The 62,589-nt window shown below is 35.4% G+C and overlaps 5 protein-coding genes across 20 annotated transcripts; 2 read left to right on the top strand and 3 right to left on the bottom strand.

Annotated features, from left to right (window-relative positions):
• Positions 1-6,376: 6,376 nt before the first annotated feature.
• On the top strand, positions 6,377-7,322 carry LOC126704074 (uncharacterized). The gene is made up of 2 exons (XM_050403111.1): positions 6,377-6,727; positions 6,807-7,322. Exons 1-2 carry the CDS (start codon positions 6,377-6,379, stop codon positions 7,320-7,322), a joined length of 867 nt encoding a protein of 288 aa, XP_050259068.1.
• A 2,890-nt stretch (positions 7,323-10,212) lies between these two features.
• Positions 10,213-12,614, bottom strand: LOC126715264 (protein SODIUM POTASSIUM ROOT DEFECTIVE 2). Its single transcript, XM_050415791.1, has 3 exons — positions 11,651-12,614; positions 11,453-11,528; positions 10,213-10,569 (listed from the first exon to the last, which is right to left on the bottom strand). Exons 1-3 carry the CDS (start codon positions 11,849-11,851, stop codon positions 10,442-10,444), a joined length of 405 nt encoding a protein of 134 aa, XP_050271748.1. The 5' UTR covers positions 11,852-12,614; the 3' UTR covers positions 10,213-10,441.
• A 6,209-nt stretch (positions 12,615-18,823) lies between these two features.
• Positions 18,824-26,201, bottom strand: LOC126715263 (protein MLN51 homolog). Of its 6 annotated transcripts, XR_007651831.1 has the most exons (11): positions 25,449-26,201; positions 24,284-24,392; positions 23,849-24,114; positions 22,955-23,748; positions 22,447-22,561; positions 21,282-21,440; positions 20,407-20,462; positions 20,260-20,305; positions 20,110-20,167; positions 19,958-20,033; positions 18,824-19,218 (listed from the first exon to the last, which is right to left on the bottom strand). XR_007651831.1 is itself a non-coding variant. In XM_050415785.1 (10 exons), the coding sequence occupies exons 1-9, from the start codon at positions 25,880-25,882 to the stop codon at positions 20,131-20,133; spliced, it is 2,016 nt and encodes a 671-aa protein (XP_050271742.1). In that variant the 5' UTR covers positions 25,883-26,201; the 3' UTR covers positions 18,824-19,218; positions 20,110-20,130. The 6 variants fall into 6 exon arrangements, 5 of the variants coding, with proteins under 5 accessions (XP_050271742.1, XP_050271747.1, XP_050271745.1 ...); XM_050415785.1 differs by lacking the exon at positions 19,958-20,033; XM_050415790.1 differs by lacking the exon at positions 19,958-20,033 and having other exon boundaries at positions 21,282-21,404.
• Positions 26,202-37,761: 11,560 nt separating this feature from the next.
• Positions 37,762-45,391, top strand: LOC126715262 (probable ADP-ribosylation factor GTPase-activating protein AGD14). Of its 3 annotated transcripts, XM_050415784.1 has the most exons (15): positions 37,767-37,972; positions 38,465-38,576; positions 40,023-40,084; positions 40,213-40,300; positions 40,408-40,469; positions 40,547-40,643; positions 40,847-41,299; positions 42,295-42,613; positions 42,683-42,969; positions 43,055-43,198; positions 43,288-43,389; positions 43,503-43,583; positions 44,222-44,396; positions 44,533-44,587; positions 44,716-45,391. In XM_050415784.1, exons 2-15 carry the CDS (start codon positions 38,481-38,483, stop codon positions 44,852-44,854), a joined length of 2,160 nt encoding a protein of 719 aa, XP_050271741.1. In that variant the 5' UTR covers positions 37,767-37,972; positions 38,465-38,480; the 3' UTR covers positions 44,855-45,391. The 3 variants fall into 3 exon arrangements, with proteins under 3 accessions (XP_050271740.1, XP_050271739.1, XP_050271741.1); XM_050415783.1 differs by having other exon boundaries at positions 37,762-37,972; positions 42,295-42,969; positions 43,058-43,198; XM_050415782.1 differs by having other exon boundaries at positions 37,766-37,972; positions 42,295-42,969.
• A 5,728-nt stretch (positions 45,392-51,119) lies between these two features.
• Positions 51,120-59,010, bottom strand: LOC126715261 (uncharacterized). Of its 9 annotated transcripts, none has more exons than XM_050415774.1 (15): positions 58,765-59,010; positions 57,959-58,175; positions 57,587-57,728; positions 56,337-56,656; positions 55,742-55,815; positions 55,292-55,451; positions 55,142-55,166; positions 54,899-54,988; positions 53,777-53,948; positions 53,618-53,691; positions 53,067-53,136; positions 52,352-52,423; positions 52,139-52,281; positions 51,716-51,789; positions 51,120-51,513 (listed from the first exon to the last, which is right to left on the bottom strand). In XM_050415774.1, exons 4-15 carry the CDS (start codon positions 56,530-56,532, stop codon positions 51,455-51,457), a joined length of 1,209 nt encoding a protein of 402 aa, XP_050271731.1. In that variant the 5' UTR covers positions 56,533-56,656; positions 57,587-57,728; positions 57,959-58,175; positions 58,765-59,010; the 3' UTR covers positions 51,120-51,454. The 9 variants fall into 9 exon arrangements, 8 of the variants coding, with proteins under 8 accessions (XP_050271731.1, XP_050271734.1, XP_050271735.1 ...); XM_050415777.1 differs by having other exon boundaries at positions 57,587-57,725; XM_050415778.1 differs by lacking the exon at positions 57,959-58,175 and adding an exon at positions 56,733-56,866 and having other exon boundaries at positions 57,587-57,725.
• Between the last annotated feature and the right edge of the window lie 3,579 nt (positions 59,011-62,589).

Raw genomic sequence — 62,589 nt, 5'->3', positions numbered from 1 at the left:
GCTTCAAAGTGAGGAGAAGGGAACCCTATTTGGACCTCGCCTCATCCTGTTGCTATCAGGGAACTTCCAAAGACCAAAAGTCATGGACACCACATTACCCACTCCCCCCCCCCCCCCCCCCCCTCCCCCAAAAAAAAGAAAAAAAGAAGAAGAAGAAAATGAAGATTCAAATCTAAACGTTTCTATTGAAAACATTAAAAAAAAGTCATTTGACCTACACTAGGAAACAAAAGTGGACAGTGAAGTATTATAATTTCTAGATTTGGTGTGGGTTTGGATTATTTTTCACTAAAAAAAAAAAAAAAAATGCTGAAAATTGATAACAGAATAGTAATATCTTTAATAATTAAATTAAAATAATAATAATAATAAAAAAAAAACCTAAGTTATAGATAAGCAAATAAATTAAAAAGCTACAAGAGAAGCTAATGTCTTCAGACTAATAAATAACACGATCATATCTTGTGCAATAAAACTTGCTAGCTATAAGTAAGTAGAATACAAAGACTTTCTATGTATGGATAGCTAGAAAGAAAAATTCTAGCTACAACCACTTCCACCGAACACACAGTCCCAATTTCAGATAATACAGCATATAGTGACAAAGGCCCATTGGACCGTTAATATGAGTGTCCAATCGGATGAATGCGGTGCTAGTCATATAAGATGGTTCTCCAAAATGCAAAAGCCCGTAATCCTTTTTTTTTTTTTTTTTTTTTTTTTTTTTTTTTTTTAAAGAATCTCTATTCCAAGTCTCCAAAATCTTGGAAAAGTAAAAATAAAAAATCAACAAACAAAGCTATCAGTCATCGGTGGTATTTATTTGTTTGGGTAAAAGATGATAATTGTTATATAATAAGAGAGATATATCTGACATGCGGTCTTTATCTCTTTGAACAATTTAAAAAAAAAAAAATTTGAGAAACAATTATCTCTTTGAACATGAACATTCAATTTTACTGCTATGCTATCAGCACTGAGCAGCACGGATAAAGACATACATTATCGTTGATGGGGCAGTGGCAGCCGCCCCACCCGCAGCCCATGTTGCTATAATTTTTGTTCTTATTACAGTCTTACTTTCAATTTCTTGCACTCAGGATTTTGTCGTAATATTTTAAGGATTATCATTTTACTTGCTGTAGAGGGCACTGTTTACATGCCTGGAGCCAGCAGGGCAAGTTTGATTCTAGCTATGATTTCCACTAACTGTTGCATTAGAAATGTGCATAGTATATTAGGCTGTATATATGAATCTTTTCCAAAAAGGGTGCGTGTGATCACTATTTCAAGAGGAGCGTGTGATCACTATCTTCGACTCACTTAAACCCTACTCTTGTATGGCATGGGACTGGTCGAGCAATAATGGAACTTACTATTACTCAAGTCTCAAACTCGTTACTCTTGAACTCGTAGGTGTTATAGATCACAAGAGTTTCGTACTATTAAGGATCCGTTTGTTATCGTTATTTAAACAACAGTTTTTAGTGTTTAAACATTACACGTATTTTCGCACACTTTTTCACCCACACGTATTTTTAAAAAATACAAATAACATTACTAGAACAATATTACCAAACGAGCTCTAAATCATTCCCTCGTGGTAAATCTTTTACAAATTTTCACTTTTACTGGATTAAGTAGGCACAAAATTTGCATAAAAGACTGCACAGAACTGGGTTGAAGCACCGTTGGTCTGTGGCTGCTTACAAGGCCCGATGTTATTAATTGCGTGATTTTTTTGCTACAGGTGGTGGTCGATTTTTATTTTAAAATAATATCACAAATAGATTATACAAATTTTATATAAGCCCAACTCAAAAAACATTATCTTTGTGAAAATAATACATGACAAACAGATTATTTTAGTGGTTCTATTATATTTATATTTATGGTATGTGGTTAAAGAAAATTCATTGTTAATTAAATTCAAATAAAATACATATTTGGAACGAGTAATAAAACGTTATCTAAGAAATTTTTAGTTTTATCACCCCAGTTCTAAGTTCTAAGTTCTAACAATACACTTTTGGCATTTGGGTTCAATACTTTAATGTACTTAGTTTTCTTATTAAAAAATATATATAATAATAATTTAATATTCTTAGTTTTTGTCATTTTTCTTGGGTACTCAAATAATTTTTTTTTTTCCCTAGGTTTTTTTTTTGTTGATCTTTGGGACATAAAAAAAAAAATATATATATATATATATATATATGCAAAGTCACCTGAGATGTCAATATAAAAGAAAATTCAAATTTTTGAGAGATTTATTGAAATAATATTTTCTTAAACACACACACAGTAGAATTTAAACTCATGACATCTATTTCATAATAATTGCTCATCATCAAGTTAAGATACTAATTGTAGGCACAAGATTTGAACTTCAAATTTTTTTATTTAACGACAAAATATTTTATCAATTGAGCTATCTGAAACTCATCTTAAAATGATTCTTGATTGATGTTGCTTTGTGTAGGGAAGGGGGGCCCAAAATATATGTTGGGCTTTGGGCCTTGTCCGAGGAGGCTCAATAGTCCAAGGATAGATCAATAGTAAAGAATGCGTAAGACTTTGAACTTCACGAGTAAGCTATGACTATAAAGGCTAGGGGAGGTAGGCTGAAGAGGAGTATCCTCTCAGATAAATGAAGCAAAGGTCAGAAAGTGTGTTCTGTTATCCAGAGTGACATTATTTTTTCAAAAATAAAATTCAAATATTTAAGAGGGTAAAATTTTCAATAAAATAAAAATAATCTCATATCATGTGAATAAAGTTAAAAATATACTATAGATACTTAATCAATGCTCAATTTAAATTTAGTTTTTTTTTAATATAAAATTTATAGGACTTTCAATTACTCAATAATATATTACTTATTAAATTTTATATGAAAGATAATATCTAATCAAAACATATAATGTTAAAAAAAATAAATATGAGATTGAATTAATTTCTCTGGAATTTTAATTAGTTTAGTATCTATCCCAAAATATGAAAACCTCACCCACTTTTTAAAGCAAAATAGAAAATGCATACATAACTATGTATGAGCATGTGTGTATATGCATATAACTTAAGTTTCATACAATTTCATTTTGGTCCTTGAAGTTGACCTCCTAGAAAAGATTTCTAGTTCCATCCCTGCTTTTGTTGCCACATAACCATTTTTTTTTAGGAGAGGAGTGAGGAGCCGTGTAAATTTAGGGTTGTAAACAAGTTGAATCAAGTACTAAAATTTCATGTTTGTTCATTTAATTTTATTTTAAACATAAGCCGAGCTCAAGCTTATCACCAAATAAAATTACATGTTTAAGACTTTAAGCTTAATTCGCTTTCTTTACTAATTCTTTTCTCGTATATTGTAAAATTATGACTAAAATGGTTTATCCCTTCATAAATCTCTGAATTTTTATTACGAATAAACTGTTTATATTATTAATAAACTACAAAAAAAAATTGATATCATAGGAATCTATTTACAAACTTATACAATTCAATCTCAAATCTATATAAGTTTTTTAGACAAATATATAATATTATATATAGTTAAATTAAGTTTTAATTATGTTTATATTCACAAACACATTATTATGTTTGAGTTTGGCTCATTTAATATTCGAGCCTAAACTTGGGCTTGAATTTGACTTGTTTGCTAAATAAACAAACATTTCAAGCGAAGCTTGAATTTTTCATGAAAAATTTGGTTCATTTACAATCCTAGGTGGGGCTCTTGACAAGAAAGACAAGAAAATGAATAAGTTAACTTAGAAGATTGACAAGGGATTTTTTAATATTCTTTTTTTGTTAGATATGTGTAAGGATTCAATTTGTAACGATCCCAAAATGATGTTGGGTTCGCACGTTAAGGGCCCAAACAATATAATTTGTAGAGCGTGGGCTTGAAATGCTAGGCCTTGGTCACCGAACGGTGGTTAATCATGGTGCTCATGGTGGACATATAGAGATGAGCTAAGGTTATCCGTGGATCTTGCCCATAAAACTTAATGTTCATATTCTTCCTTTTCCTCTTCTGGGTCTCTGGTTTTCGGCCCCCTTTCTTTGGCGCATAAGCCTTCACATTATATAGCCCTTCTCGGTTGATCCTAACCCTCCATCTGTTGATCAGGCAGGTACCTACTCGAGTACCTGTCCCATCAGCCGCCTCCCCCCACTCTCTGTTAGTTGTAATAACCGAAACCACACTGTTCAGAGTCTTTTCCCATTAATATGGCTAGGACGTTTGTGGGCGCATTTAATGCGGAGGTGACGTCTTTACCCTAGACCACCCCCACTCCGTACCCCCATGTGAATCCCACTCTACTCACCTCTTCTTCTGGGGGCGCTTTGGAGGCTGCCTTTGACTACATGTCGCTCTTCCCTTTGAAGTCTTGGGATGCCGAGGACAAAGTCATCCTCGGCTGGATCTCTAGGCTATTTGATCTTTCACCACTTGTCCTCGGCAACTACTCTCCTCGGCACGGGCCCTGGGTCCTAATGGAAAGTGGGCCGGGTCATAAGTTCTCTGGCCCCACAATAGCCCCTCAAAATCCTGCTGTCCGGATCCTCGGCCGGATAGGAGGGTTTTGATGACATCAGGCCTCTGTCAAAACTTGTCAATCCTTGTCACCTATCGGTTCCCGAGACTCTTCGTCTGCTCGAGACATGTTCCTGGAGCCTTTGGAAGGAACGTGTCCTCATTAAATGTGGGCAGTTCTGTGCTTCCCACGTTCAACGGCGCGATGGTGATCTGACGGTGGAGATTTCCTTGCCTTTATAGGCGGGAAAATTCGTGCAGTTACTTTCGATGGGAGGTATAAAAGATTTTTGGAACTAACTTGTCTCTTCACTTTTGCACTTAAGAGTTCTAGCGCATATATCCTGGGTTCATCCAAACTTTCATCCAAATTCAAGTCTATCTCCAGCACAAAAAGCCTGTCCGAGGCACTTTTCCTCTTTTCTGTAAGTTCTCTGCCTTCACTAACTCGTGCTTTTTCTTTTCTGGGTTTATTTTTCTCTTGTTCCTCTCCTTCTCCCGTCATCCACTAAGTTTGTTTAGTAACTCTTAGAGATGGTTAAGTTGAGATTGAGAAAATTGGTTGATACTGAAGAGGCGATGGAAAAGTTCATCGCCGATTATAGGATTCCCCCCAACGTGAGTTTGAGGTATTGTAAGATGGGGGAGTGGCATCTTTTGAGAAGGACGGGCAAGGTGGTAATTCCCATTCTCGCCTTCGTAGAGGGGGGTATGAGAATCCCCATGGGACTGGTAATGAATAGTTACCTTAGGCATTTCCGATTAGCTCCCACCCAGTACGCTGCCAATATGTTTAGGATTCTGGGTTGTGTGGATGCTTTAAACGAAAAAATGGGGCTAAGACTAACCCATCATGACGTAAATTGGTGCTACAATCTCCAAAATTTGAAGGGTAAATCCTACTACATGAAGACGAGAGACGATAGGGTTTGGCTAATCCAATGCCTCCCCGACTCCAACAAGAGGTTGAATAAGGACTTTCTTATCGTATCCGGGGAATGGCATGATGGCCTTCCATGCCCGATGGTGGAGGGAGAACCAGGTGGCGTATAGAGAGCAAACGGGTGCCAATCCTTTACGCCATTTTAATTTGGTGTGGTTCGGTTACTAACCATGTACATGCTTCTTTTTGCAGATCCAAACGCCTTTCACCGACATTTTCATCTGGTTAACCGGGTTAATTTGGACACTGTTCTTCAGGAGGCAGTTTTTGTAAATGACGAGGATGGTCAAGTCAGAGCCGCTCACAAAATCTTAGGGTACGCTCCCCTTCAGAAGTCATTTGCCGACCTAAAGCACGTGATCAGTGCTAACCGTCCTCGGCTTCCGAAAATTACCGTAGTCGAATAAGGGTTTTTGATCTCCGAAGGATCTCCTATCCAAGAGGGCATCCCATTGGTGGGCTCTTCATCGTCTCATCAGGCAGCGGAGGACGAAGGTAATTTGGGTCTGTCCGAGGAGGGTTTTGGGGTATTTGACCAAGCCGACCCATCCGAGGATCCTTCCGGTGATCTAGGTGACCCAGACTTGTCCGAAGCGGAACTGTTGTCAGTGGAAATATCCTCCCGAGCCGAGATGGGTCTCAAGAGAAAACCCCCAACCAGCCTATTCGACCTCATCGAGGGTCAACCGGGGAAGGGTGCACAGGAAAAACCGCAATCCAGTGTTCCAACTCCCTCGTCTCAACTTCAGCCCGTCCAGACTAGGTCCTCGTCTACTAAGTCGCAGCCATAATCTCCCCGCCCCAAACTTCCTGCTCCTCCTCAATCAGCTCTGCCTCCTCGGCCGGAGCCCGCTGACTCAAAGAGAAAAAGAAGCCCCAAGGGGAAGGAACCCATGGATGGGGGAAAATCCCAATCCTCTCAAGAGGGGGATGAAGCCCCGCGAGCTCCAAAACAGTTAAAGATTGGGCACCAAAGCAAGGGGAAAGGGATCGAAACCCAATCTGCCCAAAGTAAGGGGAAAGGGATCGAAGCCCAATCCGCGCCGAGTGCTTGGCTTCCCGCCCCAATGCTCCACGGGGAGCCATTGCTGGAAACCGCGTCCATGAGGGACCTTGGAGATGGCGATGGCGGTTATGTGGCCGATGCATTAAGGAGAACCATGCCGCTTCCTACTGATGTGGAAGAGTTAAAGAACATGAGGAGGCAGGAGGTTTTCCTTAGCGTGAAGAGGTACCTAGGTATGGTAAGACTCTTGAAACCTAAGGCTCTATCGATTCTGGCTCCCAGATTTTCATTCACAATATACTTGTCTCAATTGGCAGGCTATCCAGGCCACCTATAGGATGGAGGAAGAAGTTAAGAGGCAGAGTAAGGCCGCCGAGGATGAACGCACCAAACGCATAGATGTTGCGCGGACCCTCAAAGCTTCCAAGGCTGATCTCGTGAAGGCTAGGGAGGACTTAAAGGAGGCTACCCGAGACAGGGATAGTGCCTTGGCAGGTTTAACTGGTGCCCAAAAACAGGCCGAGGAACAGAGAAAGCGCCTACTCGATGCCGAGGAGCAATTGCAGATAGCTAAGGAGCAGATCAGTGACTTGAAGAAGAAACTGATCATGGTTGACAATGCTAAGGGCGTGGCAGAGTTTGCTCGGGACAAAGCCGTGAGAGCCAAGCAGGAGGCTGAGTTTGCCAGAAATGAGGCCGAAGCTGCTAGGGACAAGGCCGAGGAGGAGGGTTACGAGACGGGAGTAGCTGAAACCCAGGCCTCCCTTAAAGCTCAAATCCTAGGAGTATGCAGGCTATACTGCTCCCAGGTTTGGGTAGAAGCCCTCAAATGAGTTGGGGTGGAAGCTTCGTCCGACTTGTGGAAGGCGGAGAGCATATTTTATCCTCCAACCATCCGTGAGACCGCCCCCGCCAGCTCCGAGGCTATGAGCGATCCACACGAGGCAGGGGCTGCTCAGTCAGAAGTTGCACAGATCATTGTCCCTCCTGGCGAGTCGACCGAAAGAGGAGAGCCTCATGCTGCGACAGAAGCACCTGGAGGCCTGAATCCCGAGATGCCTCAGGAGGTCACCCCGTCTACAGTCAGTGCCCAGATCTCCTGTGCCGAGAAGCCAGCCATCTTAGTTCAGCCCCTTCAGGCCATTCCCCTTACTGATGTCCCCCAGGGCACCGAGGCTGATCCTGCCAAGCCTTCCCAAGAAGGGGATGTTTCTCAGGGCTCCGAGGCTAATCCCGATTAGCCTTCCCAGGATGTGGCCCAAACGAAATCGAAGAAGTAAAAAGCCCTGGCCAACCTTTGTATTTGTTTCTAGTTTAATTATTTAACTAGTTTCCCTTTTGTTTTGAAAACTTTATAGTTTGCTTGCAGTTTGAACTTATTGACCACATATATGAAATTATTTTCTTCCGTTTTCCTTTAAATTACATGTTAGTTGCCCTTGCTGATACTTACTATTGTTGCGGATCTCCTGATTTCTGAAATAGTTATCTTAACACGTATGAATGGTTGTGCATATGATATATTTGGGATCATATCCCGGAATTCTTATTTACCCGAGCCCATAGGGCGTTGAACTTGTGTCTGAACATACTTCTGGGGAGATATAGGCATCATCCGAGATGTCATGTGTATTGTTTAGGCCGAGCCTGGTATCTAGATTTCCTTTAAGTAGTTGGTTTCCCCATAGGTTTGAGTCCAAGGACCAAGCAATACCTTAATTCTGTCCAAAACTTAGATTTCTTTTAAGTAGTTGGTTTCCCCTTAGGTTTGAGTATGAGGACCATACAATACCTTGATTCTATCCAAAACTTAGATTTCTTTTAAGTAGTTGGTTTCTCCATAGGTTTGAGTCCGAGAACCATACAATACCTTGGTTCTGTCCAAAACTTAGAATTTTCTTTAAGTAGTTGGTTTCCCCATGGGTTTGAGTTCGAGGACCATGCAATACCTTGGTTCTGTCCAAAACTTAGAATTTTCTTTAAGTAGTTGGTTTCCCCATAGGTTTGAGTCCGAGGACTATGCAATACCTTAGTTCTATCCAAAACTTAGATATTTTGCTTAAGTAGTTGGTTTTCCCATAAGTTTGAGTCCGAAGACCATACAATACCTTGGTTCTGTCCAAAACTTAGATATTTTGCTTAAGTAGTTGGGGGAATTAGCCCCTCGGCCAAGGTGTGGGATGTCGATCTGACGTTGGAAGCTCCTAGAACTGTCCGCGCTACTGACACTTCGAAGCATAGTCCCTTCTGGAACTTTATGTTAGGGCACAACAACGGGCTGCTGGAAGTGATGGAGGGACTTTCTCGATCCACCGCCTGTGCCAACGCACAAGCCTTCCCACAGACGGCGCCAATTGTAAGGACTCAATTTGTAACGACCCCAAAACGATGTTGGGTTCGCACGTTAAGGGCCCAAACAATATAATTTGTAGAGCGTGGGCTTGAAAGGCTAGGCCTTAGTCACCGAACGGTGGTTAATCATGGTGCTCATGGTGGACATATAGAGATGAGCTAAGGCTATCCGTGGATCTTGCCCATAAAACTTAATGTTCATATTCTTCCTTTTCCTCTTCTGGGTCTCTGGTTTCCGACCCCCTTTCTTTGGCGCATAAGCCTTCACATTATATAGCCCTTCTCGGTTGATCCTGACCCTCCATTTGTTGATCAGGCAGATACCTACTCGAGTACCTATCCCATCAACCGCCTCCCCCCACTCTCTGTTAGTTGCAATAACCAAAGCCACACTGTTTAGGAGTCTTTTCCCATTAATATGGCTAGGACGTTTGTGGGTGCATTTAATGCGGAGGTGACGTCTTTACCTTGGACCACCCCCACTCCGTACCCCCATGTGAATCCCACTCTACTCGCCTCTTCTTCTGGGGGCACTTTGGAGGCTGCCTTTGACGACATGTCGCTCTTCCTTTTGAAGTCTTGGGATGCCGAGGACAGGGTCATCCTCGGTTGCATCTCTAGGCTATTTGATCTTTCACCACTTGTCCTCGACAACTACTCTCCTCGGCACGGGCCCTGGGTCCTAATGGAAAGTGGGCCGGGTCATAAGTTCTCTGGCCCCACAATATGTGAAAAATTATTGCTATTGAGCTCTAGTATAAATGTTTGTTCATCTAAATTATCCAAAAAATAATAAATGATAAATAAGATCTATGTCATTCTCAAAGAGTCAAAGTGAAGGTCATAGAGAACATCATGAAAAAAAATCTATGCCTATTTATGTTATACTCCCCTTTTATAGAGCCCTTCATTATGGGCTATGCATATTTATGCGAGTACGCATCGTCCCTCTTGTTTGGTCTTCCAATAAATTCACTTGTTATTTTGATTTTTAAGCGTGGTTTGGAATTTTTTTTCTTTTTTTTTGGAGAAGAAGTGGTTTTGTATAATGGGATAGAGAGAAGAAAAGAGATAATTATATATTCATATTGTTATTGAGAAAATTTTAAAATAATGGTTTATATATAGTTACTATATATACCAATTATATATAAAATTTGTTTACCCAGAAATTAGTCTGAAGAAATAATTTTTGAACCCTGAATTATGCATGAGGAGAGAGGTGACAATTCAATTACAAGACTTTTGACCCCTAAAAGAAAATTGTTCAACCTTTAATTTTTTTTTTAATCTATATTTTTTACCGTTCATTTTGACCAAATAAAATTAAAAGCCAAATTGTAAAGGCTAATGGTTACTAGGGCACAGTACTTGAATCAAAACTGATAATATATTTGGGCTAATACTTGTTGCACACACTGTGCAACACTGCCCATATATTTGAGCTTTCATATAGGGTCACAGCTAGAGAGACCTCAATATTAGATGGGGTAGATTTTTGTTTTCCCGCTCCATAGAAAGAGAACACAAATGGGGACATCTGTATTATACAGTATGTACGAATGATAAATAATTTGGGAGTGGAAATTGATCATGTTCATCAAGATGGGGAATTCCAAAGCTCTGCGTTTTTGACCTTCGAGACACTCTCCAGCACTTCAAAAGGAAGAATGTCTCCTATAACAACCACCATCTTGGTTTCCAAGTCTACTTTGTACGAGGTCACTCCTGTTTTTGAGAAGAGGCAGAAAGAGATAAGTTCAGTTTTAGGTGAAATATATAGTACTATATACACAAGCAAGACCATACAAAATTTTATTTAGAAATATAGAGAAACAGCAAGATAAGGTTAAAAAGGGAGATTCTAACCTTTTATCAAAAATACAAAAATAAAACGGGGGAGAAATGTTGGTCTTATTTTTGTGCATATATACAAATATGAGTATGGTATGGATAAATTTTTTCACATCTCTCTTCATAGTTTGTGAAGATGGTAAGTTGCAATTGGAGTAATATCTCTTTCACATTAATCTATTACTTTTATTAAACATCAATTACAACATACTTTGTTAACACAAATAGTTGTGAAAAAAATTGTATCCCTAAATTTATTGAGGGGATGTTGTACATTTTGTGTACTTTCTTGTAGTAGAATTAAGCATCATGTCCTTATGATTCGAATGGTTTTTTCTTTTCTTTTTTTAATATATTTTTGCTCAGACAAAAACTGCAAAACGCACATACAAACACAGAAAACATGTTCAACGGATCGTCTTTCCCTTTTTAGATATACAACTGGGTTCATCTTTGTGAATCAGTGTTGTTCATCATTAGTTCCATTAATCCCAAAAAAAAAAAAAAAAAAGTTGAAAAAAGAAACGTAAAGGATTGTTATTAAAATTTATATGCTTGTAAAAGGGCTAAGGAGCAACATTACTAACATGTTTTAAATATATATGTAACATTAATAATTAATGTTGTTAAAGAATTGTTAAGAAATTGTCTTATAGTTTGATTAGTTTCAATCAAGGACTTGATAGCTAATCTAGTAATGCAGATATGAAGAGAGAGAGAGAGAGAGAGAGAGAGAGAGAGGACCATTTTTACATACCTTCCATCTTTGAGATATGTTTCTCAATTTTTCTTGCGCAGCCATTGCAGTGCATGGACACCCTTAGCATCACCATCTGCACAGTTCATCAACAAACTGAAAATTAATAGAACTCCAACTATATTGGATATTGCCAAATTAAACAAGTTCTTCTCTCTCAGAAGTGTAAAAGTAAGTTTAGAGAAAAAAGAGCCTCACCTTGGGTTTCAATTGAAAAGCCAAGGTTTGGTTTCCAGAAACAACATCTTTCAACCTCAGTAACTGGCTTTTATCACTTGCAATCAATGGCTTGCTCTCAAACTCATCTTGGGTTTCCGCAGAGTTCATGCAGAAGCAAGAGCTTGAGCAAGAAGTAAGACAAAAACAGTCTAACACCTTACCAAAGCTTAGCTTCCCCATTATCAACTACAAGTTTTCACTCACTAGCTCAGACAAATCTGAAGCTACTTAAACAGAACCTCCCCTCATAAAAAATAACAACCTTCCCACCTAATTTACCTACTTAACCAACCACTTCAGTGATGTGAAGTCCGAGATGCCTAGGCAAACTAATGTGAAATATTATATACTGATAGAGAGAGACACAGAGATAGAGGGAACAGAGAAGCTAAAAAGGTCAAATATTCATTGGGAAAGACAAAAGTTGAACAGAACCCAATGAAGCCTACGTAGATTAAAAAAAAAAGCCAAGACCTTCACTTTATATATAATCAATTGGTCAAGAAATGTAGACGGTGATTCAGTAACCCAAGAGGGCACTATTAAGACTTCAACTAGACACTTCTACAATATAAAGCTTGAAAGGAAGAACTTCATGTGAGATAAGCAGTTGAGTACAAGTGTGTCTCTCATGTGACTGTTCTGTTAAATCAAATAAACCCAAAATACATTGAAAGCGAGGAAGCCTATTTCATATATTCAAGAGGTAAAGAGAGCAAGAAAAGAGAGTCAGAGTCTCCAATGGAGGAAAGAATAGAAAACTGAACTTTATGACATGTGATGATGGCTAGCCCAAGTTTGAGGAAAAGAATATTTATAGATTGGTTTGGATATGTTATGTACTAGATAAGCATGATCATGATGCCCAAATTTTATGATGAATGAGCATGCATGAGAAAAGGACCAGTAGAAAAGATAAGAAACAAGGAATATTTGGTAACCCAACATTGAAATAATCAGACATCTGGTAGCTCTTTTCTTAACTACTTAAACCCTCTGAGATTAGAAGTAGTAGTTTCCTGAAGTAACCTTTGGGGTGGAGTAATGGGTAGAAAATAGAATAATAATAATTGGAGACATAATGAGAGTTGAGGCTGTTGACGTACTTGTCATTGCCTTGAATATTTTAGAGGCAAATGGGACAGGAGGCATTGAATTATTGGAGGCCATGAGCTCAGAAGAGTTTTTGAATTATTAGATGATTGAATGATTCTGTTAATTAATGGACCTTTTGTCTACAGGTTGGTCCATGTGATCACAATGGTTCCTTTCTTCTAAAGGGAATGAGGAGATGAATATTTGAAAAGTTAATAGTGAAGTCATGTTAAGCACGGATTGGTCACATGACTTTAAGCTATGCAAAAATTAAAGTTGGACTGCAAGAGTCTCATGTGGGGGCATTTGAATAATATGATTCACATGAATGACCCAGCAAAAAAGAAGAGGAAAGTTCCATGTTGGATCACTACGAAGTAGCAGTACTTCTCTTGTTTTTGCTTCATGGCCAACTGTACTACACTACCCTACACATCATAGTGCATGGAGCACTTTAGTTTTATACTCATAATGCAAAAAACTAGGTAAGTTTCATTATGATTTTTGGGGCTCAATGGCGGTGGCAACATTATGTGGCACATGGTAATTGGTTGTCTTGGTTGTCCCACAAGTCACAAAATAGATCCACCATAAGAGATAAAAAAGGGACTAACTGGAGACCAAATGAACTCCTTTTCTCTGAACTATATGGAGTGACGTCCTCCAGTAACATACTGGTAAAAATTACACGCGCATAGTATCATGGAAGAGACCATTCAGCTCTGTGCATTAGAAAACCTTTTTTTTTTTTTCAACACAAAAAAGCATAGGAGAGAAGGGTGGCAATCCCTATACACCCAGGATAACACGAAGGGAAATAAACACCAACGTGCTCACTAGTGGACATTAGGAGACATTAGGCAATCCCTAGTGGACATTGCATGGCTGCTGACGTGGATTAGGGCTGACGTGTCTGATGACGTCATCAGGTGACAGCAGCTTCAGTTTCGGCGCGTGGCTGTTTATCGGCGCGTGTTCTATTCCCCCGGCGCATGTCTGGAACTTCCGAAGGAGCGTGGAGGCGCGTGCAAGGGAGATTGATGCTCGGACTTCGGTGGTTTGGCAGATCGGCGTGCTACGAGGCCGTCATGGTGGCGCGTGTAACCATCGGAGAACCTGACCCTGTGAAATCGGCGGCGGCACATGGAGAAGTCGCTAGACACTGCGCTAGCGCGTGGTGGCGCGTGGAGCATCGTATGACCACCAGATTCTCAGGCCAAGTAGATCGGTGGACGAGAAGGCCGTCTTGGCGGCGCGTGTGACTCAGATCTAGCCTGGGAGTCGAGAATCTGCGGCGGCGCGTGGGAATTTACCGGAGGCTTCTGCTGCGCGTGGAGGCGCGTGGCAAGGCTTTGGGTGACCGGATTTCTGGGTTTTGGTCGCGAGAGATCTTGGAACACGTCTGTGGTGTTGGTTTCGTCAGGCGAGGCTTGGATTTGCGCAAATCTGATAAGTTAAGTCACGGTTTGCTTGAGTCTGTGGATCTTGGACACAGCACTGCGCCATGGTGGCTGCGAGATGCCGTGGAGTCTAGATCCAGCAGAGAAGCATGCTCTGACTTCTGTTGGCGATGTGCACATGAGAATCTTCTTTGTTTGCTAGAGATATTTGTTTGATGCCAAGAACGGAATTTGGCTCTGATACCATGTTAAATATTAGCAACGCGATGTGTTATACCATGTTGTGTATGCTAGAGTAGATGCGGAAGAGGAAGCATAGAGGAGGAACACTGAGAACACGAGGGTTACGTGGTTCAGCCTTACGACCTACATCCACGGAGGAATCCCTTAAGGGCTACATCTTTATTATATGAGAGTGTAGTACAATAACTTCCTGTGTTACAATGAACCCTAACATGAGTATATATAGGTGACTAAACCCTAGACTAATAGACTTCTAGTACAAATAGGAGACTTGACTTGCACACAAAGTAAAATTAGAGTTGGGCCTATTACATTGGGCTAATATGTCTAATATATATCTCTAACACCTAAAACCAAAGTCGTATTAGCTTAGAACCTGACCACTAGACCACCTACCTTATTAATTCATTAGAAAACATTGTAGTCATGGCTCCACGTCTCTAACAAATAAACTATACCTGCATTTGCACTCAGCTTTCTAGTTGATGGTGCTTTTATAAGTTCTCGTTGCACTCTTAGTAGCCAAAGGTATAACTTATCAATAAAACAATATGCTATTAAGAAAATTTTGAGGAAAATTTGTGCCCAATCAACACAAATAAATAAATAAATAATATATATATATATATATATACACTGTTATTGAAATGATTAGGAATCAGTAATAAGAAATTAATGCGACTTTGAATTACGTATAGAACACTGTACGTCTTTAATCTAATTGTAATTGTCATCATTCCAAAGAGTTTGTTTCCAAGTTATAGGTGATTCATCTCCATGATACAAGAAAGCCACCGACTGTAGACAGCAATTCTGAAGATTTCTATCTTTTACAAAATAGTGTGTTTGACTCTATTTCAAGCCCTTAATTTATAGACAACGAAGAATTCCAATATATTGAAACATCATGATACTATATATTTGAATTACCTACTTTGTAAAAATTTTGAATCCTATCTGGTTGCACTTTGTTATAATTCATACCTCCTCATAAAATATTTATCTTTAAAAAGTTCGTTATTTATGATTAGAAAATAACTTCACATTGCATCTCATCTTATATTTAATTAAGGGGATAACACATTGTATGTTTTCATAAACTGAAATCGTGAGTCACGATTTCTGTTAAAGTCCGAAACACACAAAGCGATGAAAAATCACACGTCACACCGCGTGTCCGTGTGTACCAACTACCAAGTATGGCACACAAAAGCCTCACACGCCATGTCCAACTTTCCAAGTTCCCAGTGGCTGAACTTTCATTTTCTCGAGGGCATTAATAAAAGTGTTGTTTAAAAAATAAAAATAAAAATTGGGGAGGGTGTTAATGGTTGTCGGTTTACTTTTTGCTCTGCCAATTATAATTTACATTATATATATATATATATATATATATTTTACTTTTCTTTTAAAATAAACTAAAGTTTAAAGTTTTATAATAATAAAAAAAAAATTACACACATGACATATCACAATCAATGGAGCACAAGAGAGCGTTTGGTTCGCTGTGATGTGCATGTAATGCACATTACGATGATATGAAATTAAAGTTTTTGGTTTATTTTATTTTTTCTAATATTATCATAATCTAAAATTATAAAATATATCACATTACATTTCTAAACAATGTAATGTTGTATTTTTGTATTGAGATTTAATTAATGTAAGATTATAATAATGTAATATTATTGTATAATTAATATGTGAATGGCTTTTTGTTTTTACTTTTTAGATAACTAGATGTGAGAGAGGGTGTGATGTTTGAACCACGTAGATAAGGCAACGTATCTAGGGATGGCAATTTTTTCCCACCCCGCTTAACCCGCCCCTCCCCACTTTGTCCCGCGCGGGTTTTCCCCGCCCCGTAAGGGTAGTGAGACGGGGATGGGGCAAGATTTTAACCCCGCACCACAAGGCGGGGCGGGGATGAGTTTAAACTTTTTAGACCCACCTCGCCCCGCCCCACCCCGCATTACTAAGAGTTATAATTGTAAATTTTCATACCCTAAAACCCTACTATTTAAACAAACATATTAATATTAGCATATTTTATTCTACCCAATATGATTCTTTCTTTATTTTGGTATGTGTTATAATATGAGATTTTTATTTTATTTTTATGATTTTCTTGTTAAACACTTGGATATATTATTCAATTTTTCCTAAAAATTGACTTGATTTGATGGGATAAATTTGTAATTTCAAGTATATTTTTATTAATGAAATAAGTTTCATTAAAAAAATTGTACTAGTTGTAGAGCAAATTAACAAAAAGTAGAGCTTTAAGGGGCGGGGCGGGGCGGGGCGGGGCCCCAAGGGGCGGGGATGGGGTGAGAAAGTATTCCCCGCCTCGCCCCGCCCCACCCCGCATTACTAAGGGTTATAATTGTAAATTTTCATACCCTAAAACCCTACTATTTAAACAAACATATTAATATTAGCATATTTTATTCTACCCAATATGATTCTTTCTTTATTTTGGTATGTGTTATAATATGAGATTTTTATTTTATTTTTATGATTTTCTTGTTAAACACTTGGATATATTATTCAATTTTTCCTAAAAATTGACTTGATTTGATGGGATAAATTTGTAATTTCAAGTATATTTTTATTAATGAAATAAGTTTCATTAAAAAAATTGTACTAGTTGTAGAGCAAATTAACAAAAAGTAGAGCTTTAAGGGGCGGGGCGGGGCGGGGCGGGGCTTCGCGGGGCCCCAAGGGGCGGGGATGGGGTGAGAAAGTATTCCCCGTCATTCGGGGCGGGGCGGGGATAGAACAAGACAAAACCATATGGGGCAGGGATGAAGACCCCATCCTTCGGCCCCGCCCCATTGCCATCCCTTTACGTATCCTCTCAACAAAAAAGGAAAAAGAAAAAGAAAGATGAGGCATCATAAAGGATATTATAATTGCCATTAAGCAATTACCTGAACCCTTGCCTCATACTGTTGTGAAATCTTAGGATCAAGATGATTATTTCCATTGTTATAGTTTTTTTTTTGTTTTTTTTTTTTGAAGGTCATTGTTATAGTTGAATATCTAGAAACAAATCTACCCTAAGACCAATGATACTATCAACAAATACAAATAGTTTATATCACTTTTTGTGTTTTACTTTATGATCCACCAATTATAACTTGTCATGTATTCTTTTTATTTTCTTTCTAAAATAACTAAATTTAAAATATAAAACCATAACACCATGTATGCTGTGGGACTTCAAATTTACCATACACCACATTATAAAAAGAAAACAGTTTACAAAATCATACTTTATTTTTACGGTTAACTTCAAATTGATAAGATTTAAGTTAATGGCTCAAACTCAAAAGTGACAATAAACCCTAGTGTGGGGGGTTTTAGCGGTCAAGCACCTCATTCACGTCTCTTTTAGCGCTTAAATTCAAGCCATGCAAGACTCGTGAGCATTGGGGCCATAGGCTAATGAGGGAATCATGTGGTATACCCTGTTAAGTGGGAAATGACTTGCCCCCAGAATCCTACCTTTTTTTTATTAAATATCCCCATAAAGTGGCAATAGCTTGATATAACTCTATATATTTTTTCATCCAAAAATTTTTTTTTTTCCTTTCATATTAAGTAATAAAATCATAACTTGTGAGTTATGACAACAATCTTAGTAACTATAAATGTAGTTTAGAATATATATAAATCATTCCTATTGCATAAAATAATATTGTACATTCCCTCAAAGAATATCTAAATCTGTCAAGAGTCTTGTAGATTAATTGGCACTTCTTCAACTAAGACATATAGGATATAAATCTCTCATCCTCAACTATCGAACTAAATCAAATTAAAAAGAAAGAGAAATTCTATGATGTCTATCGGGGTTTGTCCCATGAGAATAATTTTCTATTAACAGCCATTGTCATTACGTCTCTAACTTAACCCTATTGGAAGTCTAATTTGTAATTATAGTTCAGTCTGAATTTGGACAGCACACTAATCACACATCAAAACTTAAGTACTGAAAGCAAACAGAAAATAGTGCATAATGCTTCTGTAAGCAATTTATTTTAATATAAAAATTTTATTTTTGGAAAAGAACCAGTATTATCAATCATGCATAATGTAGCACCCCGCCATGTTGATAAAAACTAAAAAGAATGAAGACAACCAGATACCATTGCTCCATAGAAGTCGGTAGATTAAATAACTAATATTTAAGAGCTAAAGCATCCGACAATCTGGCCCAAGAAAATTACGATTTAATCGAACTTCACTTATTATCATTTTTTTTAATGTATCACACGGTTTTTTCATCCCCTAGTCCCATATGGCCATATCTAATAAAGTTGATAGCAAGCTGGATTAGCTGCCAATGCCATCACAAATATTAACAAATGTAACTTAGCCACATTCATGCACAAGTTTCACACTCAAATGTCAAAACATCATACTTTTTGCATATATGAATCTTAAGCACCAAAACAAAACATTAATGCGGTGACAGCATCAGCAAGTTCTAACGCAATTTCAAGTAACAACTGTATAGTCTGCTCTTTTTCTCTCTTTTCTAAATTCTAATACGCTTTCATATCAATCTGGGGGCAAAAGGGTGAAGGAGATCTTAGAAAGGGAATAAGCACTAGACCAGAATCATAATTTTGCACATAGTCCAAATCTTTCCAAGCATTTTTAGGCCTTAAATCCATATTCGCTGTACAGGGAACACTAACCCAAGGATTTGCCATGTATATATGAAGATAAAGTTGCTCGCCAATTCAACAATGGTTCGACTCAATTAACTGCATCATGGTGTAGGCATTTCTTGTAGAGCTGCATGAACAGAATAATAAAGCTTCAGGCATGTGGATTGATATTTGAGTATAGGGCAAAATCTGAAAACTCTACAATTAAAAAGTTCGTAGAAATCCAAAATTCAGCAATCAAGAGTTGACGTAGTTAATAGCAGGTTTCAAATAATGAAGCCCTTATAATAGGTTACCAAGCATCCAAGTCCAGAACCTTATGATATTGTTTCTTAAAAAGGAGATGGTGCACAAGAACATTTTGAGGTGTAAATACACTGATGTTGAGCCATGTCAAATGTATCACTCTAATAAATTGTACAAACGCATTAAATCTATCCAATTTTGAAAAAGCAATTATGCATTGATATTGACCTGCAGCGTTAATGAAAAACTGCTATTAAAAATTTGAACCAAGATATTTGCAGGGAAGTAGAGTGATAACACTAGCCCAAAGCAGTTGGCTATAAAATTTAGGCCTAGAGACAGCCAAATTGGTGTAAAATTAACATACAAATCCTAACCATAGGATTAAAAATAAAAGAATCAAAGAATATATGGAAGAGAAAGAAATGACCAACCATCAACACAAGGGAAGCAAATTAGAAAAAACTCATTTGCACAAAAATGTATTCATCAACACAGCACCATAACAAAAACAAATTATTTAGAACATGCTTTATAAATAGTTTCAATGGTTTAACATGTACATATAGGAAATTTCCTATAGAAGGATCAGACAAGGGACCTTAGAACAAAATGCTCACCTAAAATAGTTGAAAATAAACCACAACTTGTAGCAACCAGAATTAAATATGGATGGAGATCAAGAACAGGGAGGGTCTGACACATCAGAAATTATAAGATCTTAGAAATTGACAGAAATCAATCAGTTCAATAGTAAAATAACATTACTGACCTGATTCTCAAACAATCTACTTTATTCTCTTTCCTTGTTAAAGTTCATCTCTGAATATCTGTTTGAAAGATTAAAAAAATAATAATAAGGTGCACTGTAACAAATGTCTGCATGCTCAGGCACATTCGAACACATACAGAGTCAACTTGCCTCCGAGGTTTGAAGTGTCGCTTAGAAGGTTCATCACTCAAATTTTCTGCAGTTAAACTTTTTGATATCATCCAAGAGAAGACAAGGGTGGAGCAATCCAAGAAGCATTTTTCTGCATGACCAAAAGAAAAGCATAGCAAAACTAACCACTTCTATCTGGATGCCTATTGCCCTCACTACGTTTGTTTGTGCCTGCTATATTTCTGCACAAAATATTAACAGCTGAGCTTCTATTTCAAATATAAATAACATATTCTCAAAAGAAGTTTATGTAGTTCAGTTAGATGGGGAAGGGTGCTTCAGAAGAATAAGGTACTCCCAATATCACCAAAATGAAAACAGCAGATCATTAAATTGTATTGAAGACATGCAATGCAATAGTTAGGTTAAAAAGAATCCAGTGGCAAATAAACTCCAAATCCAAAACTGTCATATTTGAAGATGCAAAAATGCTTATCTCCAGCACATCATGTTGCATAAACAAAAAAAAAGGTTTTATGTTTACAAAAATGGCAACAGTAATGCCTAATTTCAATGCAAACAATTATGCCCATGTTTTAGATAGAAAGAATATTTTTTATATCAATCACACATGAAAAAACAGCGACATTTTTTTTTTTTTTTTATATTAATTGCACAAATCCTTGTCCAAAAACCCTTTTCATTATTAGAATGAAAACAATCCAAACAGCACTACTTTAAGCAGTTTTTTTGTCCTGTCCTAGATGAATATTACTAAATCTAAATTTATTACCTCATTGACTTTAATTATTCAAGCCTTCAACAACATATTTCTCATTGTGCAAATCCATGATTGCAATCAAATTGATTCAACAATGGATATATTTTGATAGTACATAAAAGTAACACAAGAGAACAGGTGAATCTTCAATAACAATTCAATGAGTTTCAAGCAAGAAAGAAAGAGGTTATGTGCTTGTGTGTGGATATAATGTTACAATTTTAATCTATATATTTAAAATTTAAATTCTCAGATACATGGAGCCTGCAATGCTACTGACCTAGAGACACCAACAGAAGACAACTGCCCTGGAAAATGAGCCGCGTAACCATCATCAAGAGTAACATGGGGAGAAGGATATGCAGCACCAATAGTTCCAGCAGAACCTGTGAGGACTGGTAACCTGGAGAGAACACCCTCAATTCTTAGGATGCTTATACTACCATGGAAAACCCAAATAATGAACATATTAAGGTAAAATACCAAAAACCAAAAAAATTATTTTGCAACTTTTTATTCAACTCAACAAAGCTTTATAATAATTTGAAATCAACTCAGGGATCTAATTTCAATCTCAACAAGCTATATTTGCACATAGAATTTTCGATGACATTGATGTGGTGCTACTCTGTTAAAATGAATCAAGTTTCAAATAGTTTTATCTGCAATATAAAGTTTTAGAAACATATACTATGAGCATTTTTTCCCAAGCATTAACCATATTAACTGGGAGAAAAAAATAAATGACTTAGGCACTACCAAGTAAGATGATCAACAGAAAGTTAAAAACCCTGGAAGATTACTCACCATTTTTCATTATTCTATAGTATCTTTATTAGATTTATCAAAGTTTTTCCTCCTAAACTTAATTCAAAGAATATCATACAATAGATGAAATGAAACATATGGACAACGAGTCATTCTGCAAAAAATTATTCTTAGTCCTTAGCTAAATTCCCTTTTCTTGAGCATTTCAGAATGCTTGACAGAGATATCTCACACTGTATTGCAACATATTTGAAAATCTCTTTGATAACAGAAGGTAACATTTGAAGCACAATATCTTAAAATCAAATCCTAAAAAGGTAATTCAATTTTTTTTTCTTTTTCATAATCTTGAAATAATGTATAAACTCAAATCAGCAAGTAATCAAAGCAAGACTCATTGATTTGTTATCTTATAAGAGGGTCTGTTCACCAAGTCACACCCACCATCATCACATGCAAATTTTTGCTGGAATAACTGGGAATGGTTTTCTTATAATTTTCAATCAAGAAGTATAATTAATAACAGAACTTCTGAATGATTATTGCTCAGTCAACAAAAACCCCAAATCCAACAAATTAGTTATTCAAAGGTCCACCTTCCAAGGGCCTCAACATGTTTGAGGCAACAACAAAGAAACTCATGAGGAATCACATTTGTAATAAGATAATAACCATACCATGTAATCTCAGAATTTCCAAATCCAACTTGGGATTGACCAACATATCCAGGGAAAGCCATACAAACAGCAGGATCAGCAAGACCACCATGATGCAGACCCCCAAATTGCAGACCTGCATTTCCAAACAGTAAAACTCAGAATATGAAAATCCATGATAACTATTAACTACTATAGAAACGTTGCCACTATCCAATGGTAGCTATATTCATAGAGGCAACTCTCTCTCTCTCTCTCTCTGCACAACTGCACCCACAAAGGAGTGTGCTGCCTTCTACTGACAATGAAATAAATATATATATATATATATATATATATACAGTTAAATGATTATTGCCAGAACTACCAGGCAGGTACCCAACCGAAGTTTTACCAGTAGTAGAATACAATAAGGCTCCATGACAATACTAACTCTTATGGCTGCTACTAAGATAAGAAGACTCAACACCTCTTCTTTTGCAAGGAGGGCAGGAAACAGAAAAAAGAAAGAACAACAAAAGTGACATACCAGGCAGAAGTGATGGATTGGCAGCATTGTTATGATGAGCAATAGTTCCATCATATTGAAAGGAACCTCTTTTGCTTGCTTGAACTGCACCGCTTTCTTTTCCAACCAACGCGACTTCTGTTTTACCCGATTTTGGTAGAGAATCCAACATTACTGGTTCAGATGAATATGGTGACCAAGACTCAGATGATGGTTGAGATCTACTTCCAGGATGCAACTGCTGAGTATAAAGTTGTACAGGAGGTTGAACTGTGCTTTCAGTGGACCTTTGTTGAACAACAAGGGGCCGTGCTTGCAGAGGATCTCTATTAACTTGATTAGAAGATGGGTTTGACTGATGAGAATTCTTTTTTGAGAGAGAGAAACTGCTTCTCTGACCCTTCAGCTGGGGAGATTCAACCATATATTTTGCACAGGCCATTGGAGACTGCAAATGCAGATTGGTCAAATAATTCTCCGCAACTGTCTGAGAGGAATCCTCAATGGAAAGCTTATCCCAGTCAAAAGAATCAGCTAAAGTTTTCCCTTGCAGAGATGTGTTGGAACATTTAGTATCATCCCATGGCACAAAAGTCGGATGATATCTATTGGATCTTCCATGTGCATTTATTTTCTGTTTCAAAGACTCCTCGTGACTAGAAGAGCTCACAATGGTAAACAAAGGAGAAGCAGAACCCAAAGATGATGCAGAAATAAGATTCTTTGAGGCAAGTGAATCAGACTGAATATTTGAAGAGTGTGATAACATTCTGGCTGAATTAGTATCAGAAGTACTTCCTCTGAACTTTCCAGAGCTAAAAAGATTGAAATTAACAAAAATTATATTTAACAATAACTTTCAATGAAAGGAGGATTTTGAATTTAAATTTATTTACTTCCAAAATTTCTATTTACCTTTCATACTTTGTTGGAGGGACTACATCGCTGCTCTTCATAAAAGGCTTAGACCTTATAGCCCCTCTTCCCCCTACAATTCTTACATGGTTTCTCCACAAATCAGGTCTATACCTAACAGGTCCCCTCCCCCTTACAATTCTTAATGAATCATCTTGATTTACAAAGTTATCATGGGGTCTATACTGGTTAGCTCTTATGTACCCACGGCCTTTGCCTTGATCCTTTATGTGTCCTTGATGATGACCCTTAGGAATCCAACTACCCTGAAAATATTGTAGAGGACGTATCATCATGGCATCTTCATAAGTGTAACTAATTTATTGAACAACACAAATTTAATATGTGTGCGCATGTGTGTGTGTATTAATATCACAAACCCAGATTGTATAGAATCAGGATTGAAAAAGAAAAAAAAATAAAAAATCATTCAACATGAAGTTCCTTAATGCGTGTTTCTGGCAGAGTCATCTGTTCAAACTTGTCATGCTTCCACTGCTGTTCATCTTGAGGCTTCCACAAGTCCACTCTACCAGGAGTACTCCTGAATCAAACAAAACTATGTTTCAACCATATATTGAACAAGCAAATAAAAAAATAAAAAAAATTTGGGGTGGGGGGGGAGGGTATTGAGATAATTAGAAAAGAAAAATGTGAGATATGGAGGCAAATCATGTGCATTCCTGCATCTCATACAATATCTGATGTGTCTACCTCTGTATTTTATAGAATGATTCCAATCATTCTTATTGTGGTCAACATTTACAACCAAATAAAACAAATGTGCTAATCTCATTGTTCAAGGAATGTAGGATTAAAAAATACATCAGTAAAAGAGGCATACATGTCAAAGCAATGCCAAAGGCACAACCTTATTAAGCATTAAGTTTAACAGGTCACTTCACATAAAAGCAGAGATCATCTTACTCCAAAGAATCCACATGGCCACCTTTAAATTTCCAAAATCATATTCGATGAGAGAAAACTCAGAGCCAACTACATCATAAATTTCATCAACTTAAGAAAGTGAGGCGGAACGTATAAACAAATGACAAAAAAATTGCACTGCAACTTTGGCCAGACTATTCCACTCCCAGCCCTTAAGACACCCTGAAAACTCCATGGACCAATAGTGTGGTGGATGAAACTTGGGACCTCTGGATTGACAAAACCCCAAGTCTTTCGAGTCCACCACCCACGTGTCCTCAAAGGAACAGGCTGTTGCGTCCATTAACTTAAGTGAACACATTATTATATCACAATTACTTGATTAGACGCAAAAACTGCTTTCTCATCAGAGCAATCAACAGTCCCTTGTATCACAACATTATATATATGCATATAATTTGGAAATTAAAAAGGAAAGAGAAACTCCAAATTACCAACAATGATAAAAGTTATAATTACTTGTAAGGTTGTAACGATTCCAAATAATCCCTTCAAATAAAGTGTTCTAAAGTCTAAACCCTACTACAACCTCCACCGCCAACAACAACAACTCTGTATCAACCAGAGTAAAAGTAAATGATCCAAATAATGAAATAACACTAACATAAAATTACATACACACAAATATTCATATATTCAAAGTAAAGATTACTTGGAGTACCAATGACGGCCACGGCGTTTGCCTCCAAACCTATCGTCGTGCATGTAAAACTTTCCCACTCTCGGAACATCAAGAACCTCCTCTCTTTCCTGGTTCACAACCACCACCTCCGAAACCCTATCTTCATCTTCATTACCAACACTACCTTGCGCTTCACGCTCCTCCACCTCAACTTCTTCCATTTCTTCTCCAACCTCGTCTCCATAAGACTCTTGGTCATAGTACTCTGGAGCTCCATCAAGACCGTCCGATCCATCTTCGCCGCCAATCCTAACCACCCGAAACCTCTCTATACCTTCCTTCTCGCTCTCATCTTCGTCACTCGCTTCTCTTCTCCGCGCTGCCCACTGCAACGCCGCCTCCGAATCGCTCTCGTACTCCGCTTCCTCTTCTTCTTGCACTTTCTTTTCTTCCATATCAGCCATTGATTCCTATTTCTAAATTCCTAGTCTCTAATCAAACCCTAAAAAATTCCAAGAATCCATTTCCAAAACACACGGTATTTTATTTTTCCCTCGCTTCTTAGTTAAAGCAATTTTTGAATTTCCACGAGTTTTTAGAGCAGATGCAGAGAGCTTGGTGAGAGCTCTCTGAGAGTGAGAGTTTTTTTTTTTGGTTGTGTTTTTCTTGTTTGGTTCTTGATTTGCTGTTACTGTGCAGAGCTTGTTTACGAAGGAAGCGAAGGGCGCGAGAGTTTCAGTGTTTTATTTTTGTCTGTTGCTAACCGGAGAGAAATGAATCTCTGCTGCGCCGTAAAATGTACAATGAGCTCTGTTTTGGCAACAACCAAAAAAGTGCTTGCCAGCTCAGCGTTTACGAGGAGATTCTAGGCCCATCAAAAGCTTAATGGGTCCCATGCTCCCATTTGTTTGTATTATGCCGTACGCCCAATTGTACGTACAGTATTTTTCTTTTTTAATAATCAACAGTATTGGGTTTTGTTTTACGTGAATACGGGGGATTTGGGCCAAACAAGTGGAGAGGGGAGAGAGTCGGCTGGCCCGGAAGTCGCAACAATACTGCAAAGTCTGCAATTATATTTTGGGAAAATTGGGGCAAACTTGTTTTTAAATTATATAGGTCTATGTCCCTATTTTAAAACTCGATTTTTTGAAAATTGAGTTTTTCATAGAACTCGATTTTACTGTTGTCAAGTTACATGTTATTTTTGCCATGCTAGACCCAAAAAATAAAAAAATCCAGTTGGAACTCAATTTTAATAAAATCAAGTTCCTCATAAAATTTTCAAATCAGAACTCAATATTAAAAAGGCCGAGTTCTTCGCAATTTTTGATTTGTAACTCGATATTATCAAGTTATATTGGATTTTTATCTCATATCTAGACCACACAAAAACAAAATAAAAACAATATATAGAAAACAGTTTTGGCTTTCTAATGCTATGATCTAATCTTAGAACCAAAACACCAAAATCAACAGCACTATCAAATTATTCAAAACCATCATAATCAGAACCATCATCCAATACATCAGAACGATAATCAAATACAAGAAACTCATATCAAATACATTGGAACCATCTTTCAAGCACCACGAAACTCATAATCAAATACACAAATCCCACGAAACCTTAACATTCAAAGCAAAAAACCCAAAACCAATCCAAAAAACTCAGAGTAAAAATTGGGAAAAGGAGTCACACCTAGACAAAAACAGCAAACATATATCGCAGAACACACAAAAACAAAATAAAAACAATATCGCCAAATACATTACCATGAGCAAGGGAGAGTGAACAGAGGGCTGGGGATTTTGGTTTCGGTTTAGGGATTTCGGATAGCAAAGGGATGAGATTAGAGATAACAAAGTTCCGATGCGACTAAAGGAGATGATGAGGGAGATAAGCAGTTGAAGCAGAGAGTGGACCTTGGGTCTGCAATATCGTGTTACACTTTCAAATCTTTTTTTTTTTAATAACACAGAACAACATAGAACTCGATGGTATTTTAAATAGCGAGTTTGAATGGAATTTCAGCTGGAATTTTTAGATGGGAAAAGCCATGTAAGACTGTCCACCATGGCAAAAAATTTGCATAACTTGACAATCATGAAAACAAGGACATATTGCTAAATATTTTAAAAATAAAGGGCAAAAGCCCAATTTCCCCATTATATTTCACCTAGGGCTGTCCAACCATGAGCCCGTGAGCCAAACCATAGTTCAACCTATCCAACTAATGGTGGATGGTGGTGGGTCTTTGCCAAGAACAATCCAACAATCATGGGTCGAGTGGTGGTTCTCATTACGTGAAACCAACCCCAACAAATCCAATTGAAAACCACTATTAAACATAGTTCATCATGCTTCACCAATATATTGGTTTCTTTGATATATGTGACGAGATTTTAGCCTAATCCAATAAAATCTTGATCAATTCTTGCAAGATCTTGACCAAATACGGCAAGATCCCTCAAATCTCCACCAAAAGTATTGTTTCTACCACAATCGATGACATCTCAACAAGATTCGAAGGTTTTGACCGATCCACCTGATGGAATAACAAAGACATGGAAACAAAGACCTATATACCCATGGTTGGCAACAAGTGGCATGATTCTAAACCCAATTTGATTTGGTTGAATGGTGATTTCACCCTAAACCAACTTGAATCAACTCATATACACCCCTAATTTCACCAGGTATTATATCATTTAAATTTTAAAATGACGTGAGATTAAATGAAATTTTAAAATTAATAAAAGTTAATTTGAATTATAAAACAAATCAATTGTAAATATATGATCGTGTTTCAACTACAATAATGTTTGGTTCACGTATGTTACATGTTATATGTTGGAAAATGTAATGGGGACAAATAGGTTACTATCATTTCATGGGGGTCCTTTAGTTTGTTAACTAAGATAATAATTAGAATCTTACATTCACGTATTTTTACATTAGTGTTTGTTTGGATATCTTGCAATTTTCAGTTATTTATTTGTTTTGTACGTATCTAAATATCTAATTTTTGTTAACTTTTATCTTAAATGTATAACAACATTTTTTTTAAGTTAGATTATTTATTTAAAAAATTGAGGTAAAAAAGCAAAATACAAGTTTAGTCTTTACCCAAAAGGGCAAAGTATTCCATTTCTTTGCCTCAAGTTAAGGGATGGAGAGACGAATAGTATCTTCAATTCTATTTGTAAAAACTTCTCTCCTTGGAAAGTAAAAGAAACTAACTCACGTCTCCTCACATGAAATTCAAACCTCTCATATTTTTGTTTCAAATTGTAGTAGGTGATTTAGTTTTCTTTGCTCTTCTCACTATCCGTCTTCCCTTCTCCATTTTTTTTCCTTATTATCTTCCCCTATTTTCCATTTTTTCCCTCTATTCTTCTATCCAATTGTTTTTTTTTTCTTCTAATCCAACATGGACTCATCTATGGAGGAATTATGGAAAAAAATTCTCTTATCTAATGAAGAAAAAAGGTGTTATGGCTATTATTTTTCATGAAGTGGCTCTATTCAAACAACAAGCCAGTTGAATCTCTTGTTCAAATTACAAACCAACAAAGATTTGAATAAGTAGGCTTTTAAATCTACTCTTCAACAACTTTGGTGTTGCTCTCATGGTGTGACCATCAAAGAAGTTTGGGAATAATTTATTTCTAGTTATCTTTGTCAAGGAGGAGAACATGATTGAAGTTCAAGATAAAAGCCCCTGGTCTTTTGATAAAATACTTATTTTATTGAAGTGTTTCAATGGTGATCTCAACCCTAATAATGTTACCTTTCAACGCTCTTCTTTTTGGATTCATGTTTTCAATGTTCCTATCAAGAGTATAAACAAAACTGTTGGTACCCGTATAGCTAATGGGATTGGTAATCCTCTTATGGTTGATGCTCCTAAGAGTGGTTTAGTTTGGGGTCCCTTTCTTCAGATTAGGGATGACATTGACATCACAAAACCTCTAATGAAAGGTAAAATGGTACATATTGCAAATGTAGAAGACGGTTGGTTTTCTTCAAATATGAGAAATTAAATATCTTTTGCTATCGATGTGGTATACTCAGCCATCAGGATCGTGAATGTCAAAAAAATAAAAATACAAAAGGCTTCTTTTTTTTCTTTTTCTTTTTTATTTATTTTTACAGTTGATAATGATTTTCAGTTTGGTCCATGGCTTCGTGCTATAACTAAAAATTTTGGTAAAAAAAAAAGAGCAATTTAAGTCCATCTAGAGAAAGATAGGAAGATGATATTGAAGTTCGTGTCTCTGAGGAAGAAAAGGGGTGATTCATCTCAAACTCATTACCCACTAGAAGCTCCTCTGGCCGTAATATTATCCCACCAAAATCCAATTTATCTGGTAATTCTATCATTTCTTCAAATTCAAAAGCCCTTCTATTGGATAATATTTTCATAACCATTTTGAATTCTCCTAATGACCCTTTGGTGATCTTACTTGACAAGCCAAACTGTCTACTGATAAAGTGTTTTAAAATTAGCTATAGTAGTGGCAGATGGAGAGAAGTCTCAATGTTTGATTGTCTACCCAACAATTAACCAATGAAACAACTATTTCAAAAATTCCCCTTGTAAACAATGCATCCCGTGACTTGTGTGATTAAGATAAGTTGAAGATACTTGAAGGAAATTTAATTTATGATTTAGATATGGATAAGCAGAAGGTTGTTAAGGGCGATTTGAATTTTGATATAGAGGTGGAGACTATTCCAAATATCTCAGAGGGTTTCTTAGGCCATACTAAATCTTCCTTTCAATCTTAGAAACGTCTCATACATAAATCCAACAATCCTTCTACTCTGGAAATCTCCAATACTATATTTTCTCCCACCAAATTTCCCTCTAAAGCTGTTGATAGTATCTTTTCACCATTGGAAATTCCAATTCGTAAGAAACAAGCAATTGATAGAGAAAATCTGTTACTTTCTCATTCCACTTATGGGGTTGTTGTTCTTCAGCCCCCTCCCCAACATGAAAATCTAAGCCTCACTTGCCGAGGGCTTGTGATCCTAGAAGCAATATTCGTTGTTTGTGGAGAGTGAAGAAGGTCCCAAAGTCCTATTTCTTTTTGAAACTTGGTTTGATATGGATGGTTTTGCGAAATTGGGTTTGACAAAAGGGATTGCAATCCTACATTTTCAAGTGAGGAAGGAATTGAATCCCCTTTGCATTGATGCTTTTGTGTTGTGGGTGACTTTTCAATTTTGTCTAAGCACTTGTTTCTCTAAAGTCACTGTTGAAAGTAATTTTCCTGAACTCGTTGATTTTTCTGGATTTTGATAGAATTTGTTCTTTTGAAGTAGCTTAGATTCTTGAAGACATTAAACTTATTTGTGATAGTTTTGATTTTATTTCTTTTATTAGCGTACATTTACGATGTAATCATGTTACTTTAACTTTAGCTAGTGTTGCAAAAGATAAAGAGAAGGTTATTATTTGGTTAGAAGAATGTCCATTTTTTTTTCTTTCCCATTGTACAACGTGATTCCGTATAAATAAAGTCTACAATCATTTATGCGGAAAAAAAAAAAAAGGGTTTAGGGATAGAGTGGTTCTTACAAAACCAACAAAAAGAAGAAGAAGAAAAAGGGTTTAGGGATACAAAAGGGTTTGATTATTATTATTACTAGCTTGTAACTTCATGCATATGTATGGATATACTTAACAATATACAATAAGATGCATAATATAATTCCTATATATATAATTTAAATAGTATTAATAGTCATTTTTATATTTTATTAACTCTTTAAAAAAATTTGTAAGGATATTATTAAGTATAAAATGTAAATTGTTTATTTATTTATTTATTGTGAAACACTTTTTTTTTACAATTTATTTATTTTAAACTTTTTGGTTTTTGTACTTAATAACTCACTTGAATTAATATTTATGATGTTTCCCCACATTTGATTCTAAAATTAAGAAATAAAACTTTTTAAGAATAAATAATTTAAGACACATGGCGCAAAATTGGAACTCTAATTTGAAATTTTAATTTAAGTTTCTCTCAGTTTTCACCTATTATTTATATATAGATATATAGATTTTTTTTTTTTTTTGGTAATTTGGATGTGTTTTCTTTCTTGATCTCAAATTCTCAATTAATTATGTCTATCCACACAAAAAATACTAGAGTATTCCATTAATTATATTCAAAAGAAAAAGTTATGGCTACGAGTGCTTTTATTATAAAGAAAATTACAAAATACGATAATAGTTAATTCAAAAACATAATTTTTTTTTCTAATTTTATGCTTAATTATGCAGTTAAAGCTTGTGGTATCCTAATATAACTAATTTTCAAAGTGTTTAAAAGAAATTTTAAATCAATAAAATGAATAAAATATATCAACAAGAAAAATAGATAAGTCTCTACTTACTAGTCCCATGTTAGGACTAATAAAAAAACTAAAATGCACTTTTTTAACTTTGATTTGATTACTTCACAATTGTAAAACCATTAATTTTCTTGAATATAAATATATATTTCCTTTTTGGTTTATTTTAGGTTAACAACACGACTTTTGTCCAGTACTTTTGTACAATAAATTAAATATGGCTATTTTTTTAACATGGTTATTTTTTAACATGTATGCTCATGTCACTTTTAAATTTAAATGCACGAAGTTGTAAGATGATGTATGGGGGTTAATAAATGCCCAATACTAGAAGGTTGAGGAAGTTGGTGACTTGATGACATGTGTCTCATTGTACCATGTAAATTCTTTGAAATGAAGAAAAAAAAAGTCAAATAATTCTCTCTAATGAAACAAAATATCTTTCCTTCTCATCATAAATAAATTATTATTTTTAGCTTCTAAAGGAATGCTGGCATGTTGCTCTGAACATTGTACCAATCCCTTGAATCATGTACCAATGGGTATCAGTATCATCACCCTCTCTTTCTAACCTCTCAACCAATCAACTTAAAAGCATAGTACTGAGTTAGCGACCCCATCTCCCCAATAAATGTGTAGATCTACTCATTAGAATAATAATAATAATAATAATAAAAGAATTAATTGCACAATTGAAATGTTAGAGCATGTTGAGTAAGTAAGTTCAAACCCACATTTTTATATTTTAAATAATATTATATATATTTTTATACACTTTTTCATTCACACTTATTTTAAAAAATTACAAACAATATTACTCAAACTATTCTACCAAACACCTCTAAAATAGCAAAAATATTTCTAATCGATTTTTAGCATAAAAAAACCATAAATTAAAATATAAAAAATCCAATATGAATTAATATAACATAATAATAAAAAAACTAATATTTCTATTGAATTGGAACCATATATATAGATAATAAACATGGATACATCAAACACATCTTTTTAAAAAGTAATAATAAAGAAATTAAACACATCTTAAGATTTAAAGGCGAGAACATAAGATGTATTAAAAAAAATCAACAAGAACAAAAAGGAATATATATACATATAATGAGTGGTTGGGAACCATTAGAATTTAGAATTTAGAAGACCATAGCTGATAGACAGCTGTTTTATTACGTACAAGACAGCTTTAGTTTTCCTTGTGGGTGATTGAAGCCAGTTCAGAAACTCGGAATTAAGAATGACCAGTAGTTCAGCTAAGTTGCTTGACCTTTTACATTCACATCAGGTGTCCCTGTTGGTGATCTTAACAGTCATTTATACATTAATGTGTGTTTAATTAATTTGGGAGTTTATAGAGGCTGGATACATAGAACTAGAATCTCCAATCTTGTGCTCCATTATTATAGTTTTGAAATACTACAACTTGGGGGCTTGGGGCCTTAGATTTTTTTTTGAGAAATAATTACAATATGCTGTTAATCTCGCAGTTCGAACTATTTCCCCTCTAAAGTCCCAAACACTTTGTACAAAGGGGGTTGGGGCCTTAGATTTGAAATATTGTTGTTGTTTTCTTTAAATAAAAGCTATGAAGAAAAACTGTTGTTTCTAAGGAATAGGGGTCGAGTCAAGCAGAAACTAAAAAAGAAGACATTAGGTCCAGAATTTATATATTGAGTGATTAAATTAAGTAATTGTGTGATGCAAGATAGGCTAGATTTTTAATGAAATATATGTAAAGGTTAGATTGATAAGCATGAAAAGATTGACGTGCTTATAATTTATAAAAACGTTCTGATTAGTCCTTGGTTGTCAAATTTAAATTCAACATTTCATTAAGAAAATTCGCCCCATGTATCATTACGTATATCCATCAACAAGTGATTACAGATTACTGGTCAACTTTCAAGTTGGGCATGGTAGCTTTTCAAAAAATTTAGTGTCACCTACTGTCATGGTCATATATATGGTCGGTCTAAGAGCGTTCCTACTATAAGTATTGGCTGGTTTTTTTTTTTTTTTTTCTTCTTTTTATAACATTTTTTTCCTCTTAAATTCGTAATGCCGAAACTTGTTTATTAGCATAAAATAGATATGTAACTTAAAAAAAAAAAAAAAAAAAAAAAAATTGTGTCAATAGTTTAGCTAGGTTTTTGGCTAAAAATGTAATAAAATATTAGAAAAAAAAAAAAGAAGTTTTAAAAAGCCAGCACTTATATATACTTATTTTTTTATATAATGATTAGAGTCTGTCTTTTTTTTCTTTTTCTTTTTTTTTTCCCCTTTTTTTCCCAATGTGGCAAAAGCTAGGTAGTATAGATGTCACGCGGACAATGGATGTTGGTTTCGTATTCCGATCAAACGAATTCATAAAAAAAATAAAAAAATTCTCATCAAACAAAAATAAGTAGGTAATTAATGAATTAATGATGGAACTACTAATATTGACAAGCAGTATCTACTAGTATCTAGAATTAGCAAAAAAAAAAAAATCTACTAGTATCTATAAGACTAGAAGCATTCCCATATTATTACCTCAAAGGTACGGAGAAGGCAAGCCATCTAAAGAAGAATTTTCATGGCAACAAGAATGTCAATAAAAAGACTTTGACGGCTAAAGGGTGAGATGGATCACATGTTTAATTAAATTCTTTCAAAACGTTGACCAAGAAGAGAACAATAACAAAATTGTTACAAGAACTTTCTATTTATTCAGCCTACAAAATTACAAATAACTAAGTACTTATTTATTGTTATGAAATGATCTAGAATTAGCAAAAAAAAAAAACCTACTAGTATCTAGAAGCATTCTCATATTATTACCTCAAAGGTACGGAGAAGGCAATCCATCTAAAGAAGAATTTTCATGGCAATAAGAATGTCAATAAAAAGAATTTGACGGCTAAAGGGTGAGATGGATCACATGTTTAATTAAATTCTTTCAAAACGTGGACCAAGAAGAGAACAATAACAAAATTGTTACAAGTACTTTCTATTTATTCAGCCTACAAATACCTAAGTACTTATTTATTGTTATGAAATGATGAACGCAAAACCATGAGTTGATAGGATTTAGGGGATTTTACGTTACCTCAAGTTTAATGTTTTAAGTTAAACCAGGAGGATAACGATATTTTATAGAGTCTAAAGTAAATACTAAGTGTCTGTTTGGCATGATTAATTTTGCCAGTTTATTTTACTATTCAGCTTATTTTTGCTACTATTCATAGGCTTTACTGCACTTTTTAATACTATTCATAAGTCTCACTGTACTATTTTAGCTAATTTTTACTTTTATTTACAGTATTTTTAGCAAAAAGTTTTTTGTTTCAGCAAAATAAGCGAATCCCAAACAGACAAAATAATGTAGTAAGATTTTTTTTTTTTCATTTATTTCGTGAAATGGAAATGGACCATTTTCGATTAAGACTTAATTTTTTTTAATAAATCTAATAATATATAATGTCACAATATTATAATAATAATTTAAGGGGTGTAATTGACAATTTCATGAAAATTAAATATTCATAATGAAATGTACCATGTTTAATTGCTTTGAAATGGCAATGACCTGTAAAGCACAATCAATTTATTCTCTAAGAGTGGGGAAAAGCTAAAAAGGCGCAATAGTGAAATGGAAGAGTAATTCTTATCTTAGGTATTTCTAGAACACGTAAAATGATACTCTCTCCTTTCATATTTATGGTGGGACTGCTCATTAAATTCATGGTGGGGCCTGCCATGAATGTGAGAGAAGTGAGCACCATTTATCCATGCTCCGGGAGTATCTATGAATTTCTTGAAATGGAGAGTATTTAGAAATTAATTTGCAATAGACATAAAAAGGAAACAAAAGTCTCAAGTAACCTCTTTATTCACATTTTTAAAGGAATGTACATCCTCTCGAAAGTTAAATTGATAGCTATTTAGATCCCAAGGATTAAGATTCTCTAGAATTTGTAGGGAAACTTCATTATGGAGTTCCATATATGTCCATCATTTGAAATACCCCATCGTCCGTATTTATAAAACAATTAATTATTATTATTTTGGTAATTGTTAAATTATTAATGATATGATCAAATCTTTTATTTTTTTTGCATTTTTTTTTTATTTTTTGGTTTTGAGAAGGAGATGTGATAAAATCTAATCCTCTGTGGATGGATAAGATTTAGTAACTCCATGATAGAGTTACCTTTTATTTAGTGTCTGTTTGGCTAGCTTATTTTTTGCCAACTTATTTTATTATTCAGCTTATTTTTAGTATTATTTATGGGCCCCATTATACTTTTTAGTATTATTCATGAGTCTCATTGTACTATCTCAACTAACCTTTACATTTATTTACAGTACTTTCAGTAAAAAAGTTTTCAATTTTAATAAAATAAACGGATCCCAAACAAACTCTTAAAGAATCATAATGTTATGCGCATGGATAGATATTTGGAGTTTTGGACCATCTCTAATTATTTGCATTGAATATGAAAATGTTTGAGAATTATTATTATTATTATTTATTAAAAAAATTCTAAAGCACAGTCCTACGGATGCAAAAAGGATCTCTCTTTCTCTCATGCGTGCAAAGTAGCAAAAGTTGTGCCTAATGAGGCTAATCTTGTTGAATAACGTCAAGAACTTGATGACTGGAGAAGGGATGTTGGAGATGTATATGGTGAGTGAAAGGATGTAGGCGGCAATCTGGTGAGGTTGAGGGCAAAGAAGGAGGAAGAAGAATAATGAAGGTTAGGGTTAAGGTTGGAGAGGTTGATGCAAAAGGGGCAAGAGATCAAGTGGGAGGTTAGGGTTAGAGGGGAAGGGACCAAGTTGACTCAGTTGATTGAGGGATTGATGGAGATGGGAGGAGATGGTGTTTGTATCGTGAGTTGGAGTGGGAGGAGGAGAAATGCTCTAACTGTTTGTGTGAGAGAGAGAGAGATTTGTGTTGTTAGTGTGTTGTAGGAATTTTCACTCATCACTAAAACTTTTTACTTTTTGTTGGAAAAAAATTTAAATTTTCCTTAAAATTTGATCTTCATACCAAACAATATATATATAATTTTTCTATTATAAATATTTCGATATTTATAATGGAGAGGGGAGATTTTGATCCTAGATGTCTATTTTGAAAATACCAAGAGAAGCTAATTAAGTTATAATGCTCTTGACTTTTATGTTGTCAATTCTTAAAAATTGTTCTAAAAATATGGTACTAAACACATTTTTGTATTCTGTTCTCAGAAAATATTTTTTTAGTCCAATTTTATTTTGAGAATTTCAACCTATGACGTCTGCTTCTGATGATAACTCTTTTATCATCAGACTAAGACATCAATCGGTTTTTGGTATAGGCGAAGATTGAACCCTAAATCTCTTATTAAAACATCAGAAACTTTATCAATTGAGTTAATTGAAACTCACTTCCTAATCCAATTTTTTGAAATTTATTTTCATTTTACTTTGAAAAAACGAAAGAAAATTACCTTGCCAATCAGGCCCATGTTCTAATTAAAATTTATGGTGGCAAAAGACATTACACAATTGAACATAAGTGACAATAAAAACTTTTCATTCAATGTATAGTAACCGAAAACTTAAGAAGGTGAAAGTTCGAGTCAATAAAGTAAAACGGTTGTCACTACAAGTAAAACTACTCGTGAAAAAAAAAGTAGTTTTGGATTTTTTGGCACAAGAGGAGGGTAATTTGCCATTTGGCATTGACAGTCCAGTCAAGTCGCCTTGTACGACCACGAACAGACAGCGCCAGGACCGCGCATGCCCGTAGGGACAGTGTAATAAGAAGAGTTGTATGCTATCCTACTCTGTGTCCGAAAACACAATAAAAAAACCCTCACACACTTTCACATCTCTCTCTGTCTCTCTCTCTCTCTCTCTCTCTCTACGTTTATTTTTTAGTTTTGGGGAAAAAGCAAGACTTTGGTTAAGCTGTGTGAGCTGTACAAAAGCCGTAGTAGTATTAGTTACCAACCAACCCTTTAAGCAAAGATCTGCAACTCTCTCTCTCTTTCTTTCTTTCTTTCTCTCTCTATCTAAGAGCGCGAGTGCAAAGCGCGTGGCGGCTCTCTCACGCATCGCCTTCAGCTGAAAATAAAAAAGCTGCAGAACTAGTAGAACCAGAAACCACTTTCTGTTCATTTGCTCTAAATTTCAGGTACTCTTTCCTTCTTTTTCTCTCCTCAACTTTCTAGGGTTCCAAACACTTCTTACCTGAGTCTACTCCTTTTGTTTGACTCCAATCAAGCTCGGATTTCTCAGATCCGTTCTTACATTAGGTTGAATTTCGATTCAATTTAACCTCTGTTTGGTTGCCGAGAAAATGCAGGGGAATAAACAATATTTCGGTTTCTCAATTTTATTTTTTTTTCCTCTTCAATTTATCAACTGTGTCTAAGCGAGTTAGAAGTGAAAAAGAAAAAGAAAAATCAATGTTTTTATATTAATTTCTTCATTTCCTGAGCAATTGAACGGAGGATTATTGAATTCCTTGTTCGGCTTCTAAATCCGGCGTCATTTTGAGAAAATCTGAGCTACTTTGTTTGCACTTTCTGAATATTATTGTTATTATCTGAATTATTACCAAGAAATTATTATTGTTGTTGTTGTGGTTGTTGTTATAACATAAATTTGGTTTGAATTGGTGTAGGAACTAGGAAGTAGAAATGGCTAGTCGAAAGGAGGATGAGAAAAACGAACGAATTATACGCGGTCTACTCAAACTTACTGAGAATCGTCGATGTATCAATTGCAATAGTATGGTATGCTATCCATTTACCTTCTCCACCATTATAGTAACTAATTACTGAGATAGTTTTAATTGCCAAAACCTTACATTTGAGAGTTGCTTTGCTGTATTGCATTGTGAATTAATGGAATTGGACTTCGCGCGTTCATTGATTGTTTTTTATTAGTTTCTATTTGGCTTTGTTTAAAATGATGTGAAGTAACACTAAATAACTTGCCATGAACTAGTGAGAAATTGATTACTAGGGGATGTCATTAACTGTGGCGATCAATTCATTGAAATCTATACTTGGTTTTGTCTGTTTCTTGTTAATATCATTGCTTAGGATATGTGGGCTTGACACGTGTGCGATAGCCGTTTATAGGGAAATCAAGCAATGAAAGCTTTTATAAAAAACCTTATCTTTTAAGCATTTTACTTGGACTGAGATAAAGCTATAGGATACCTCTAGAGATGCAATCAGTAATTGGAAAGACCTTACTGAAATCAATATCTTATCTGGATATCTGAAGAAGGATAAAATTTGAAAATGAAAGCTTTTAACGTTTTAAGGATTTACTTTTCTTTTCTTTTGTTGGGGCAAGGGGAATTGTTTTGCTATATTTTTCATTGATACTCTTAGTTTGTATTTCCCTTAATAAGTCATCAAATGTGGTGCTTTTTAATCCTCACTTGCTACGGTGAAAGGACGAAACGCAATTGATCCCTTTACTTAAGTGGTTTCTGCTTCTCTTTCTTCCTGTTCCAGATCCTTCTATGGTATCTCCAAATGTTGGCAGTTTCATTATGTAATGGGTTATAAAGACAAAATCTTAAATTTATAACCATGTTACCATTTTATGTTAATTATTTTGTATTCTTTTCATTTAATAGGAATCCTGTCTCAATGAAACTGAGCATTTAAGATTCTTCCAGGTTTAGAGAAATAACTCTTCAAAATTTCTTGAACATTCTCTTGGTCTATTGTTTACTTCTGAATTCTAATTTTTCGGTTAGAATTTTAATGTCTGTGTGGCTTGTAACATAAATTGTTTTGAATTGATATATCGATCATGGCTATCACTTATCAAAGAAAGAATTGATATGTTGATCATGACTTTGATTAATCTCTGGATCAAAAAGTTCTTGGAATTCAGGTTGTTTTGGTTGCGTATGTAGAGCAGACACAAGATGAAGTTGTTGTTTAAGTGTTTTCTTTTAGGATTTACTTTACATGGAATAAAATTACATCCAATGGTCCAACCTCTAAATCCCATCAGTATGTTTAATGAAAGAACCACTGTGGTAGACTCTCTAAGATTGTTACTTGTTTATAGCAATTTTTGAGTTGGTGCTCACTTACATAAAGTATTGGTGTTGTTACTAAGAAGTTCAAAGAGCGTTTACACTCAAATTTTTCCTAAATGGAAAAGTAGATATGGTTTGTTTTACAACTTCTTCTTTATCTTCTGCTAAGCAGGGACCTCAATATGTATGCACAAATTTCTGGACATTTGTTTGCACTACCTGCAGTGGAATACAGTAAGTGTTGATGTTTCTTAAAATTTCCTTTTCTTTGTGTGTGTGTGTGAAAGATAGAGAGAGAGGGCAAATAGTATTTCCTTTGATGTCATACCTGCAGTCTGTTGATTATGTGTAATTATTTTCAGTCGGGAGTTCACGCATCGAGTAAAATCAGTATCAATGGCCAAATTCACTTCACAAGAAGTTACTGCCCTTCAGGAAGGGGGGAATAAGGTAGACATGCATGAATTTTTTTCAGAGATCTGCCAAGTTTTCTTTCCCTTTGTCTTTTTTTTTTTTCTCAATTTATCATGTTGGACTCATCTGTCTTCTATTCACAGCATGCAAAGGAGATCTACTTTAAAGAATTGGATCCGCAACGTCATTCTGTTCCTGACAGCAGGTTGTCACTCATTTATATTCTGCTCTGTTTATATCTGTCAAAAAAGCTCATGTTCTGATTCAAAATTTCGCTGCCAGTAATGTTGAGAGACTTCGGGACTTTATTAAACATGTTTATGTGGATAGAAGATATTCAGGCGAGCGGAACTATGACAAACCTCCTAGGGTCAAGATGGTAAAATGCCCCTTAACCCCCCCTTTTTAATAGTTCTGACATGTTAATTCAGATTTGAAGCTGTATGCATATAATATATTAATATTTCAAGAAATAAACTTATAAGATAGTTTTTACTTATAGATTGTGGGATCTGTTTTAGATAGCACTGAATCTGACTGTTTTAAGTCTTTTTTTTCCCTTTTACATTGTGTGTTGAGCAGGGTGAGAAGGAAGAGTTGTATGAAAACAGGAGAACAGATGCATATCAAGGAGGGTCTCGAAGCCCACAATATGAGGATACATATGAACGCCGGTACAGTGATAGGTCTAGTCCTGGTGGAAGAAGTTATGAAGATAGAAGTCCTGGATACGAGCAAGAAAGTCGGCAGTATGGTGATTATAAGAGAAGTCCTGTTCGTCCTGAGATCGTAAGTGATTGGCGTCGAGAGGATAGATTTGGAAATGGAAGGAGAGTTGAAGACCGTCGGGAATCTGATGGAGATTCTAAGCTGGAAGGCAGATCACCTGAGCGACCTAAAGATTTAAACTCATCCAGCCCTCCTATGGTGCGGCCTGTAAGAGAGATTTTGGGAGAGAATGTAATACCTCTTCGTATAAGTGAACCTCCAAAAGCCAATGGTGGCAGGTCTGTTGATGGCTTTTCACATACACAGGTGAGGCTTCTTCTCAATAAAGCTGCATTTATTGTCATTTCTTGATATATGCCTGATTAGTCAAAGCTGTATCTCTTGTTACTCTTATGTATTTTTGGGCCCATGATTTGTTGGCTGACAGAGGGCCAGGGCTTGGAGTGTTTCCCTAATATAGTTTTCTTTTTTGGATTGGGAAGTTCACACGTACCCAGTGGGTTTTGATTCTTTTAAATCCATGACCTTACCCTTGGTCCTTTCTGATGGGGGGAGGAGATGCTGTCTGAGCTAGAGCTCATTAGCCAAAATATATTACAAAAATAGTGTGTTGGTGTTTATGGTTTCTGGTTGTCACTGGAAGGGTGGTGATTTGGTCTTGAAAAAGTTTAGTAAATATGGTGCAAAGGAGATTTGAATCCATGACCTCAACCTCAGGCTCTTATCATAACTTGGATATTTTTGGAATGAAAAGGGCAAAAGCTATTCTTTATTTTATCTTATGTGGAGTAAACTGAATTTTTATCTTCAGCAATCCATTATTGTTATTGAATTGAAATATAATTGAGAGGTTAGAGGAAAGATGAAGACACATCTTTGGAACCCATAAACTATGTCCTTTTCTTCTTCTTCTTCTTCTTAGTAAATTCCATTTTCGGTGCATTTATGGAATCTTCATGAAGCTGTAACCTTCTACATCCTTTAATGGGAAACACTTGATGGCTACAATGAACCCATTCCTGGTTTGCACATAATACTCATCCATGTTTGAGGCCATCTTATAGCAATCCATGTTCTAGTCAAATATGTGTATGATAGCTAGCTGTATTTCAAGTTAAATTGATTTCACTCACAAGCAGTGTGATTATACTCCCCTGCAAGTCTGTGTTTTCCCCTTTGGTGGTAATCTTTAAAGATTAATAAAAACACGTGTATGGAGTCATTCTGTTATCGGTTAATATTCCTCAAACGTTAATAAAAGCACATGTATGGAGTCATTCTGTTATTGGTTTTAAATGCAGAGAACCGCATCTTCCAGTAGCTTGGGATCCAGTAATGGGAATCCGGTGGAAGTTAAAGTGGAGACTTCTGGAAGCTTAATTGATTTTGATGCAGACCCTGAACCTCCAATTGCCGCAGCTGTTCCACAAGCACAACAAACATTTGTGACTCAACCAACTGGAAATTCAGCAACTTCTACCAATGACAACAATTGGGCCTCTTTTGATGTTGCTCCAGAGGCAAAAGTATCTCAAGCCCCTTCAAATGTCAATACATTAGATGTATTATCACAATTATCAGTTTCAGTATCTGTACCTGGTCATGTTTCTGGAAATCCTGGTGGGGCTGGTTCTCTTACAACTGCAACCTCTAGCAACTTGACAATGTTACCTAATACTGGTGTTTCAGCTTTTGCACCTGTAGGGAATATACCGGCGTTGCCCTATACGGCTGGTGCTCCTGTTGCTTCACCAATAAGCAGTGTGTCAGCGTTTCCCCCTGGTGGCGCACCCGCAATTGCCCCTGGATTGATGCCAATATTGCCTGTTAATGGTGGTGTTTCATTTGCCCAAGTTCCAGGTTCTGGGCAAGCGCCTAATTTGCAGCATCAGCAACCTTCTTTCTTTCCTGCTACTGGTGGTCAATCAACTGCTCACCAATTTACACCTTCAGTTGATTTAGCTTCAGGCAATCAGGTGGGCTTATGGTGTGGTCATCTAGATTTTGTAATGGAAGCCTGTTACAAGTAGTTACATTGTTGCTTTGTGGGAAATTTTGCAGCAGTGGAATTCATCACTTACCACTAATTCACATGGGCCTTCAAGTGCTCCAGCTGGACAAGCACCCCAAGCTGTCTCAAAACCTGTAAATGTGCCCACTTCTAGTGATGTGTCACAATCAATTGCAAGAAAAGCACTGCCTGAGGTAATTGTCTCTTTGCTGCGCTTTCTTTGACGTCTATTTAATTTGCATATACATTACATATGTTATAATAAACCCTGATGCCTCTGCAGGACCTTTTTGCTGCCACCTCCTATTCACATTTTGCTGCACCAGTGCCAGGGTGGCAAATGGGTCCACCCCATGGCATGGGGTTTGCTATGCAATATGCTATGGTAAAATTAAATTCTGAACTTATCAAGTTTCTAAGTGGTTCTCTTTCACAAAATGGCTTGTATCAATGAATAAAGTAAATCACTAATGCTTGAATTTTTTATCATTGTTACAGCCAGCGCCAACTTTTCAACAATCAAAATCTTCAAACCCATTTGACTTAAGCAGCGAACCACCTTCAGTTCAAGCCTCAACGGTATTTGATCTCAACTCATTTGAATTGATCCCACTTACTGCTTCTGGTTTTTCTTGGTCTTATTTGGATTATTATGTGTATTGTTTTAGCACATTAACTTGTCAGAGGAGACTAGTGGAAAGGGTAATTTGAAACATTAATAATTTTATAAAGATGAATATGGGATATTTTTTGGTGAATATGGGATATTCAATCTAGTTTAGACTGGAAAAAACTTTCTTTTGGATGCCACGCATGGAGAATTAGAGAAGGCTAATTACTTTGGGAGTGCTCAATTTGACCATTCAGTTTGTTAGATATGCTACACATGATCTGTTAGTGGGGATTGTTGCTAAAGCTCCTTTTTTCTAGTAAGAAAAGGAAAATGCTAACTATACTACCTGTTCTGCTACAAAATGCTTACAAATTGACATGACAATGATTGTGATTGGTACCACATCAACCTCATATTACATAAATTTCTTAATCATGTTCTTGTCCTGTATTCAATAGTTGACACATAAGTTCTTAAGGCTAATATAGTAAAATTTGTAGTAACCTTAGAATCACTCTTAAGAATTAACTGTTTCTAAGCTGTACATCTGAATATTTCTTCCAGTAGTTGTAGTCTTTCCTGATGTGTGTTTCTTCTGATGCAGTTTCCTTCCATGGCACCCTTGCAAGGTGCTCTACCAAATGTCCAGCCTGCTTCAGGCTTAATGCGCACTTCCAGCTATGGTACTCCTCCATCAGTATGGATGGCACCCCAGGCACCACCTTATGCATCGGCATTGCCTCCCCCAGCACCATCTTATGTATCAGCAGTACCTCCAAGTACAGACATCTTTTTCTCAAAAAAAATCCCCCCACTATGCTATGTTTTACTGCTAACTTTTCACATATTCTTAATAAATAAATAATTTTGTATATGCACTTTCACGTTCTGAATTCTGCTTTGTGAAAACCTTAGGGGCGTACATGGTACAACAAGTACCCGGTAACATGCCACACATGCCACCTTCAGGGTAATTGCTTCTTATACCATAATTTTAGTTATAAAAATGGTTGTGTTGGATGTTATGTATTCATTCTTTACCAGTAATGTTCATATCTATTTGTGTCACTAATCGAGGTTCCTTGAGTATATTTGCAGGCATCAAGGACTAGGGGGCTTGGGCAATGATGGGGCTGCTTTTAGCTCCTTAAATATGGATCAGCAGCTGGCTGGAAGATTCTCAGCACCTGCTACACCAAATCCTTACTCTTCTGCTGGTGGAAACCCATTTGGATAAATATGAAAAGGAAAGCCTTTCTGATTCATTTAGGTTAAGCATCAACTTGTTGCTCCCTGTCAAGTTGCTGGGTGGAAAGTTTTGGTTTCTATATTGTGGTAGTTTTAATTTAGCCAGCCGAAGGAGAGAATTGTTCTGTTCATACCCGTGATAAAAATCAAATGCCCACATTGGTCATCTAAAATTTATTTGGTGCTGTGAGAGAGAGAGAGAGAGAGAGGGGGCACAGCATATGATTGAAAAGGGGTTAGGAGACCACTGTCATGGAGACTTAAAGGTCAAAATTTTGTGTGGCAAATGGTGTTAGGTAAGTGCGTGTAATGTTTCATTGGCCGAACGTGTGTTTATTTGCTGCCCCTATAAGCTGGATAATTATATCTTTGGGCGTTTGTATTGTATGATTTTGTAATCGTTTCATCATTGTGGTGAGCTTGTCGAGTCTGTGAAAAGTTAATGAAAACAATATATACAGTGATGTTATAGTGGAGTACAGTTTGTATGCTAAATATTATTGAATTTGAAGATTTTTTTTTGCCAGATAGTGTTTCTTACCTTTATTTAATATATGGGAATCATGATCTTTAGGATTGAATCGTACGACTCAATGACCGTGTCAATCTAAAACAGCAACGAGGCGAGTAAGAAAAGAGTTTCTTCAATAAGATGTCCCACCCTTGATAAGTCCGAGGTGCTAGCCCTGAGAGTTGAGAGCATTCCCCACTTGTATGAGTCCCGTTCGAGTGTGTTATCTCTTATTCCCACCTATGCAAATGGATTGTGTGGTTTGCCACAAGCGCTTCAGCCTCCAGAGCTTCCTTCCATGACCAGGGCTGCAGCCTGCAGTGAGCCAAGCTTGGTCAGCTTGAATGATTACACCTACCCCTGGAGCCTCTTGTGTTCATCGTGTTGGTGCGGTGGTGCCAGTTGTGGTTTATTGTTCCTCACGTTGGAGATGGCTTTAAATACCTGACAATACTCAAAGGCTTCCTGTCAGTTCTTTCTTCCTCCCTTTGAAGTTCCACTTGTTTCGTCTTGCCCATATCTTCCAGGCTGTGATGAAGAAGACTTCAAAACTTCCATAGGTTTCTATTCCACTGTTCTCCACACAAAGTTACCAGAAATCCGGAGGGTATGCCAAAACGTGGTCTCCTCTTGTAGCTTGCATCATTCGTACCAACGACTACCCATATATGTTGTGTGGCCAGGTTTGAAGCGAGTCATTGTGAGCCCCCATTCAAATTCCTTAATGGTGTGTTTGGATAGTAAGATTTGGGCATGTGGATTTAGATTTGAGTGATTTAAATCTAAATATTTTATTTGAATAGTTTAAAATATCGAGAATTTGGATTGGACCATATCCATAAGAGATTTTAAACATATAAAATAGTTGGATTTGAAATCAAGACATTTCAAATCTATTCATTTAAAATCCAAATATAAATTCAAATTTGAGTTTCCAAACACAACCTAACTTTACTTGGTACCCTCATACCCCAAATGGCTTTCACATTTTTGTAGCTTGAATTTCCTTTAGACCTCTCTACCAAGGTTTTCAGACCCGGACCGTTCAAAGAATCGGAGAAGGGAGAGGTTCAAGGTTTTTAAGGTCGGACCGAGGTCCAACCGAGGTCGAACCGTGATGACGTCAAAATTAATTTAATATTAATTAAAATACAAATAAATGTATTAATGTGTAAAAATATGAAAATTTACCCTTAAAAAATATTATGCAATTAAAAAAACTTTCAAATGTATTTTTGTTATTTTTATTAAGTGAATAGAAAATAATAAATATAAACAAGCTTTAAAAAATTGTATTTATTAATCTTTCGAATAAAAAATGCATTTTAATTTAAAATAAAATCATTTTTAACATAAATTTACAATTTTCATATTCATATTTATTGATGTAAAAGAATAATTCTTGAACAAAAAAAAAAATAGAAAATACTATTAAGTAAATAGTGATAAAATTAAATGCAAAACTATTAATCTTGTAAAATTAAAATAAATAAAATATAAATGTCAAGAAGCACCCAAGGAAGCCTACTGGTTTAGTGGTTGGCATGTTGGACAAAAGTCCAAAACTCCTGCGAGGTCACTAGTTCTATTCCTGGAGCACGCGTTTTTCCCAATTAAGTTTAGGACCCGTTTTCTCTGGCTAAAGAACCGGATTGGGGCTCGGGTCACGGGTTTCCGGGTCGGACTGTCCGCTCCGGTCCGGATTTAACAACCTTGCTCTCTACCCGATCTTGATTTTCTGTGTTAGCGCTATCCTTAGGCGGTTCACACGGTAAAAATGCCACTTGGTGTTGCATTCCAAAATCAAATTCTCTTGTCTTTGGCAAGCTTGCAACGATGGGTAGGTTACGTCTATTAAATAATTATTAAATATATTTTTATTCATATTTCTATATATTATTAACAATTTATTTTTATATAATGTTTCATATTCATATATATATATATATATATATATCAAACTAAGAGTAATAATGGACAATAAAGCAAATCCTTTACTATTAAAGGATGTTTGGAAATTAGAATAAAAATTAAGAATAAAGATATTTATTAAAATTTTAAATACACTATTACTATTCAGAGCATGGGCTCTCTTTGTTTTGTGAAAGGGTATTAGATTCTTCTTGTTCTCTTATCCCGACTGTGTCCCACATTTTTTTTTTTTTTTTTCAAAAAAGACACGGCTGTGACACACATGCAAAATTGTCTGAGAAGTGTTATGTGTCCGACATTGGTACGACACCCCAAACAAAGTGTCTATGCTTCCTAGGATATTAGGGACCTTGCCATGATGTTTTTTGTTTTGTGAGAGGGTAATAGATTCTTCTTGTTCTCTTGTCCCGATTGTGTCCTGTATTTTTTTATTTTTTGAAATAGACATGGCTGGGACACGCATGCAGAAGTGTCCGAAGAGTGTCAAGTGTCTAACGCGTGTCTGACACAGGTACGTCATCCTAAATGAAGTGTCTATGCTTCCTAGGGTATTGGGGAGCTTGCCATGATGTTGTCTTGGGCTTACAATCTTGAGGTAATAACTATATGAGTTGAGAGTGTCGACAAACATCACTCCACACTCTCATACTCCATTCCCTATCTACCACACACAACCCATCTCAGTTAGGTTTCGGGTTGCAACAATGCTCTTCCATGTATATGAGGAATTAGATCATATCTTTGCCTCCATGAAACTCGTGGTTCAGAAGTATCATACTTTTAGAATATGGTTAACGCTCTGTTTGTTTCAATGGAAAATTTTGTATGAAGATATATATATATATATATATATATTTTTTTTGTGTTTTCTAGTGTTTGGTAACATTAGAAAAAATGAGTCAAAGAAAAAAAATTCTATCTTATAGCAAGCTAAATAAGGGAAGTTATGAGATTGTTTTTCAACTCATTTAAAATTGCTACCAAACATAGAAAATGAGATAATTTTATAGAAAATACTTTTTTGGAAAATGACTTATTTTTTAGAAAATATTATTGTAGAAACAAATAGAGCGTAATTACTAAGTTACCTGGTTCTTGGAGAATCTTACACCCTTGCTTTTCTAGCAATGTTGGGTTGAAGGCTTCCTAATTTTGAAACCCCATACTACCCTTCGTCTTGCTTCTACACATAGTTTTCCATTTAACCCAATGAATTTGTGATATGTCTCCATGCCTTCCCCACCAAAACCTACTCATTGCACTTAGCTCTTGAAATAATGTCGAAGGAATTTGAAAACACTCTTGGCATAAGGTGGAATTGTTTATATATATATATATATATATATAAACAATTCCACCTTATGCCAAGAGTGTTTTCAAATTCCTTTGACATTATGTCAAGAGCTAAGTTATATATATATATATATATATATATATATAGCGGCCTTTAACTTTTAAATAGTAGCAGGTTTTGAGTAATGGAATTTACTTGGAAAAAAGGAGGGAGTCATGATTCATGAGTGGTGAAAAATAAAAGTTGTACTAGTGGTAAGTTCATGTAAAAGTGATTGTTTACCATTCATAGTTTACTATCTCAAGAAGTTGTGAAAAATGTTGTGTTAATAGCAAAGTTGATAATTACATTTTTTCTACATAATTATTCTAAAACTTATTTTTAATTATGTTTAAATTCTATAAATATCCCAAAAAAGAAAAATTCTAGGACCATAACTAATTCTAGACTAATTTTCACAACTATCTAATGTGGTTGAGGTGGGTTCATGTGAAACTGATAAACAGCCAATCATAGTTTTCCATATAGGATAGTAGTGAAAATAGGTGTGAAATTTATTGAGGTCCTAGAATAACTCTCCCAAGAAAACCTCCTATATTTACATCCCTTAATAAAACCTTGCTCAATCATGTTTTCTTTAAATGGTAGATATGATAGTGTCATATATAAACATAATCATTATAAATGCTTATTAATAAAAATTGTAATTATCAAATTCCATATAGAAAAAAAGATTATATTTTGTTGAAATTTTTTGTATATTGCACGGATTACTGGCAAATTATTATAAGGAAAATATTAACGAATGCTCTAAGGGTATTGGCTTAGGAATTGTTTTTAGAAATATTTTATGTGAAAATGATAAAACAATTAATTTTTCTGACATCTTTTTATATTTCTTAAGTGGTGTTAAAAACTTTCCTGATATAGTTTATTAACAATTGTTATTATAAAGACGAAAGTACATATTTGACCTTAAAATTTGGGATTATTTTCATTTTGGCCCTTTACATTTCAAAATTTTTATTTTGGCCCCCATGTATGATTTTGTTTACATATTAGCTATTTCATCAATTTCTATTAGTAATTTGGTCTTTTAAGTGTCAAATAAATGTCTTCCATCAAAACATGCTATCCATTTAAGTAATTATTGTTAGAAATTTGATTGTTATTAGATTAGTGTTGTCCATTAAGACACGTCACTCATATAAGTCAATTTTCATTAGTAATATTATTGTATTTTCAAATAAATGTCTTCCATCAAAACATGCCATCCATTTAAGTAATTATTGTTAGAAATTTGATTGTTATTAGATTAGTGTTGTCCATCAAAAAAAAAACAATAATATTACTAATGAAAATTGACTTATATGAGGGACGTGTCTTGATGGACAACACTAATCTAATAACAATCAAATTTCTAACAATAATATTATTGTTAAATGTCAAATAAGTGTTATCCATTAAGACACGTCGCTCATATAATGTCAGGTGCTTCTAGATTACCGATAGAAATGGATAACAAGGTCAATATGAAAATGAAATCAAACACGAAGGACCAAAATAAAAATATTGAATCACAAAGGGACAAAATGAAAACAATTTCAAACTTTAAGGGTCAAAAGTGTACTTTAGCCTATTATAAATTTCTATCATGGGTTGATTATACTCAATTTTCTAAATTGTTAGGACATGACACCCTATTTTTTGTCTAAATGGAGAGTATCCAAAGAAATCTAAGGACACAAGTTTTGACATAATTCTAAGATGAAGTGGTCAAGAAAAAATGATGAGTCCATATGACAGCGATTATCCCCCACTCACAATCAACCACTTAATCAAGTTGTAGCAAAATTTATGGTCAAAGAGTTGTTTACAAATGCAACATTCTGCTTATAGTTTGCCACTGCCGCAATGAAGTCTGAGTAGCTCATTTATGCGGGGAGGTCATTTTTTCTAAATTCAAACATTTTTTTTTTAATACAGTAATAGTTTAGCGAGCCCTTAGTACAGCTTGAACACATGTTCTGCTCAAAGAAAGATTACCATAGATACATATATGGTTAAGCGGAAGAAATTGTTGAAAAAAATGTAGTTTTTTCATGATGAAATGAAAATCTGATTCAAACGTTTACCGGTCGTTCGTTGGAAAGACATTTGGCTATGAAATAGGGATATAAATGCTTGCTCTGATATTGACAATCCCCTCCTACTTATTTTGAAAAAAATTTCTCTCTTTCTCCTGGTATGAGCTTGGCCAAATTGAAGTGGCTGCAATTTGTATTAGGATGTTGTATTGGGCAATGTTTGAGAGGGTCGTCGGTACTTGGTATAATCTCTTTTGCAACATGAAAAGGAAAATCACGTACCTTATAAATGTAGTTGGATAGCTAAAGAACTCGTCAAACCAGTTAAACAACTTCTACTACAACTCATCTTGGATCCCCTCTTTTCTTTGGTAAATTCCTTTTTTCTCTCTCTCTCTCTCTCTCTCTCTCTCTAAATTAAAGAAATTCATTAGCATCCGAGACCTTTATAGTTCCATAAGATATCCATTATATGATCTGCCAGTACTGTATTTACAAATAACAAGATGGATCTCATCTTTCAAGTAATATGAATAATTCTTGTTTTCTTTCTTCACCCTTTGCATGAAGCCAGAGGAGTATATCTTCCAAAAAAAAAAAAAAAAAATCCAATCAGTACACTTATATTGGCTGGGTTGCTCTGGCCTGAGTCTTGAGTATATAGCAGTTCCTTTCCTATCTGTAAGGGGTGAAGGATTCCCATATGCACAATAAATGAGTGGGCAATGACCAAAGAAGAAAAAAATGGAGATTTCTTTGAATATCTCATGTGGATTCAGCTGCATGTCTGTTTTTCCATATGATTGGAGACACAAGCATCCATACTGCAAAACATAGTTAGTCTTTAGTAAGCATGCATGTTAGTTATCAAATATGTCACAAGACTCCAACTAAGAATATTCTATGCCTTTGCTGTAACTTGTAATCCAAAATCTCAAAATAGCCATAATTCATCCAACTTTTCTGATAAAATGATTATCCTCAGAAAAGCATCATGTGACATTTGGTTTTTGTTACAGTACTTACAGTAAACACAGACAGCCAGCCACTCATTTACTATTCTGACCCATGTGCTGGTCCAACCCACATCGATAGTCCACCTGCAGAAGGGCATGGGGGAATAACACATCATTTCCTTGCCAAAATCATACTTATGTTGACAGGAAGCAAACAGATTGAACTAATAGTAAATCTGCTTATAATGAGCTTAACTGAGAAAAAATACAGGTTGAACTCTGAGATGTGGCATGCTTTTAGTGAGTATTTTGCAGGTATGGCATTGCTTTACTCAGCATGAAAATGATTTTTGTTAATGATCCATGAACTGATAGAATAATATGTGGAAAAGGTTTTGTGGCTTCTGAAGTTGGGTTTTGTCATTTTATAATTGACGTTGGAAATATTTTAGTTAGACCAATTTGATGGACCAAAGATAATACAAGAACTTACTTTCTCATCGCATGATGGGTATTCCAACCAATCAATAGCATTGCAAAGTACATTGCTCCTGTGGCAAAGACAAAATGGAAGAAGCCATAACCATATGGAACATCATCATCTTCAGCTTGCACGTCATCCGTCCTGAGCTGCAGCTGTTGTTAGATAGACCTTGGCGGAAATGTTGGTAACCAATTAGAAGTTGGTTGGGAATATGGAGCAAACCTGAAAGCATTTGGAATCTATGCCTGTTGAAAATGTTGCAATAACCATTGCAAGTACAGCAACAACAAAGCTCTGTCAACATATGAAAGTCATTGTCACACTGGGAAAAGAGGATCATGAAATTGCGACAGTGAAAACAAAAGCTTGCCAGAGTCATATTAAACATACTGGCCAAAATTGAGGGTTGATTATAAGTTACAACATTTTTTTACAAAATCTTCTTAGATGTTTTTGGTGTGTTGTTTTAGATGAAAAAGAAAACAAAGACCTTGTTATTAAATTAGTTCATTTTGTATGTACAGTATAGGCTGGCTTATCATGAACTATTGGCCTTGGTGTAAAAGTGACAGATCCAAGTGTGTTTTTCATGGTCTATGTGATCATTGAGTTCCAGAAAAAAAAAAAAAAAAAAGAGAGTACATTCTTTATTTTTCTAATAAAATAAGCTTAGCCACACTGAGCATAACGCTAAATAGCCAGCCAGAGCAGTTGAAAGATGATAAATTAACTAAAAAGTTTTTGTTTTTTTAATAAGACTGGCAATGGCCTGGATTTTCAGAATAAACAATTCAGAATTACTGAAATCAGTTGTCAAACTTAGAAAACTCAAAAGTACTTTTAGGCACAGATCACAAAAAAAATTTATTGTGAGATAACAATCATAAATCCCGAGCTCCAAACTACTAAAAAGATTTATGAAGAATCCAGATATTACTATGATGGTAAGCCAGTCTGTTTTGTCTGTAGCCTCTGATTTTCTAATGCAACTTCCCCCTGCTGGCTCACTGTAAACATGGATAGTTTTCAATTTAGAAAAACAGAAAATGTGAAGGTAACATTGATTTTCTAAAAGCAATTGATAACGGAAAGCACAAATGAACCACATTAAGATTCCACCATTCTATTTAAATGTATTAAATTGGCTTAATTGATCAGATGAATGAATTTAGATTTTGAAGCAGAATTCAAAGACAATCTCTTTTTGGCACATAACTTTTCACTTGGAAGGGTGAGGGTGTTTCTTCAAACCACTTTTCCCCCTCATGTACTTTTCTGTTTATGTCAGAAGTGAGCAATGGGCTACAAAATTGGGTCCTCAAGTCCCAATATAAACTCCCCAACCTCATAACATCTAGATTTGCAATTAAAAAGCTTTCGTTAAACTGACATGTTTGCCCGAAAAGCTAAGAATTATAAAGGGTAAGTTTAAAACCATTGAACGATAACATTTGTTTAAGCAAAGCAACCAAAGATTAGAAATCATGCCTTCTAATTGCACACCAACAGATGAATACTACATAAAGCCCCATGAGCCCTGGTGACAAGATGCCAGCACTTACCTGTTTCAGGAAAAGATTAGCAATCTAAATCAAATTCATTTAGAATATGAAAGAACTGAGAGGCACATTGATGATCAGAACTTACTTTTGGGTGAAGAGAGACGCTGGTCATGAATTGGAGGAGTACCAAGGTCCAGGTAACGAAGAAGATGTTGAGGAGGCAAGATGGCTCTGGTGCGTACCAAATGTACATCAAAATTATTCCCGCTAAACACACAACATATGCAGTAGTTGCGAGTAACATCACGTGAATTTGGCTGCAGTGAGAATGAGATGAGCAACCTCAGTAGTTAATATCATTGTCTAAAAGCCACAGTACATTCCTATTTGCAAGAAAGCATTATTTAGTGTTTTTGTTTGCGTGTGTGACCGTTGAAATCGTCAAAACAGTTTATGAAACAAGACATCTTAAACTATTTTAATCACATACTATCTTAGATGTACTAAAGACTTGTATATGAATGAATAGAGTTTTGTGAAGGTGAAATAAAAATATATTATCGCTGTCTCACCACTTGCCGCACTAGGAAAGCTCAATGAATAAAACATATACAACAGACCACCAATGAGAAGTACAAAGTAGGGCTGTAAATGAACCTAGTTGTTTATGAACAGTTCGAGCTCGATTCAAGAAAAAACTTGTTTATATTCGTTTGTTTAGAAAACAAGTCAAGTTCAAGCCTTAAGTTTAGACTCGATTATTAAATGGACTGAGTTCAAACATAATAATGTGTTCGTGAACAAGCTTGTGAACATGAGGGTTCAATTTAACTATATATAATATTATATTTTTTTATATGTGTACTTGTCCAAAAATATATTTATATAGACTTGAAATTGGATTGTATAAGTTTGTCATGGGTTTATATGATATTAAATTATTACTTGTAGCTTATTGATGATACAAACAATCTATTCGTAGTAAAAATTCATAAAATTGTGAAGAGATATTTCATTTTAGTCATGGTTTCAATATATAAAAACAGAATAAGTTAATCAAGTAGGTTGTGAACTAAGAAAATGAGCCAAGCTTAAACTTTTAATACTCAACTTAGCTCGGCTCATTTACAGCCCTACTACAAAGCACACCAAAGATGAATACAAATAAAAAGTACAGTATTGGACTGTTACATAATATCTCAAGCAAACTATATGTTACAATGCAGCAAAACAGGCTTGAAATAATTATTTGGATGAAGATTCTTACCATCTTTCTTCACATTTTTCGGGATGACAACAATCATTCAGCCACATAATGAATTTGATTATGCTTATCAGCTGAATTAAAAGGAAGACCCTGAACAAGGAATTGCAAAAACTTCATTTAAAAATTTCTAGACAATTTTAAGGAGTCAAGTAACATAAAATAATTATATCGGCAACTCCTAGTACAAACATATTCTATATATGTGATTTGAAGACATGATTATATAACAGGAATCATACATACCCGGCACCAAAATGTGCAAATCCTCCTGCCAAAAAAAAAAAGTCAGGCACAACATTGGCTAATTAAAAAATGCAACAGATTTGAAATTTTTTATTAAACTAAGCAAAAGAAAAAACCAGCAAGCTTCCTGGGAAATGGAATTGGACTAACCATAGAGTTGAATAATGGCAGAAGGAAGCAAAAAAGGGATAATGGTGAGGGAAATCCACACAGGAATCTTGACAGACCACCATCCAGAATGCCATGAATCTCTGGGCTCACCCAACTTCGAGGAACCAGTTGTTGAAAGACACATTGTGATGAAGAACGTCTAAAGTAGTATTAAGGCTCACTTGATCCATTAGGATAAAGGAAATGAAGGTTACAGGACAAAATCCAAGAGTTAACACAGTAAAACTTCTATTTTAAATCATTTAGGTAGACAGCTGAACATTTTGGTCAAGGGATACCATAGTTATAAGATACAGGCTGCGCAAATTAATTCACATTTTTCTCACATCATAAATCATACAAATGGCTGCTTTTCAACTAAAGGAAACTCTTAAGACAAGCTGTTATTGAGAACTAAAGTGAATTTTATTCCCATTATTGAAAGGATACAAAACAACCCAAGCTCACTCGAAGAACACCTTCAGCACCCAAACAATCTTTTTCACCTTCACATCCTTTTAATCCTGTACCCACAGCAAATGTGCATTGACATGATGTACTAATGGTCTGATCAGAATACAAAATTATCAAAATAGTCTGTGTTGTTTTGCTTGACTAAGAACTACACCAACTTTAGGAGCAAAGCCTAGGCATATTTAAAAAAAAAAAAAAAAAACCTTTTATATCTCCACCCTGATCATGTGTAAATTCACGGCTCATCACAAATACAATTCAAAGACTACAAATTTGTTTCATAACCACCTTCCTTGTAAGTTGTAACCAATGTTACTAAGGATTATTGTACATATCATGCATGCATTTCAAAATGTACCTAGACAAATGTGGATGTTTATGTATGTAAAATCCAAATGGATATTTATTCAGTGCCAACAAGGATGCCTAGTTTGCAGCAATGGGAAAGAAATTTACATTTAAACTAACTGTACAGGAAAAAGAGCTTGAGCAATGACAACAGGCTTGAAATTCCTTAAAAAATCCACAAAATGTGCAGCAAAATTTTGAAGATCAAAGCAAAAAATCTTACTCTCCATTTCTGTCAAGGCAGAGCGGCCATAATCCCGAGCAGCCCAAGCTAGCAGAGTTGCAACTAGAAATATCAAGGCGTAGACATATCTGGCCATCCAAGGATTGGACCCATTTCGGAACTGGCTAAACCAAGAGGAGTCTTTGTACACAATGTGTCTCCCACTACTGCTACTTCTGCTTTCACCGCTCTCCATTCCTACAACCTATACAGTTCAGCTGGGCAATGCTCTGTCTTCTGTGACAAAGAGCATAGATATGGAGCAAAGAAAGATCCCCCTATTCACAAATTCTTCATTCAGCTAGTTGCTCTATGATTCCCTGCATTGCAGATTGTGATTCAGAGACATTATTGCACTTGGAATATGGGATACCAATAATGTTTACGTACCGTTACCTAAGTGTCAATTGTCTAACAAAAATTGACTCGGTGGAGTTTGGATTGGGTTGGGCTAATTATGGCTTTTGGACTTTTGGTTTTATTGGGCTTGTAAATAACTTTGTCTTTTACACAGCTCACGCAATGGAAGCCTACAAGCTATGTAGCACCGTGTGTATTAAGGCAAATAGGCAATAAGAGATATACGCAATGTGTTTTTTTTTTTTTTTTTTTTAAAGAGTTCTAATAACTCTTTGTTTTTAGACTAAGATATCAGTTGATTTTTAGTATAAACAGATATTGAACTCTAATCTCTTATGCTAAATAAATAAATAAATAAATTTATGTGCTTGTCTAGTGGTCAATTGTCAAAATTGTAAATAAATGCATTTATTTATATGCACTGTGCATATTAATACTTTAAAATGAATGCATTTAACTGTAAATAAATGCACTTATTTATGTGCATCGTTCTGTTATACAAAAAAAATATATTACGAAAATTGCTTGTGTTCATTGTCTAAACGAATACAAGTCTTCTGTATAACTTATGTTTCACTTTATATTTCACCAATCACAACTTATTATGTATTTAATTTAATTTTTTTTTCCATTTTAAACTTTGGCTATTTTATAAAGAAAGTTATATAAAAAAAAGAAAGTTATATAAATATATGATAAGTTATGATTGATAGAATACAAAGTGAAACACAAAAAATAGTACAATTTTTGATAACTTATTTTACTTAAAGCTAAACTAAGCAAAATACAACTACGCCTAAAAGAGAAACTAAAAACAAAAAAAAAAATCAGATTTTAAAAAATTATGTATACCAAAATAAATCAAATAAGCTAAGGAAAAGCGTATCTACCACGAACAAAAATCACACAGAAGAATCTGCAAACTGAGGAGAATTTTTCTGGTACCGCAGAAACGTGCAACGCACGGCACAAAACAAAAGGACGACTGGCTGATACCTACTCTGATCGATCTAATCAGGACCGTGAAATCTGCTGAAAAAGCATGCGTTAGAATAGAGTCACAAAAATTCATCGTTGTTTTTTAATTATTTGGGACCCACAATCTCTCTCTCTCACACAAACTAAACTTTTTACTACAGTAGTTAGTATTAAACAAATAAACTCAAAAGAATCAAAAAAAAAAATTTTCACAGAATTTGGTCATCTCCTTGGGATGCGTGTAAGCATTAGTCATGGAGTTTGTTGACAAAAAAGGTACTCACTGTTTTCTTGTTGTGTAAGTTCACACTGTAACAGAATTGCTTCTTCTTTAACCCTACTAAATATTCTATACGACCATTATGCCCTCGCTTTCGTTGTGATTCGGACTAGTATTTTTCTGAGGTTTTCAAGGGTTTATCTTTGGCAGTTCAGTCATTACACTTGATTGGTGTGAGATTTTCGTTTCACTTTGCTCTGTGGGGTTCAGAGATAAAGAGGCTGTAAAACAAAGCAAAATGATTCTTTGTTGAACTACTATTCCTTTTAGCAGAATAATAAAAAAAAATGCTAAATTTCTCAACCAAAAAAATATAATAATAATAATATAATTAGCTTTACTCTTTGTTTGGTTAGGGAGAAAATTGAGAATTTTTGTAGTTAAAGTAAGGAAATACATTCACATTCTCTGGAATGCCGAATAATGAAATTATGAGCATCAATTTTACTATTTTCGTTTTCATTTCTCTTTTCGCGGCAACCAAACGGAGCGCGCATTATAGAGGCAAAAGCACTCAAAAATATGCCAAAAGAATTTTACGCCATATAATTGACACAAAGAAACGAATCATATCTTTAAAATCAACTAGAGGAGAAGAATGCGATACCGTCACATCATCGATTTTTATTATCAGGTCTAGATAGAATCGAATGTAGACACAGTTTTCGAGGAATTTGAACAGAAATTTTTTATAAAAAAAAAAAAAAAAATGGTAAAATGAAAGATCATTGTGAAAAAATGGCATCACAGAAATGTAGAATTTTGTTTTGATTTTTCTGTTTTGAGAAATGAAAGTGTGTACGTACGTACCTGTGAAAAAGTAGATTCTGCTGTGTCTGTGATCATAAGATGGAGGCAATGGACTTGGTTTGAGAAGCTCTCAGTCTCAGACTCTGTTCCTAATATCTCTGTCTAACACAAAACTCAGTGAGAGAGAGAGAGAGAGTTTCTCATTTTCGGGTTTCTTTTTATCTTCGAGTCGCTTTTAAATGGTCTGAGAGAGAGAGAGAGGTTGCTTCTTTTTTTTTCTTTTTTTTTGATAGGAGAGAGGTTGCTTTTAATTTGAGAGGTTTTCAGTTTCCTTTGCTTTTTGATATGCTTATTTTTTTTCCCGCCGTATACCTCTTATTTCCGCCTCAGACCGTATCTTTCAAGGATTTATTAATTATCTTTTAAGGTATTTTTGGTCGAACATGTTTAAAGTAACTAGGGGTGTCCACTCAACCCGGAAACCCGATCAACCTGCCAGACCCGCATGCCTACATCTTTCATTTAGTGATGACCAATGCCTACGTCGCACATGATACTAATAGTAACAGTAACAATAATAGCCTAATAGCAATAGCTCACCACAAATTTATTCAATAAATTTAGTGACCCTTTTTTATTATTATTATTAATAATTTGTGGTTTGTAATTAGTTTTGCGGTGGTGCGGCCCACAATGATGTCTAGATAGTTGGGCTGGAACTCCAAATTAATTTGTATGTTGCTTTGGGTATAGTACATAGTGGGAGATCGTAAGAGAAGTCTGGCTAATGAATGGTTGTGATGTATGATTGTGAGGTGATCTGTTACTAGAAATATGCTGCCCGAGGAGGATCTCAGACAAATGAGGTGTCTTTAAGGCATCTCGAGCTAGATTACCTTACTCTAGTATTGGTTAATGATTCATTTTCTTTCTCTCGTGTTTTCTCTCCCCCTAAAAAATGTTCTAACCTTTGTTACTGACCCCTCCTCTCCTTTCTATACCCTCCCATTAGTGGGCCCATAATGATGAGGGAATATCCTATTGACATGTGGGTCCCTCCACTCGCGATGATTGGGTGGCCTTTTGAGTTTAGACTACTGTTCTAGAATGTTTAGTTTTACATCGCGTCAGAGGGGGGGGGGGGGGCATTACTTTGTTGCTAGCATGATTTCCTCGTTACTTGAACCTAACGTCGAATCTTTTGCTCGGTTGGTGGATTCCTCCAAAGCATTGCTTCTCTTCCTTGGGGGCTATAAGAGGTTTGCTTGGGTGCTATAGAGAACAACGGCCTAAGCAAATTAGCTTGGGACTCTCATTCGTGGGATGGGCCTATGGTTGATGGTGCTCAGCCTAAGTTTGGTATGGGCCAAACTTTGTTCTTCCCCAAGTTCAATTAGTAAAAATTTTTGATATTAAATAAGATATTTGGGATTCAAACTTCACATACACTGTAAAACCAATTAGCATCTTGGTATGATAATAAAGAATAATTGTGATGAGGCGAATGCTATATAATGAAAATCTATTGTATCTATCAAAAATAAATTATATATATATACACACACACACACATAGAGTTTGATATGTAATGTTGTGATTGGTGCATTATAAAAGTAATCTCAATTGCCTTTTGTTTTCATTTTTTTAAAATGTCAATTAAAAGAGTTTACTAAGAAAGGATGTTATTGCAATCACAACTTGTTAAGCTTCCACAAATCTAGAGTGCAACACATTTTCAGGGATGTGAACTAATACGCGAATGCATTTGCTAAGTGAGGAGCTAAATAATCTAATGACTATGTTTATTTTGATTACTCATTGTCTGCAGTGGAGATTGAAGATTTTTTTTTTTTTTTTTTATTTTTATTTTATAATATAGTCGACCTATTTTGTAACAGACTTATTCGCAATTATTCTATATTTGCTTTGTCGTATTACCAAAAAAATTAAAACTTGTTACTTGTCACTTAACAAGTTATAAAATAATTGTGTCCTAATAATGCTTTAATACTTTCTCTTTCACTTTGTTAGACAGGGGCTGGTAATGATTACAACATAATTGCTTTTAGTTAGCTCCCTTCAACCACAATGAGATCTGTAGCTAAGCCCCCGATTCGCCATTCTGGCTTCGTGGCCCTTAAAAGAAAATTAATATTTGTGGGGGGGGGGGGGGGGGGGGTGTGGTTATAAAGGGGGAAGAATAATTTGCTTTGTGCTACTGCTAATTGTTGAGGCTATGGTCATATGGAGATCAAGGGGGCAATTGCCCCAATGTTTCTTCAAATCTAATTTGATAGTCCATTTGTTTGTATTTGCGCATTTGAGCTCCCTCATGTCACTGCACATATAATAAAGAGCGAAGTGCCTTATCCATGCATGCCTTTCAAGGCTTCAAATATTTTAATAAGTTGGTTGAAAGAAACACAAATAAATATCTCCATATTATTAGGATGAAATAATGTGAAGGAGATTCTCTGAGTCTAAACACTCAAGATATTTGACTAATTAAATTCACATTATTTGGAAAAATATTCATAAAATGGAAACGAAGTTAAGTTTTACTGCATCTAATGCAAATGAATTCTCCTTTAAATAATTTTATTAGTTTAGATGTTGAAGATGATAAAATATTGGGCCTGATGGGCTTACCTTAATGGGCCTGACGGACTGGGTCTCTTGGGCCTGCGTAAAGATGGTCCCAGCTTTGAAGGCCCATCGTAAGGGCCCATGATCCGAAACGTCCATAGCCCAGAAAAACCCTAAGATCCGGAAATGGGAATCCTTGCTCACCACGCTTAGAAGAATTGGGAGTAGAGTCCCACATTGAAAAGATGTGGAAACCAAAAAGGAAAAGTCAACCCTTTATCACTATAAAAGGCCTAATACCCACAGAAATCGAGGTACGCTTTAATGAACCCTCTCTAACGCACTAAGTAAAACAGAGGAATTCTAACTTGACCGTCGGAGAGCCTTTGGCTGGCACCACACCGGTGCTCTCTGAAGGATTCTTTCGATTGTTTCGTCGTGCAGGTTCGATTCGAGTCGTGAGTACGGTGTGACTCATTGGTGACGATTTTCGACGTCATCAGATGTTAAATTTATTGCATAATTAAAAGATTATTGTACTTAAAATTAGTAGAAATTATTATCATTGTCAAGTTTAGTTGGCACCCTCTAAAAACTTAGGGTTAGCCAACCAATCAAGTCTTTGAGCATGACTCATAAAACAAAATAACCTAATACAAGCTACACCTAGAATGATCAAATCTCTCACTCGAGACATTCTATACCAGCTGAGACTTGGCAAAAAAGTACATGGAGGCTTGCTATTGACCTCATCTATATAAAAAAGGCGCATCTATAAAATGACATCCCTTGTCACATACAAATTTAGGACTTGTTTGAATTGAGGGGAGAGTGAAGGGGAGTAAAGTAGAGTTAACTGAAAATATGCTAATTTTGGGCCAAGTTTACTCTACTCTAATTTACTCTATTCCCCCTCTCTTTCCCTCAATCCAAACGGACCATTAGTATTGACTCACATACAACTATCATTGTTTTATATAATGCAACATGATAAGAGCCACTCCCCCTGCAACTATGGGGGAGATGCCATAGGACAACATCCCTTCAACTAAGGGGCATGTTGTCAAACTCTGGTTAACTACATGGGGAAAAAATACCCTACATATTTTCCTAAGTGCCACTAATAAGAACTTGTTTAGAATTAAAGAAAATGAACATTTTTTTTCCCTCAATGACTATATGTTTGATACTTTGACTCTTATTTAGGATCTTTTTTATTTATTAATTCGATAGTTACAATGGGGAGGGAAGATTTAAACTTTAGACATTTCCGTTAGAAATATCAATAAATATTAGTTC

This window comes from Quercus robur, chromosome 2 (genome assembly GCF_932294415.1).
Source record: "Quercus robur chromosome 2, dhQueRobu3.1, whole genome shotgun sequence".
NCBI lineage: Eukaryota > Viridiplantae > Streptophyta > Magnoliopsida > Fagales > Fagaceae > Quercus > Quercus robur.
This window is presented reverse-complemented; position numbering and strand designations above follow the sequence as displayed.

Coding starts and splice junctions, on each gene's coding strand:
- LOC126715262 (XM_050415782.1), top strand. CDS start 38,481: ATGGCTAGTCGAAAGGAGGATGAGAAAAACGAACGAATTATACGCGGT. Junction 38,577..40,022: donor GTATCAATTGCAATAGTATG/GTATGCTATCCA, acceptor TCTGCTAAGCAG/GGACCTCAATATGTATGCAC. Junction 43,199..43,287: donor CAAGAAAAGCACTGCCTGAG/GTAATTGTCTCT, acceptor ATGCCTCTGCAG/GACCTTTTTGCTGCCACCTC.
- LOC126704074 (XM_050403111.1), top strand. CDS start 6,377: ATGGATGGGGGAAAATCCCAATCCTCTCAAGAGGGGGATGAAGCCCCG. Junction 6,728..6,806: donor TGAAGAGGTACCTAGGTATG/GTAAGACTCTTG, acceptor CTCAATTGGCAG/GCTATCCAGGCCACCTATAG.
- LOC126715263 (XM_050415785.1), bottom strand. CDS start 25,882: ATGGCTGATATGGAAGAAAAGAAAGTGCAAGAAGAAGAGGAAGCGGAG. Junction 24,115..24,283: donor CACGCATTAAGGAACTTCAT/GTTGAATGATTT, acceptor CAATATTTTCAG/GGTAGTTGGATTCCTAAGGG. Junction 22,562..22,954: donor CAATCCATCACTTCTGCCTG/GTATGTCACTTT, acceptor TTGGAAATGCAG/GTCTGCAATTTGGGGGTCTG.
- LOC126715264 (XM_050415791.1), bottom strand. CDS start 11,851: ATGGGGAAGCTAAGCTTTGGTAAGGTGTTAGACTGTTTTTGTCTTACT. Junction 11,529..11,650: donor CTTTTCAATTGAAACCCAAG/GTGAGGCTCTTT, acceptor TGAACTGTGCAG/ATGGTGATGCTAAGGGTGTC. Junction 10,570..11,452: donor ACATATCTCAAAGATGGAAG/GTATGTAAAAAT, acceptor TCTCAAAAACAG/GAGTGACCTCGTACAAAGTA.
- LOC126715261 (XM_050415774.1), bottom strand. CDS start 56,532: ATGGAGAGCGGTGAAAGCAGAAGTAGCAGTAGTGGGAGACACATTGTG. Junction 53,137..53,617: donor TGTTGGTGTGCAATTAGAAG/GCATGATTTCTA, acceptor CCATGTTTACAG/TGAGCCAGCAGGGGGAAGTT. Junction 51,514..51,715: donor GCTGGCTGTCTGTGTTTACT/GTAAGTACTGTA, acceptor TATGTTTTGCAG/TATGGATGCTTGTGTCTCCA.